General features: G+C 36.0%; 5 protein-coding genes, 1 long non-coding RNA gene and 1 pseudogene across 9 annotated transcripts in view; 3 read left to right on the top strand and 4 right to left on the bottom strand.

Moving 5' to 3' along the window:
* The window catches only part of LOC111986587 (mannan endo-1,4-beta-mannosidase 4), a 12,741-nt gene extending 7,964 nt beyond the window's left edge, over positions 1-4,777 (top strand). The window contains 3 exon segments of the mRNA XM_065767594.1: positions 3,740-3,945; positions 4,336-4,544; positions 4,547-4,777. Of these exon segments, the coding sequence (XP_065623666.1) occupies positions 3,740-3,945; positions 4,336-4,544; positions 4,547-4,689 (558 nt within the window). The 3' untranslated portion in view covers positions 4,690-4,777.
* A 9,642-nt stretch (positions 4,778-14,419) lies between these two features.
* Positions 14,420-28,791, bottom strand: LOC111986497 (uncharacterized). 2 transcript variants are annotated; one of them, XM_024018129.2, is made up of 19 exons: positions 28,399-28,791; positions 27,664-27,795; positions 26,385-26,456; positions 24,886-24,956; positions 24,662-24,761; positions 24,471-24,569; positions 23,130-23,256; positions 22,898-23,031; positions 22,749-22,808; positions 22,327-22,562; positions 21,580-22,015; positions 20,072-20,395; positions 19,297-19,899; positions 18,959-19,132; positions 17,478-17,708; positions 17,097-17,380; positions 16,043-16,327; positions 15,559-15,681; positions 14,420-14,877 (listed from the first exon to the last, which is right to left on the bottom strand). In XM_024018129.2, exons 1-19 carry the CDS (start codon positions 28,546-28,548, stop codon positions 14,745-14,747), a joined length of 3,774 nt encoding a protein of 1,257 aa, XP_023873897.1. In that variant the 5' UTR covers positions 28,549-28,791; the 3' UTR covers positions 14,420-14,744. The 2 variants fall into 2 exon arrangements, with proteins under 2 accessions (XP_023873897.1, XP_023873898.1); XM_024018130.2 differs by having other exon boundaries at positions 21,580-22,009; positions 28,399-28,790.
* An 8,540-nt stretch (positions 28,792-37,331) lies between these two features.
* Positions 37,332-37,799, top strand: LOC111986487 (uncharacterized). The gene is made up of 2 exons (XM_024018121.1): positions 37,332-37,446; positions 37,540-37,799. The coding sequence occupies exons 1-2, from the start codon at positions 37,332-37,334 to the stop codon at positions 37,797-37,799; spliced, it is 375 nt and encodes a 124-aa protein (XP_023873889.1).
* An 864-nt stretch (positions 37,800-38,663) lies between these two features.
* On the bottom strand, positions 38,664-41,646 carry LOC136065003 (uncharacterized). The gene is made up of 3 exons (XR_010626649.1): positions 41,473-41,646; positions 39,174-39,318; positions 38,664-39,072 (listed from the first exon to the last, which is right to left on the bottom strand). It is a non-coding gene; the product is annotated as an uncharacterized LOC136065003 (long non-coding RNA).
* A 619-nt stretch (positions 41,647-42,265) lies between these two features.
* On the top strand, positions 42,266-42,784 carry LOC136065005 (uncharacterized). Its single transcript, XM_065767593.1, has one exon. It carries the CDS (start codon positions 42,266-42,268, stop codon positions 42,782-42,784), a length of 519 nt encoding a protein of 172 aa, XP_065623665.1.
* Positions 42,785-47,373: 4,589 nt separating this feature from the next.
* Positions 47,374-50,094, bottom strand: LOC136061035 (uncharacterized). Of its 3 annotated transcripts, none has more exons than XM_065767606.1 (5): positions 49,853-50,094; positions 47,907-48,005; positions 47,698-47,760; positions 47,546-47,593; positions 47,374-47,445 (listed from the first exon to the last, which is right to left on the bottom strand). In XM_065767606.1, exons 2-5 carry the CDS (start codon positions 47,997-47,999, stop codon positions 47,380-47,382), a joined length of 270 nt encoding a protein of 89 aa, XP_065623678.1. In that variant the 5' UTR covers positions 48,000-48,005; positions 49,853-50,094; the 3' UTR covers positions 47,374-47,379. The 3 variants fall into 3 exon arrangements, with proteins under 3 accessions (XP_065623678.1, XP_065623677.1, XP_065623676.1); XM_065767605.1 differs by having other exon boundaries at positions 47,907-48,014; positions 49,853-50,093; XM_065767604.1 differs by having other exon boundaries at positions 47,907-48,027; positions 49,853-50,087.
* A 3,986-nt stretch (positions 50,095-54,080) lies between these two features.
* LOC112005557 (uncharacterized) lies at positions 54,081-58,800 on the bottom strand (annotated as a pseudogene).
* Positions 58,801-72,089: the final 13,289 nt, after the last annotated feature.

The raw sequence follows: 72,089 nt of genomic DNA, 5'->3' as shown, positions 1-72,089 counted from the left end.
TGTGACTTGAAAATAGCAGGGACTAAATTGATTGCTCTCTAAATGTAAAGACCAAATTTACTAGAACACCAAAATGTAAGGACCAAAATGGTATTTTCGCCTTTTATTTATTTATTTATTCAATAGTGGGTGGGGGGATTTGAGCTCTATACTTCTCCATTGGAAACACTAGAATGTGTCAATTGAGTTATAAAATTCTTGACTTAAAAGCCTACTTGAAATTTAAATATTTGATTGATGATATAGCTGTTGATCTTTGTTCGGGGGCCTTTTTCGGTTGCCCAACCTCGTGTGATTCGTTGGAGGGATGACCTTATTATGCTCAGGTTCTTTTTGGGGAATTGCGTCTGGAACTCAACATTAGGCCACGTGGTCCAACGGCTATCGTCATATTTTAAACCTACAAAATCATTAAGGCCAAAATCTAAGAATCATGATAATGGTTGAGTAAATATGTAATATGTGTTTGATATGATAGTTTTGATTAGTAGTTGAAATAAAGTAATTTGTATTTAAAGATGAAGTAAGCATGGAGTCAATGATGTAGATTTAAAGATATGGAAGTAAAGTCATTTATCTTTGTATGGTTTATAACTCCAGCTGTATAGCATCACTGAATCGATATGATTCTAGCAGACTGCCAGTGGTAGAGGCTAGTTAAGTTTGCCCTTCTTATCATGCATTTAAATGAGTTTAAGCCTTGGTTAATAGTTGGAATAGTAGTTGGAATAAAGTAATATGTATTTAAATGTGAATCAATCATATACTCAATGATGTAAATTTAAAGATAAGGAAGCAAAGTCACTTATTTTTATATGGTTTGTAGCCTTAGCTGTACAGCTTCTGTGAGCTAATAATGTCCCAGCAGAGTGACTCCAGTGGTAGAGAGGCAGTTTGCCATGATAACTTCAAGATTAAAGGAAAAAATGGGTGCACCTGGAAGGAGAGAGAATATGTCCAGCTATGTCTAGGGGCTGGTTAAGCTTGCCCCTCTTATCATGCACTTAAATGAGTTTTCCCCTTAACAATGCTCTTTTAGTTTTTGTGAAGTTATGAATAGTATTGCCTTCCATGAGAATAGCTTTTGTATGGAGTATATGTGCCTTCTAAGAGAAGGGTTTTATGTAAGAAGTAGCTATGCCTTTTAAGAGAAAGCTTTTGATATCTTGGTGCCTTCTAGGAGAAGGGTTTTAGTAATAAAAGTTCATGTCTTTCATGAAAAGGGCTTTTTAGTGTGAGTGTTTGATATCTCTTGAGAAGTATGGAGATGGTAAAAGATATAGATATTTTGTGGGATGTAGTATATGATATATGGAATTATGTGAGATATGGAGGTTAAAGATAATAAAAATGTGAGATTATAACCGCTAGAGAAGTTGTAGAGGTTGCTTTCCAAGATGAAAGATTTTGTAAGAGAAGAGCATGGAGATGTGTTTAAATATTTGGAGAGAGGAGCAATGAGATAGGTGTATTTACTAAATATGGAGAGTGACAAAATGAGTATAAGAAGAGTAATAGTGATGTAGTGTGTTTAACAATGTTGTTGGGATTTACTGCTAGGATCTTCTGCTGGAGGAGTAGTAGAGATTGATTTCCAAGAGGAAAAATCTTGTATGAAAAGAGTATAGAGATGTGTTTATGGGCAGCAAAACAGTAGAATTTCAAAATGAGAGAGTATGAAAGTGGAGCTTAGAAGAGTTGTGATGTGTTATATGTAATGGTGTAGTAAGTGTGTATAAGATTATGTAAGAGAAGTGAAGAAAAAGATGTTTAGAGATGACGAGTATAAGAGAGTAATAGTATTGTAGTGTGTTTAGCCAAGCTGCTGGGATTTTCTACTGGGATTGTATGAAGGCTTATGAATGGCATTTATGATCTAAGGGTTGAAGAGTATAGTTCCTAATTTAGAAACTAAAAACCCAAAAGCTCAGTACTTCATTAAGAGTTTCAGAAGATAATCAAAAGGAGAAAGAATAGGGAAGCTTATGAGAAAGTTCTCCTCCATTGGTGTCCCCCTTTGAGGTGTTAAGGAAAGGTCCCCTTTAAAACTGAGTTTAAAGGGGTATTTTTAGCAAAGAATATCAGCCAAAATCTGTCCCAAATAGCAATGAATTTTCAAAGAATCCATCTTAAGATTTGGCCAAAAATGGTATGTTTAGCTTTAAGATATTCTTGTTGTTTTGGGTAAGAGCTGCTAGGGAAAGAGTAGCAGATAAGGAAATCATTTTAGCAAGAGAAAGGTAGTTTCTTTAGTTGGTTTTGGCTTTAGCCAAAAGTGGAAAAATCAGTAATGCTCAGGCTGCTAGGTCAGCTATCACAGCTATTCTGAAAAGACTGTCCTAACTATCAGGAAAAGCTGTGATAGCTATCATGAAAAAACTGTTCTAGCAGTTAGGAAAAGCTGTGACAGCTATCATGAGATAGCTGTTTGCTTTGGGTAGAAGCCAATGAGGTCAAATGGGTCATTTCAGACTGTTGGAGAGGTCATTTCATGGATTTGGCTGAAAAATGGTAAAATCTCTTTCAAGGGTATCTTGCTATTTTGGGTATAGCAGCTCGCTGCTAGGATTTCAACATTAAATGACTGATGATATCACTTTCAATCAGGTATCAAGTGCTGAATACACTGTTGGGGTTCAGCTGGAAATACTTCTCTTTTCGGGTGTTTGTGTCTTTGGTCCAAGGTTCCATTACAACACATTTCTAGCAAGTAGCAAAATGATTGGTTGAAAGTCAATGAAGTTTTAGAGATTTAGTCAAGGTCTTATTGTGTTGTGACATAATCTTGGTGAGCAAGAAGAGTGTTTAATGCTCTGCCCTGGTAGCTAGTAGAGAAATATATGGTCTGATTGTGGCAAACAGCAGCTGGGTATTAGAGATATCATGAAAATTTTGTATAGAGAGATAAANTTAATTATATTAAGAAAAAAGTTTAATTACAAAATTAGTTGTAACTTAAGACTACAACCTTACTCAATGTCTTTTTATTAAAGGTGAATTTTGACAAATCCACCATTGGATTACATTTTCTTCTTATGTCCTTCATGCTTGCAAAATTTATAGAAAATTAAATATCAATAGTTATAGTATTAATAAATTTTTTATAGTTTAAAATTATGTATAAAATATAAGGTCATAGATAATATAGAAAATAATATCTAATTAACACAAAATTTGATATGTGTATTAAAAGCATAAAAAACATACAGTTTAACAGTTAATATGTAGTAATGTTTTTTTTTTTTTAAAAAAGGAAGTTATAGTAGATTATAACCAATTTTTTAGCTAAACTTTATTTTTATATTAATATAATTTTTTGTTAGTTAGTATTTTTAGTTACACAAAATATAAAATATATATATATATATATATGTAATTTTTTTTTTAAAGAGTCTTTCTATAGACAATTTCACATTAAATTAATCTATCAGTTCACATATGTGCCTCATTAAAAAAAGCTAATTTGCATATATTGTAAATTTTTGTTATGTCCCTAGTTCTATTATTTTTTAAAAACATTTTAAGTCAAAAAAAAATCCAAAAAGTGACTTTGGTATTTAACTATGATAAAGGCTAAATCTTTTTCCTTTATTTTTTTTTTTTTTTTTTTTTTTTTTCTAACGGTAATCCCATACTGGGACAAGACAACTATCCATCCACAAAAAGCTTCCAACTTTGTTATTTTGATAATTAACTAAGTCAAATCTTTCTTATTTTTCATCTTTGAATTCCTTTCCAGGAATGGGTGAGAGAAATGGCAGCATTTGTTAAGTTCATTGATAGTAACCATTTGCTGGAAATAGGGCTTGAAGGATTTTATGGGGATTCAATACCACCGAGAAGGGAGTTCAATCCTGGCAATGTACATGTTGGGACTGATTTCATTTCCAACAATCAGTTACCAGGAGTTGATTTTGCCACAATTCATCTCTATCCAGATCAATGGTAATCTTCTAAACTTTGATGCAAGAATATAAAAAGTCATTACTATGTTTGCCTTCATTTGCATTGATCGACATCTTTCATAGATTTGAAGTCTATATATACATATATATGTGTGTGTTTTAAACTGGAAAAGTTCAAATTATACTTTATGTAACCCTTTGCCAAGGTAATATCATATAATAACTTTTCATTTGATTAACAATTCATCTTTCTTTTTTTTAACAGAAGGATAAATTTCATATAATTGTAAATTACCTTCTCTTTTGAAAACAGTAAATTATTTATTATTTGACTTATAAATGCATTTTTTATTTTAAAAATATAAAAATCCTGTATCCCTATTCTTGAAGTCCATAATTAAATATTTGTCTCTTTTAATAAAAATAGCAGGTTACCGAATTCAAATGATTCTGTTCAAGCTGCTTTTGTGGATAAATGGATTGAAGCACACATTGAAGACTCACAATCAGTATTACAAAAACCACTGGTTTTGGCTGAGTTTGGCAAATCATCAAAGCTCCCTGGGTACACCCAGGATCAGAGGGACAAGTATTTTGCAAAGCTTTATGAAGATATCTACAACAGCTCAAGTAATAGGGGCCATTGGTAGGTGGGATTTTCTGGCAGGTCCTTGCCCAAGGAATGGATAGCTTTAGGGATGGTTATGAAGTTTTATTAGAGGAGAGCCCTTCAACCACTAGTGTCATTGCTGCACAATCAAGCAGGCTATTGGCTCTCAAGTAAAAAATATAACTTTCTCCATTATTTTGTGTCTCTTTGACCATTGTATGGGACATCATCAATAAACAAATAAATCTTTAAATTCTAGCTTTGGCCAGTTTTTTGGGCAAAAATATTGTTTTGCTAGTTAACATTTGCTGTTGACTAACTCAACATAATTTGAGGCCTAAAACAATAATTTAAATTGGTTTTTGATATTTAAATATCAATTAAATATATTTATTTAATACTAACCAAAAAAAATTTAATTGATGAACTATTACCAACCAAATTACAATGAATTTTGTATAGAAAATTAAATATCACAATTTAAGCATAAAATTTAACAAAAAGAAATGAAAATTTATAATTTTTTTTTTTATTAAATGGAGGTTTAATTTATCTTCGATAAGGTCATGGCTAAAATATAATTTTCAATTTTAATTTTGGTTTTAAGAGAAAGATAAAGATTAATTGGTGTGGCCATGTCGGGGATTGGATGGCTAATTTTAAAATGGTCTACTTGTTAAGGGAAATTAATTACTATTGATGTTTCGGTACATTTACAAACCTCTATTTTTATTTTTTTTTGATCAAAAAATTTAGGATTTCAGTTGGGTTAAGTTTCTATTAGTTTAATATTTTGGTAGCCTTTTTGGAAAAGGGAAAAATAATTCACAATTTGGCCTTTTTTATAATATGGGTGTAGTATTTTCTAAAGGATGAGACTTTATTGTAACGGGGACTTTAGGCCTAGGGCTAAAACGGGCCTTGCATTTGCATGAGGTTCATATTTTATCCTGAAGCTATAAAAGATAGATATATATATATATATATATATCTTAAATTATTGAAAATATTATACTTTTTATATTCCTAAATTATTGCAATTTTTTTTTTTTTTCCTAAATTTTGAAAAGTTCTTTTATACCGAGTGTGACCAATTAAGGGTTTCTCTCATGCCGTCTTGGGTTATCTGCTAGGGTTCGCTAGCCAGATTTTCCCAGCATCGAGAGTAGAATATTGCCCCTCCCTTTGTGGAGGTTTTGTTGTTCCCTTCAAGCCGTTGTGCCCGGTAGGACGGTAGGTGTTGTTGTGTTTCTCTGTTACGGTGGGGTGGGGCAGAGTTTCTCATAACCATGGCATCTATTGAGGATCTTTGGTCTCGGTTTTCACTGACAGAAGATGAGGTGAATGGGGCTGATGTGACTCGGAAAAAAGAGGTTGCCATTGTTCGTTTAGCAGCAAAAGTTTTTACAAAGTGAGTGGTTAATGCAGAGGCAATCAGTCAGACATTCAAACCGCTTTGGAAACTTATTGGAGAGATGAAGATTCGAGACATAGGTGGTAACATACTGCTGTTTGAGTTTGATGATGCGTTGGATTTGGAAAGAATTCTGGAACTTGAGCCATGGAATTACGATAAAAGTAAAGTTGTTTTCCGACGTGTGGTGGATGCTGAATTAGTGCCCCTGCTCTCATTCGATTCCGTTACTTTTTGGTGCAACTCCACAACGTTCCTGATCTATGTCTCACACAAGCAACCGGTGAAGCAATAGGTAACACAATTGGGTCTATAGTGCAGGTGGCTGATTCGGAGGATGATGGTGAGGGGGTGAGTTCTTGCGAATTCGAGTATTGATTGACATTACAAAGCCCCTTCCGCGGTGCTGCAAACTATGGTCAGAGGGAGAGCATGTTGGATGGGCATTGCTTAAGTTCGAGCGACTCCCAAATTTCTATTATTGGTGTGGAAGAGTTACTCACAACGAGAGAGACTGTGAAGTATGGCTTCGAGGGAGAGGAAACTTGAAAAAAGAAGAACAACAGTATGGGGACTGGCTTCGTGCTGAACCAGTGCGTAACGCAAAAAAAAACAATGGTGGTTGTTTCTGGAAGTTCCCGTGGAAAACCGCTGTGGAAGAAGGGTCCTACAATGGAGAAGAAACAGTCAAGTGCCAAAGATGCTCATGGCTTACATCTCGGCAAGGGGGCTATGGAAACAAGTTCTCGGAGTGAGACTGTATCTATGGAGGCCAAACCATCAAGTGTCATTGTTACTAATGTTGATAATTTGCATGGAAGTAAGCTTAGTGATATTGGTGGAAACTCTGTTGATTTGAATAATAGTATGGGCAACTTGGTGGGTCAACCAACTTCCATCATTACCATGCAAGAGCCATTATGTACGGAGGGTGAGGTTGGACTTAGTGAGGGGCAGGATGGTGTGTTTTCTTTCAGTGCAAAACAGTCCCCATTAGTAGATATCACTAATAGGGCAGCCACGGAGTCTTTGAAAAGCTCTAAGCAAAAATGGTCACGACTATTGCGTGAGGTTGGAGAACCCAATTCAAGTTCAAATATGGAGATCTTAGAGAGCAGGAGGTCGGAGCCGGAAACTTTGGATTTGACTGTTAGAAAGAAGAAAAGAGTTTGTGTAGCAAGTAAGGGGGGTAAAGAAAATGATCAGGTGGTGGCTAGTTTCCAGCACCACCAGTCACAATGAGTTGCCTTAGTTGGAACTGTTATGGGCTTGGGAACCCACAGACAGAATCCGAACTTGCTGACTTAGTTGGCAAAAAGATCCCAAAATGGTTTTCCTCATGGAGACCAAAGTTGATAAGGAGGTTATTGAGAGGATAAGTTGTAAATTGCAATACAAAAACTTTTTTGTTGTTCCACGGCATAATAGGGGAAGGGGGTTAGCTTTGTTGTGGAAAGAGGAATTTGCAATGAAAGTCCTCACTTCGTCTGATAATCACATTGATGGGGTGGTGGATCAAGGAATGGATGACGCCTGGCATTTCACGGGTTTCTATGGAGAGCCTGAAACTACCAGCTGGGAAAATTCCTGGAATCTACTTAGAGATTTGAGCCATAGATAAAATTTACCTTGATATGCCTAGGTGACTTTAATGAAATTCTTAAACTTAAGAGAAGTAGGGATGGTTAGATAGGCCTGAAAGACAGATGCAGGGGTTTCAGGATGCATTGGATTATTGTGCTTTTAAATCAATAAAAAATTTAAAAAAAAAAAAAAGTAATCTACAAATTCTAAATACTACTTTTTGTAGATTTTTTTTTTTTTAAATCTCAAAAATAGAAATGGTCTCCCAAACAATTATTTTTGTTTTTAGTATTTTGAAATTGTTCTTAAAAATGGGAGCCAAACACGTAAAATATAAAAATTATTATCTGAAAACTAGTTTCAAGTTCAATTTTTTGAAAATTGTTTTTATACTGTTTTGAAAACAGAAACAAAAATCATCCTACCAATTAGGCCCTAGGAATTTGAAATTTTAATTTGAGTATTTTAAATTCAATAGTATTTGACAATGAGTGAGAGTGTTGATGATAAGTGGGTCATGTGAGAGTCAAATGGAAGTTGATGCGGAAATGCTAACGTGTAAGGACTATTTATATTTTAATTTAATTTATGTCATGTGTGCATTCTATTTGCCACCTTAGCAGATTCCATTAGTAATCTAACGATAGGGACTAAATTGACTGTGACTTGAAAATAGCAGGGACTAAATTGATTGCTCTCTAAATGTAAAGACCAAATTTACTAGAACACCAAAATGTAAGGACCAAAATGGTATTTTCGCCTTTTATTTATTTATTTATTCAATAGTGGGTGGGGGGATTTGAGCTCTATACTTCTCCATTGGAAACACTAGAATGTGTCAATTGAGTTATAAAATTCTTGACTTAAAAGCCTACTTGAAATTTAAATATTTGATTGATGATATAGCTGTTGATCTTTGTTCGGGGGCCTTTTTCGGTTGCCCAACCTCGTGTGATTCGTTGGAGGGATGACCTTATTATGCTCAGGTTCTTTTTGGGGAATTGCGTCTGGAACTCAACATTAGGCCACGTGGTCCAACGGCTATCGTCATATTTTAAACCTACAAAATCATTAAGGCCAAAATCTAAGAATCATGATAATGGTTGAGTAAATATGTAATATGTGTTTGATATGATAGTTTTGATTAGTAGTTGAAATAAAGTAATTTGTATTTAAAGATGAAGTAAGCATGGAGTCAATGATGTAGATTTAAAGATATGGAAGTAAAGTCATTTATCTTTGTATGGTTTATAACTCCAGCTGTATAGCATCACTGAATCGATATGATTCTAGCAGACTGCCAGTGGTAGAGGCTAGTTAAGTTTGCCCTTCTTATCATGCATTTAAATGAGTTTAAGCCTTGGTTAATAGTTGGAATAGTAGTTGGAATAAAGTAATATGTATTTAAATGTGAATCAATCATATACTCAATGATGTAAATTTAAAGATAAGGAAGCAAAGTCACTTATTTTTATATGGTTTGTAGCCTTAGCTGTACAGCTTCTGTGAGCTAATAATGTCCCAGCAGAGTGACTCCAGTGGTAGAGAGGCAGTTTGCCATGATAACTTCAAGATTAAAGGAAAAAATGGGTGCACCTGGAAGGAGAGAGAATATGTCCAGCTATGTCTAGGGGCTGGTTAAGCTTGCCCCTCTTATCATGCACTTAAATGAGTTTTCCCCTTAACAATGCTCTTTTAGTTTTTGTGAAGTTATGAATAGTATTGCCTTCCATGAGAATAGCTTTTGTATGGAGTATATGTGCCTTCTAAGAGAAGGGTTTTATGTAAGAAGTAGCTATGCCTTTTAAGAGAAAGCTTTTGATATCTTGGTGCCTTCTAGGAGAAGGGTTTTAGTAATAAAAGTTCATGTCTTTCATGAAAAGGGCTTTTTAGTGTGAGTGTTTGATATCTCTTGAGAAGTATGGAGATGGTAAAAGATATAGATATTTTGTGGGATGTAGTATATGATATATGGAATTATGTGAGATATGGAGGTTAAAGATAATAAAAATGTGAGATTATAACCGCTAGAGAAGTTGTAGAGGTTGCTTTCCAAGATGAAAGATTTTGTAAGAGAAGAGCATGGAGATGTGTTTAAATATTTGGAGAGAGGAGCAATGAGATAGGTGTATTTACTAAATATGGAGAGTGACAAAATGAGTATAAGAAGAGTAATAGTGATGTAGTGTGTTTAACAATGTTGTTGGGATTTACTGCTAGGATCTTCTGCTGGAGGAGTAGTAGAGATTGATTTCCAAGAGGAAAAATCTTGTATGAAAAGAGTATAGAGATGTGTTTATGGGCAGCAAAACAGTAGAATTTCAAAATGAGAGAGTATGAAAGTGGAGCTTAGAAGAGTTGTGATGTGTTATATGTAATGGTGTAGTAAGTGTGTATAAGATTATGTAAGAGAAGTGAAGAAAAAGATGTTTAGAGATGACGAGTATAAGAGAGTAATAGTATTGTAGTGTGTTTAGCCAAGCTGCTGGGATTTTCTACTGGGATTGTATGAAGGCTTATGAATGGCATTTATGATCTAAGGGTTGAAGAGTATAGTTCCTAATTTAGAAACTAAAAACCCAAAAGCTCAGTACTTCATTAAGAGTTTCAGAAGATAATCAAAAGGAGAAAGAATAGGGAAGCTTATGAGAAAGTTCTCCTCCATTGGTGTCCCCCTTTGAGGTGTTAAGGAAAGGTCCCCTTTAAAACTGAGTTTAAAGGGGTATTTTTAGCAAAGAATATCAGCCAAAATCTGTCCCAAATAGCAATGAATTTTCAAAGAATCCATCTTAAGATTTGGCCAAAAATGGTATGTTTAGCTTTAAGATATTCTTGTTGTTTTGGGTAAGAGCTGCTAGGGAAAGAGTAGCAGATAAGGAAATCATTTTAGCAAGAGAAAGGTAGTTTCTTTAGTTGGTTTTGGCTTTAGCCAAAAGTGGAAAAATCAGTAATGCTCAGGCTGCTAGGTCAGCTATCACAGCTATTCTGAAAAGACTGTCCTAACTATCAGGAAAAGCTGTGATAGCTATCATGAAAAAACTGTTCTAGCAGTTAGGAAAAGCTGTGACAGCTATCATGAGATAGCTGTTTGCTTTGGGTAGAAGCCAATGAGGTCAAATGGGTCATTTCAGACTGTTGGAGAGGTCATTTCATGGATTTGGCTGAAAAATGGTAAAATCTCTTTCAAGGGTATCTTGCTATTTTGGGTATAGCAGCTCGCTGCTAGGATTTCAACATTAAATGACTGATGATATCACTTTCAATCAGGTATCAAGTGCTGAATACACTGTTGGGGTTCAGCTGGAAATACTTCTCTTTTCGGGTGTTTGTGTCTTTGGTCCAAGGTTCCATTACAACACATTTCTAGCAAGTAGCAAAATGATTGGTTGAAAGTCAATGAAGTTTTAGAGATTTAGTCAAGGTCTTATTGTGTTGTGACATAATCTTGGTGAGCAAGAAGAGTGTTTAATGCTCTGCCCTGGTAGCTAGTAGAGAAATATATGGTCTGATTGTGGCAAACAGCAGCTGGGTATTAGAGATATCATGAAAATTTTGTATAGAGAGATAAAAAATAGCCAATCAGATTAGGCCACGTGTTTGAGTTAGATTTTAGCTAAAAGTAGTAATAAGATTTATGTAGAATAATATAATGAAGTTTCTAAATTTGTATAGCAATAGTTGGGGATTGAATGAACAGTTATTTTCTCAGCAATTAGATGGCTAGAGATATTGAGTATTTGTCACATGATCAATGTTAAGATTTAGGAAAAGAGAAATGGGAAATTTTATCATCTAAAGTGCTATGTGATAAGAGATGCTTACCATATGTTACCTGCTACACACAAACTAGTCAGAGTTCAAGGAGTTGGCAAAGACACGCCAAGCAACATGTCTCTTTTATCAACTTTAAACTGCTGAAACTTTACTGAACATATCTCTTGGCCCTCCAAACTACAACTTCCAAAGTTTCCCCAAAGAAACTTATGAGCTTGGATCATAAGCCCAAGATGAGATGACGTACCTCATGTTTTGTTGTCATTTTGTGTAAATATGGGCTCTTGTTGAAAAAACCACTTGCCATGAGTGTAAAAGAGGTAATATACGCTGTGAGCTTTGATTCATTGCTTAAGCCCCATCCATACGTTGATGTTAATGATGTCGTGGGGTTATGATCCCAATTGATGAAGAGGAGATGTGGACCATGAATCCGCCTCTTGAAGTAAGGATCTCGCGGGCCATGTGAGCACAATTCATGTAGTTGAATGAGATATGAGCTTATTTTGGGTTTTAAATAGATTTACCCAAAAAATCAATAATATGTTGATATGGCATGAGTTGCCAATGAAGTAATGCCACGTGGGCCGAAAAAACGGTCCTCAACAATCTTTAATCTTCTAAAAATTTTGCAAGCTATGAAAGATATAGGAAAGAAATATAATTCAATGTGGATTTGTTAAAATTTACATCTAACAAAAAGATTGTAGTCAAACTTTGTTCTAGGTATATATTTTATGAATCAGCTATTATCATTGAAATCTAGAAATAGAAGGAAAAAAAATAACCAACCGCACCCACACCAACAGCAACACAAGCAACAAATCCAAACAGGCCCAGCACCCATCCTACACCTACAAACAGCTGCAAGAAAAATATAGCGGCAACCAAAAAAAGGAACTCAAACCTGTGTAACCGAAACTACTTGCAGAAAAACAGCATACCAAGCGGACACCATGTCAACAAAAATAATCCAAAACGCAACTACCAAATGAGCCCTAATCTGTCCCTCACAGCTACATCTCTAGCAGAAATTCTGATAGGAATAAATGTATAAACCCTTCATTTAACATTATCTACAATATGTTTAATCACCTGGTCCCCTGTAAGAAGCAAGCTTGAGAATCTGTGATTATTCATTTGTCTTCAACTCCATATATAATACACAGTAGTAGCTAATGCAACTCTTCCCACTCTTCTTGATAGAGACTTACCCTACAATTTCTTTCCCTAGTCCAGAACATTCTCCCTATGACAGCCCATCTGCTGCCTTATGCAAATCCAGGTAACTTGCTGCCATATTCTTTTAGCATAGGAACACTAAAAGCAAAAATATAGTCTCTGCATTCAATCTTATATTCCTGCAAAACCTACTTACAAGTCTCCTTGCCAGCCAGTCTATCACAGGTAGTTGGTCTATTTATTACAAATATCCATAAAATGAAAGCATTTTTTGGGATATTAGCTGAATCCCACACAAGCTTCCACCAATCACTTCAGTAACTCCACTTCTTAAAGCTCCCAAGCTGATTTACAAGAAAATAAGCATTTTTAGTGAGTGTCCACACAATTCTATCCTCATCATGAAGTTGCAATTGTTGACATTCCTTTTGAATGAATTTCTGAGTTTTATATCCAAGTGGCCTCCATTTCTATTCATCATTTTCAAGCACACTGGATACTAATGCAATATGATAGCTCCCTGTTTCATAGATGAATCTAGTACCATATTTGACCTTGAGAACACATTGAGGGTGCAAGTTATCAACCCATAAAGGCACTTTACTTCAATCAGTAATCTGTCATTTAAAAAAGCATCTCACATACTCCTTTAGCTTGAGAATTTTCCTCCATCCCAGGGACAATTCTTGGGTATTAATGTCCCAAAAATTGTCCCTGGAGGAGATACTTATGAACTGCTACCCAAATAGAACTAGCCAGACATAAGATTCCAAACGTGCTTTGCTACCTCTAATTATGACGAGCTGGTCCAATTTTATTTTTGGACAATTATTGGTCTGCATTTATTGTTTATGTAAATTGTACATATTTGCATGAACTGTCTACATTGCATATTGTTTATGCAAATGTATATAATGTTGTACACATTTTTTTTAATTTATAATGTAGATCTTACATAAACAGTGAAATGTAAACTAATAATTTTTTTTTCATGCACATCAATATATATTCTTTGCAAACTTTCCTATCCTCTCAAAATCAGAAACACGTACAAGTTGTTACTCTCTTATAACTACCAACTACCAAAGTTATGGCCTTCTGGATGACCTGCTTCAAGGCAGAGTAAAATCATGTTTTACATAATTATTATAATATTTTTACCATAAAAAATCCCAAAACCTGAATTAAATCCAAGGAATTACTTAGTGATTTCTACATCTCATTTTAGTACATTTCCAACTGATTAGCAGTCAAAAAAAAAAGTATTCATTGGGATACGCATTCAATTTATAATTATTAAAATAAAAAATAAAAAAATAAAAGACCAAACCGAAGTTTTGGTCCTTCCTTGAATTATATGGCAAGGTTAGACTTTACCCTTTAAACCATCAGCTTAATCACTTCTTTCTTAATTATAAATTTGATAGTCACATATTACAATTGAAGAAGCGAAATTTAAACCCTAAATATTTCCGTTGAAAACACCAAAAAATATCAATTAAAGTAAGTATTAATAGTTTATAGTTTAAATCTAGTGTGCATTTGGTTTAGGATGAAAAATAAAAATTATTTCACCATTCAGCTTATTTTTCTACTATTTATGAGTCTCACTACACTTTTTGACACTATTCCTGAGCCCCACTGTACTATTTCAATTAATTTTTACCTTTATCTACAGTACTTTCAACAATAATTTTTCAACTTCAGCAAAATAAGTGATATCCAAACACACCTTAGTCTAGATTTATAGTTTTGACAGCCAATTAATTCTCATTTTAACTCTTTAATCTTGCATGAATAGGGATCAAAGCCAACCACAAGTTGAATCTCTCTCTCTCTCTCTCTCTCTCTCTCTCTCTCTCTCTCTCTCTCTATATATATATATATAGAGAGAGAGAAAGAGAGAGTGACTGGACTCTACTTATATGGTATCTCCCTTTTACAAATATGAAGACAAAATTACTTCGCAAAAATAAATAAATACAAGGATAAAATTCCAATTCTAGACCCTGGGACGGGGGTTGTATTCATTGACGGGATTTCTTGCTCTTAATTAACACCCTCCGAGGAGAAGAATATAGAATTGCAACATTTGTAGCTTTCAATTTGTCTTTTTTATTTTGGTTGTGTAGGTATTTGGTTTGCTGTTATGTTGTGCGGCCAACTAATCTAGTCTTTGCATGTGTACCCTTCATTTTAGCTAGAAATAAAATAACTTTCCAGACATGAACAGTTTACATAAGCTTAATATATGCACATTGCTATACGCCTAAAATCATTTATCTATTCTGAGGTTGTTACATAGATGTCCAAGTTCAGGCCTCGCATCCATCCATGATGCGAATGTCGTCTCAGCTGGAGAAGTGCAGTAGAGGTAGGACTTGAAGGTGATTAAGTAAAAATAGCGCCTGCAGAATGGACAAATGAGAATTGGTCATATTAACATTATAGCAAATATTCAGTTTTTTAAACTAAACATACATCCTTAATTAATAAGCCTAGACTTCTGTTTCTGTTTCAGTTTTTTGAAGGGGGAAGGGGTGGAACCATTGACTTGCGCCAAAAGCTGCTCAATTCTACATAACATGACCCAGAAAGAGTGGAAAAATAGAAAATCCCCCACTTGAAATGCAGACCATTTGCTACTGTCAATAGAAAGTGAGCATAACCAGAAATTAGATATTGTTCCAAGTGCTTTTAGGTTGAAGACCATGTGTAGTGCCAACCACATTTTGTGGGGAGAATCATCTTTAGCTATAACCTTTCCAATACTTATTAAGCCAACCAAAAAACACACCTCCAATTCTCAGCAAAAATATTTGCTGCTTTTTCTAAAAACATAGTAGTAAAAGCTCACTCTTGGAAAACGACTCATCAGGACCACCATGCACAACCATGTCGGGCATTAGTCCTCCCTTAAATTAAACATCTACACTCATCTAATGTTAATTAATGGAGGTCTATGACCTTCCACAATGAGACCCACTTACTAAAGGCGGTCAGTGAAAGAGGAACAAACCCATCCGAAAAGGAATAGTTCAAGCCAGCCATTAAACTAAATTGCTGAGATACATCATACATGAACTAACCTTAAAGCCTTTATAGCCATATCCATGAAGTACGCTCGGTGCTCATCATCATCATTGGGGAACTTCTCAAGTTCCTTACTGTAATCAAGAATATCATCTCGCAAATGCCCTGCGCCTTTACACCTTTAAAATGAAGGAACCAAATCAGCACCACCAGTAAAAAATAGCTAATTAATAAAAGGCAAAATTATTTTCCAAGACTAACTCTCAAAAAAGTATGATAAAATTAAAAAAATATTTTAAAAAATAACAATTCCAACTGATGCATGATACTCAAAACAAAGCAAAAAACAATTAAAATCATTGTCTACCAAAAATACCAACCCCAACAAACCATAAAAAAATAAAAAATAAAATAAAAGAGAGGGGGGGGAACCTACAACTATTACATGGTCAACTTGTCACCATTACCCTTTTTCTCTTAGATAGATAGGTAGCACTATAAGCAGATTATAATCTTTTGAGTTCTCCAAAAATGATATACCTTTCAATAACAATGTCAACATCTGATTTGCTTTGGGGACCATTCGTGAGTACTCTTGTGAGGCTTAGTATATCACGGTAATCACCCATCCTGCGTGCTTCTTCTTCAGACACCCTTGAAGGCAAGTTTGCTTCACTTCTAGAATGCATGTTTGTATCATCCATTAGCTCTGGAATATTTGATGTAAAGGTTGCCTCTGCACCAAGTTTAACACAAATGATTGCCATAGCATATGAGACTCCTCCAAACCCTGTGTGTGATACGAAAAGGTAACACCCTGCAGCACTATAGAAAAAGTTATTGTTAATTTTATTCTAATGGTTAATTTGAGAAGGGTAGGGGGGATTATGCAGCTAAGCTAGCTATGGCAGATATGCCAAACCAATGATCCAGTCATCTAGCTGATGTAGCAGCCTCTGGATGGGCAATGGCATAAAAGAGTTGAAAAAAGAAAAACTGGACAATCTCTATTAATCCAGACCATCCAAAATGGAGAGATCAACAATTGACCATATACCAGGAAAGTTAATGATCTTGGGTATCCCAATAATTGTTACCATTATTTTCTTTCTAATTATCAGGTGATCTAACCTATGAGGATGGAGAGTTGGAAGAAAAAAAGTGTTGGATTGGATTTTGAGGTACATGGATAAATTTGTAAACTGATGGAATCTTACTCATAAGATCATCCAATAATTGTATATTTGAGTAGAAAGCAGCCTGTGAATAATTTACAACCAAAGGTTGGTTGGAATGCACGTGTAATATTTAGCCATTGATTAAACTATGATTTAGAAAGCTGCAGAAAATTGGATAAATTTGTAAAGAACTAACGGAAACTTCAATTAATAAGATCAACCAATAATTGTATTGTCAAACAGAAAGCAGCCTGAGACAATTTACAACCAGAGGTCAGTTGGAACATGTCTAATTTTAGCAATTGATTACACTATGATGCAGCAAGCTGCAACATAATTTGTTACTACTATACTAAATTACTGATCATTTAATAGTGATATTTCTGATAGCAGACATGTTAGGTATGGGCACTTACTCATCTTTACAGTATTGGATTGCATCAACATCAGAAGCTAAAGCCTCTCTCTCTCTAGTCAATGGTATTCTCCTATATATAATATTATAACCCTCATCTTTCAGAGCAGCATATACTTCAGCAGGCGTCTTCACATCATCTGCTAAGATGTTTTCCCAGTATCCTACGACACTGGACTGATTTAGTGTTGGGCTATGCTCTTCACGATGTAAAAGCATCCGTCCACCAGAATGTCTAACCTCAGATAATATATCTTCTTTTAGTCGTTCCTCCATGTGTTCCACCTGTATAACAAGAATAAAAATGCCAGTGGTAAAACATGATATGGCTTTAATGACTTGATTTTAGAATTTTTATTTTAAAAAATGTGTCATTGCATACCACTGGGCCAGTGATTCCCACATGCTTGAGTGTATCAACAGGTTTATTTAGCTCCCTTAGGGCAAATGGCGTGCCATTAATGTAAACAACTGCTTCTTCTCTCAGATCAGTTAATATTACTTTATGAGCAACAGAGTTTTCTGCTTTAGGCTTGGCACCTAAATATGCTAACATCTCTTTTGCACCATCAATTGTTGGAGTTGCCATGCTATACACGGGGAATCCATCTACCTGAAACAAATGGAAGCTTTAGGCTTAGAAACAACTTGGAAACTCATACCATAAAGCTCATCTCTTGATGGCTACATGACAAGCCAGTCATGAAAGAGCCTTTACTTGTGTACTTTTTCAAATATGTAATCTAGAAAAAGAATGGAATGCTTTTACAAATTGCATAACCTGGTCCACCAACAAATTGGGCCAAACACAGGCCTTAAAGCCAATATTTAGACATGGATGCAAAGGACTTTGAGATTAATGCAACAATCAAACATCATGTAGTCGAGAAGGAAACCCAATGAAATCTGACTGTATTTGATATCACTTTGCTTTATGGCCTTTGTCCCGCTGACCAAGAGCACATATGACATTTACATGTTCATATTCATAATTACATGCATTTGTATGTGAAGTATGAAGGCCATGTTTCTCTGCTTTGAGGACAGGATGACAAAAAAACTTGATAACAAGATGCAATTACATGCAGAGAAGAGCAATAACTGCACCAAACAAGGGTTTCTCAATACAAGCTGAAAACAGAAAGTTGGGGTTTTTTTTCTAGGGGAGAGTAAAAATAGTACCAAAAGTGGCCTGAGCCTTGCCTTAGATTTTACATACAGGTTGAAGGGTCAGAAGAAATACCATATAAATCCAATCTTGCAATCATCAAGGAGATCACCAATACCATAACTTAGCACAATTAGATTCTGATGGGATTTCATTAACCCAACATTAAGGAGGTCCTTGGAAAATAAGTTAAATGAAGGGATTTACAATCAAATAACATCTCAAAAAAGCTTTCAATAACAAATATCTTAGTTAAAATAATTTGCTGGAAAGGCATATCCCATCGATACCAGGTGCCAAAAAAGAGGTTGCAAATAATATTTTGGATTTAATGTATCAATGTTTTCCACAAAATGAAATGATTGAAAAATACAATCAGAAGAGATAATTTTTTTTGATAAGCAGAAGAGATAATTACTTTTGCATGGATTACCCAGCCAGGATAAGAATTAGCGTATACCAATATTTCGTTTCATTTTCCCACCAGATATGTTAAATTAATAGCTATGTTGATTGCAACAAAAAGAGGTTGAGCCTTGGTGCATTGACAAGTGCCTTCCCCTTAAAGCAAAAAGTCACAGGTTCTAGTTTGGGAATCAGCCTCTCTCAAAAAATTTGGGTTAAGGCTGCCTACCAATTACCTTATGGCATTACAAATTTAACGATAGTTCTTTGCTTTTGGAGTATTTATATACCTTGTAAACATGTGGTGCAGCATGAATTTGTATGTGGCTGGAAGTTCTTTGACCAGGAAAGAAGTACATTTTGAGTATAGAGCCTTTCCCCAAAACAGAACCATTACGGTTGTTGACAATGGCATCCATCACTGCATCACCATGTTGGGACTCATGTGGTGCTCTCAACTCCTCCTGTGTTCCAAAGTCCAAAATAGGGGATGCGATCATCTCCAAGTCATTAAATAAAAAATATACATAAATATTAATAAATTACAATGCTAATTCAAAAAATCATGTTTCTGCCCTTGACCATAAACAAAAAATAAATCAGTCTCAATGTATAGAAGAGGATTTACTGGGACAGCAAAAAATCGGCCAGGCCTTAATCTTATGCTCCATTTCATTGCTTGGACCTCTGGTCTCTGATGCAACCAATTCTTAAATGTCATCCTTGATTCTCCTTGCCCACAAAACCCATCAAATGCTTCACTTCCAAGATATGCTGCAAAGGCAATTAAACGGAAGTATCGCTCCAAGTACTCAGCACCACGGTTCAATGCAACCCTCCTCACCCTTGGCTCAACATGTTGTTGATTGAATACCTTTCTGTATTGCAGAACTGCTTGTCGTATGTTTTGCAGAGCAGAACATCTATCAATAATAGCATCTAAGGCTTCCCGACATTCCACCCCATTATCAAATAATCTTGTTATTGTCCACAACAACAGGATATCATTTATACCAAAAACCCGACCCTGCTCTTTTTCAGATCTTATTTTTGTGATACCGGTGGTTGAGGCAGCAACACTACCTCCAGTTTCATCACCACTTGAGGTACCACCATTCACCTCTTCACGGGTCATATCATCAACCAGGATTTTTATAGGTCTTCCATAATCAATTCTAAGTTTCAGAAGGCAAGCAATCACAGTACCAGTGGTCGTCCTTCCTCTACCCATCTGTGAATATAAGAAAAGCAATCAAGGAATGAAGTGAAAAGAAAAAGAAGGGGGGGGGGGGGGGGGGGGGGGGGAAAAAATGGGGGGGGGCGGGCGAATACATGCACAAACATACAAAAGTATATGAACATCTCTATGCACATTTAAACCAGCCAGAGAATAAAAATTTGACCTGGCAATTGAAAACAAAAGCAGTATCCTTCGAAGCAGAAGCAATATTCACTGCCAATGTGTCAAAGTCAGAACTTTTGGGAGCTTTACCATCCGTAATTGGCACACGTGCATACTTAATGGGAAAACCATTAGCCTCTAAGCTTTTGAAAACCTCAAGTGGGGTCTGAATGGAATCAGAACTCACGTGTTCCCAAGCATCAAATATTTGCCCATCATCTGTTTCATGAATAACCATTATAGCATTCCCATAGTGTTCAGCTTCTCGCAGGATATCTTCCTTTAATCGAGATTCCATTCTCTCAACCCTCTCTCGATCAATACCCTGAAAGCAGCAACAATTGTAACTTCACCAAAAATGGCAGGTTAAAGTTGGGAGTTCAAATGTTCATAAAGTCCACATACAATTGAAAAAAAAGGACTGCTTCAAACAAGTAGTGTCCCAATGGTGTCTAGAGTTCAATCCCTTGCTATGGATCCTACATTGCATGGCTGCATTGGATTTCATGAATCAATTAGATTTTCAGGGACTTCCCCTCCACAAGGCAGGGATCTGGCTCCCAGACAACCAACCTGAATTTACAGGTCAGGTTCAATCCCGTAATTTTTTTTGGTAATTCCTAAATACACCTGTTATATTATATAAGGGTCTTGTTCTTGTGTTGAGTCTGTTGGAGCAAGGTAAGAGTTAGAGAAGTTATGTTTGTGTGATATTCTCCATTACTATGAAATTTCTCACAATCTTTTCCAGTGAATGTAGGTGAAAGGCCAAACTGTATCTCTATCTGCTTATTGTTTCCTAATTGATTTGTTTAAGACATATTCTATTGGCCATTCAAACCACAGATCCTAGGCCTTGGGTCAACAAGAAACCATGTCAATGTTGAGAGATGGTATTTGGTTGTCGGACCCATGTGCACGTTGTTACAAGTGTAACAGTGACAAAATAAACATCCCAATGTCAGACACCAATATTTTTTGTAACCTAATACTCAATCGTCATACATACTTCAGTGGCAAAGTTCCAAGTGCACGTTGTTACAAGTTCTTTTGCTTTATTTTTGGATACTCAAGTGGCAAAGTTCCAAGGCTCATTGCATGCAAAGTAACAATTTATGATGTGGATTTTCTACAATTTTGAACAGCAAAGAGAAATGGTCTATTATAAGAACACTAGGGCAGGCATCAATGGGCACTACATTAGGACACAGATGCAATGACATATTGTCCTCTTAACAGCAATGTAACTCAGTATTACACTCTTCAACTACTCAAGTCAGCATTTCAAGACAAGAGCACTACATGTTCAAAATAAACACTGCATTTTGAAAATATGGACATGGTTTGGCATTTAGATGTTACTTTATTTATTAGGTCCAATACCAATGCTAATGTCACCATAATAAGTTCTGGTGTCTAATAACGTTGTCAACACCAATCTAGATAAAGCCCTCCATACTCCACTCTAATAAAGTTAATATAGATGTAAAATGAAAATATAGATTTTACCGAGTACTCCAGCATGTTTTTGTATGGTCTTTCAACTTCACGGAGAACAAATGGTTTTCCATTGATGTAAATAACAGGTTCCTCTCTCATATTGTGCCAAAAAACAGGACGACCACATTTAGAACTGCCAATCCTCTGAATGACAGAGAGAATTCCATCAATGGTTGGATTTGCCACCCCATAAACTGGAAACCCAGGAACTTCTCTAAAATTAGGCGCACCTTCCACTCTCTCCGGTAAACTTGTGTTTTGACAACCAGGACAATGGTCACTTTTTAGAACAGTTTGACTTCCAAGAACCTCACCCTTTCTCAGGGCAGCGACTACACCCATCTCAGAAGGGCGGCCATCAGCAGATTCAGCAATCTTCATCAGAGATGGCTTTAAAGTTGCATATCCAAGTGCACCCATTGGATCTCTCCTGAGCAATCTGCAACTAGGCACCATTGTAGTGAAGAAAGAACCAAGCCACAATGCATGAACCAAATAAACAATGCATAAGAATCCATCTAAAACAATTGAATTGGACAAAAGCAATGCATCACAATTCGAAATCCACTCAATAACTAGGTAGATGGTCCATACAAGTGATAGAAACAGTTAGTTTATGAACCAGTTATTCCACAATGAACTCTAACCATGTGGTGATGGATGAATATTGATCTGTAAACACTATAGCATTAGCACGTTTACTTTCCTAGGCTGCTCTCTCTGGAAACTTAAATAATAAATACTTACAACTTTTACCTGCGAATAATACTATACAATTCTGGCCTTGCTCTCATCCAGTCAGCAAAACTGCTATTACCAAATGAACAAGAACGGATAGCTGCTCCCTCAGAATGAATATATACAGCAAAGCATATAAGAAAGTAGTATCTTTCCAAGTACTCCACAAAGAATGAAAGTGATGCCTCCCTTTTCATCTCATCCGGTTGACGCAGAATACTACTACGATAGGTGGCAATTGCTTCACGTAAGTTCTACAATTCAAATCAAAGAAACAGTTAATATGACATGAAAATAAACCTTACAGCAACAAGCCAAGAAAATGCATGTCAAGGGAGCAAATGAAACACATAAGTAAAGAATAAGTTTATTCAGACAAACTTTATGAAATTTGAACAAATAGAAACCATACCAAAATGGAGCAAGATTAGAGACCAAACCTGCATGGTGGCACACTTGTCAATGACTTTATCCACTTGTCTTTTTCCTTCAACACCACCCTAAAGCCATGTCAATATTAGTAAAAACGAAAACTTAAAACAGAATTCTAAATGTTGATCTAAGAGCAACAAGAGCTAATATCAAATACCTCTAATACCCGAATCAAGCTTCTTATGACTACATATTCTCCTCTACGAATTGCCTCTTCTGAATTTGGTGAATGGTCAGCAACATTAGCACCAGAGTCAGAAACTCTCCCAATGGAATTGATTCTTGGAATACCTGTTCCATGTGAAAATACCTTACAACATTAAAAGATTTCTTCACTAAAAGAGGTATGCATTGCTCAAAGAGTAGAGTATGAAAAGTAACAGGACTACCAGAATTTCCAATACGGTTGAGATAAATCAATGTTGCAATCACCATCCCAGTTGTAGTTCGCCCACGTCCCATTTGACAGTTGAAAATTATCTCTGTATTTAAGTTTGCTTGAGAAATTTTATGCACCTGAAAACACAATGGATATCAAATCTATCCAATCCAAAAATGCCATTCAACTAATCCTTTAAGTCAAACCCAAGAATAGACTATCCTAAACTGAAATGTTAAAAACCATCATTGCCTTACTGAATGTTTTCAATTCAAACGACAATAGAATGCCAACATATAATACTCAAATATTACTTTTTGATAAGTAAATCAAATAAGTAAAAAGAATAATAGAGTGCATGGAATTTTAACATGTGTTAGTTCAACAAATTAACTCTTTATGAGGAAAAAAAAGATGGGTTTGTTTTTTTTTTTGTGGGGGGTGGGGGGGGTTGGGTGTTGTGGAAGTTGGGAAGGATAAAACCTTAGCTCCTCTTTCTTTCAATATGTATCACAATATTCTTTAGTTGTTTTCCCCATCTAATTTATGGCCAAACCTCAAGTGTTCAATGCGGATTTGATAGCTTCTGATTTTTCAGGTAAGATGCATCACATGAAAGCCAACCAGAAAGGATAAGACTGAAAGGCATAGCAGTACTTGCTTTGTACTTTACAATATATCCTTAGTTATCCATTATATACTTCTTTTTTTATAAGATTTCTTTCTTCTTCTTTTCTGCTGAACCAAAGAAGTTAAGAGGCCAGTTGTAGCAATCGTACTTGGGCAGGACCATAGTAGCTTCTACTCACTGAGGAACCAACAGCAAGAGAGGCCAAGAGAAGCCCACAAAGTGGAGGATCAGTAGAAAATCCCTCAAACGGATTCTCAAGTATAGCCTAACCATAGCCCTACCTGGGTCCCATATCATCAGGTGGTGTACATCTTTAGTGAGCCAAACATCATGTTCTTAAGGGTTCAAACTCAGGATATTCAACATTGACCCCAACCAAACCACTTGGGAATAAACCTTTTCCCCTGAATCACTCACCTTGGTGGTTAAGTTTTGAATAGGATTTCTAGTCATCGCTAAGAAACTGAAAAAATCATGTGCTAGTCATGTAAGTTTTTATCATAAGTCTTTAAACAATCAAAAAGAGTCACCTCCAGATTTTTCACTAACACAAACAAGGTAAAAAAATAAGGAAGCCCACTATTTCATTTACAATGTTAAAACTTTTTCATATCAAATGTAAAATGAAAATTGGATAACTTGTGATCCCACACCAACAGGTACTTCATAAATTTCTTAAAGATCATTATTCAAATTAAAATTTAGAATATGAAAACTCACCAAAATATCAAAATCTGTCTCCTTTGGTGATTTTTCATCAGTAATAGGAACACGTTCATAGTCAACAAGGTAGCCCTCTACTTGCAATTCCTCATACACCTATACAATGGGAATAGGCTTTAATAGTTTTTTGAGAAAACTGGTGGAACAATTCTGCTTACCAAACCTGAGATGAGTTCCAACGGCAGTACCTCTAGGGGTGTCTTTACAGAACCACGTGACACTGGTTCCCACTGGTCCACCATCTGACCATCTGGCAGTTCATCAGTGACAAGGATCTTATTTCCATATCTGCTATGTCAGATGTACAAAGAAAATTTGCTATCATACAAATCAGGAAGAATCAATGGTAGAAACAACCATGTATCAAATGTAAGGCATCACAGATACTACAGACTGCATCAATAGAATATACCTTGCAGCTTCTATCAAGATATCTTCTTTCAATCGAGCTTCCATTTGTTCAACCCTATCCCTGTTGATTCCCTGATTTTAAATAAAAAGTCACAATCAGGTTGCAAACAGACATAAATTACAATCAGTATTACCATACTTTGCTGAAAGACCTGCACACACAGACACTTTTGTATGTGAGAAATGTTCATAACTAGTAACATATTTGAAGAAACGGGTTCCATTTTATACAGTCAAGTGATACTCAGGGTTCTCAGAAAAAGATTTCACTTTTACTTGTAACTTAGTTTATATTGGATTTATAAGCCCATTCTAACCAAAAATTACATGTTCAACTGATTTTTATTTAATAAAAAAATATTATTGAAAAGTGCATAAATGCAGCACTAAGAAACAGGAAGGGTACAAGATACCCCTAGATGGAGGAAATCAAGAAAAACAAAAAAGCCAACTCCTAATTTAAAGTAAAAAGAAAATAAAATCTTGGGGAAGAGCCAGCCGATTAAAAGGTGAGCACAATGTGTTTTGTATATGGAAGTTCAACACCATCAAAAGTTTCATTGTTGTTTACCAATCAAAGGAAAAGGTTAGATTTTTCTTCTCTTGTCTAAGCGGCACATAATGCATAATAGCTGCACACCCAATAAACCTTATCCCTACCAAAGCTTCTTATCCAACTAACCAACATTATATTCACCATACGACATCACCCAGAAAATCTCAAACCAGGGTAAACTAAATCCTAAAACTATTTAACAACAAACAATGAAGTAGAATACTGACCATTTTCTCCCAACAACTTTTACTTAGATAACACAAATAATATACTAACTCTTCCATTTATCTTAAAATATTTTATTAATAATAAAATATTATCTCTTCATGCTTTCCCAAATTGTCCATAGCAAGAATCTTTCTCAAAGTAAAGAAAGCTATCTGAGGTAATGCATTAGAACGCCAAATCTCTCCCAAGGAAATGCAATGCTTGATTTCCATGCCAAAGCCCAATAGACCAATCAAACATTATATTGCTTATGACTTGATAAAATCCAGCATATCCGGCCATCATCTACCCCTCTAAAACTTGCCTAAGTGCAGCATCTCTAGGAAAATTGATTCATGGTTTGCTATTATTGAAATAACAGTGTACAGAATCCAAAGTTTAAATGACAATATGATATCAATAAAATCATTCCTAGTTGGAGTGTTATGTGTGTTTGACACTATGTATGTACAAAAACTAGTTTTTGAATGATGATAACCTATCTTGCTATCATTTTGAAAAAAGTAAAGCATTTTAAATATTTGGCGCACAAGCCCCAAGGGATAATAAAAAATCACATGCAGGTGCAAATAACTGCAGAATCTAATACCATATTAAAAATTGCTAGGATGCAATCATTCATACACTAAATACAAAGTGATAGAGGCAAGAACTGAAAAGGTTGGTTAAAAAAGATATGCCAATTCATAACAGTAAATTTTTCCACAATGACATACTGTATATTCAAGGTTGGAGAAGGGCTGCTCCACATCACGCAACACAAAAGGTCGCCCATTGATGTAAACCACCTGTTTCAGGAAGTGAAACAGAAAATTAATTTATGGATTGGAAAACAAAAGGAAACCCATATCTTTTTATGAGACTTTGAAAATCACGGTGCTTAACTTTTGATTGAACTATTTTTACATAGAATTTCCATGAAAAGGCTATGTGTTTGAATGATTCCATTTAGACTGTTGGAAAATTAAATAAAATCTATCTCTAGTCTCTGTACATCTGATGCTTAAGTACAGTGTTAGAAACATTATACTTTTTAAGATCTCATACTAGAAGGTCCTCCCTCCCTGCCACAAGTGAGGGACAGAAAATACTGATTACAAAATATGTAATATTTTACAATCTTCATGTCAACTTAAAATAACATCATTAAAACCAGCACCGCCAACAGCAGCAACAGTAGTAACTATAACAATTCATAATAAATAATTTTGTTATGAAAAGTAATAAAAGAATCACATTTCATAACAATACTAACTTAGTCTTATCAAAAATAAAATAAAATAAGTCTTTCAGACATTGGAATGAAAATGAGAACTTTTTGTTCTAAAGTATACACCAGGCCTGGCAGGGCATTATAGAACAAGAGCATCATCTTGCTTCTTTGAGACCTGTTGGTGTTCAGGGCCAGTTTCATTTTTTCATGTGTTCTTCATCTTTTAGGTATTCAATACGAAACAAAGCTCTACTAGCTACACTAAAACAAAGAGTTGATAATCATTAGTGGTTAAAACTGCAACCACGGTCTCTACTGCTCAAGGGATTTCACATTGATAACATTCTAGATTAAGCAGTTAAACATATTAGTTTTTGTGATTCCACCTAATTGCGTTGATGATAAGATATGATAAAGCTTTATGCTGGCTTTCAACCTACCACAACCATTTTCCTTTACCTGAGCAAGGATTGGCTACGCAAAAGGAGCTGACTGTAAAGTAAAGTATGACATTATTTATGTGGAGGTTTGCAAATGTGAGAAGTTAAACTTATATTTTAGATTCTTAAATTCATTTTTATATGAGTAATAACTTACATAAATGAAAAAAGTCTTTATCCCAACTTTAAACTTTGATGTCTTTTGAGATTATTCAAAATTTTAGGCAATATTTTGCACCTTACAGATGATTGTGGTTTATTGCATTAGACCAAAGGCCAAACATGAGCTATAAAAATATCAATACAACCAAAATAAATAGAGTTTCATTGGAAGCAAAATACCGGCTCCTCGCGAAGGCTAATCCAAAGAACTTGAGCTCGTAGGCCATCCTTTTGAGCCCCAATATGCTTAAGAACATTTCGAATTCCAACAATGGTTGGGATTGCGACACCGTGAACATGTAATGAGTCAGCCTATTAACAGCAGCCACAAATTAAAAGGGAAGAACAAATCTACTCAAAAAAATACATGTGAACTAGAGTAACAATGTCTAAAGGCATCTACACTAGACTATAGACAAAAGCAATTCACAAAATGTACACAGATCACAAATTGTAAATAATATGTACTCTTATACAATGCAATTAGTTTTATCATTTATGCTTGTAAAAGAGAAAAAATGTAATCACACCCAGTGATACATTCCTTTTTGTGTGTTTTTTCGCAAAATCTGAAATGGCAGATGGTAATTAGTGTAACATCACTTCCACGTAAGACCACCTAAGTAACTTTTATTATACAGTACACCAACCACAACCCACCACATCAGCAGCTATGAAAAGAATGATTGTGAAATTTGTGGTGTATCTAGACTTAATGAAATGCAGCTTTTTTGTTTTTTTTTTAATCATTATTATTTAAAGTGACAATAAAAATTGGGTTCCATCTCAAGTCTCAACATATGAGGAGTTTTGTTTAAGGGGATCTCCAGAATACAGAAATTAACCCCAAAAAACAAAAACAAAAACAAAAGAAGCAAAACAAATCAAAGTGAAAACTGAAAAGAGGGGAAAAACCTGACGGTAATTGGGAGCTCCATCGATGTGAGGAGACAAGCGTTTATTCTGGCAACCAGGAAAATGGTCGCTCTTCAGAATAGTCTTTTTGCCAAGCACTGATCCTCCTCTTTGCTTCATAACTTGCTCTGGCTCCTTTTGCACCGACATTGCTCTTCTCTACTTCTACTTCTCAACTCTTTTATCACTCAATTTTACAAACAAACCTATAATTTTAAATTTGGGGCTACAAATTAGGGGGAATGATTTATTTTTGAAAAATAGAGACAAACGCGGATACAAAGAGCTACTTCAAACTAAAAATCATTCATTCAACTACATCCATATATATATATCCAAGTGTTTAAATGGTTTGCTTATATTTTTTTTCCCGACTCCCAAAGTTTCAGTTCACAACGTGAAATGTGTGCAGCTTTTTAATATATATACACATATAACAATATTTGTATATAATAATGTAAAAAAACTTTAGTTCAACGCGTCTGGTGTGTTAGCACTTAGCATTGTGAAGTGAATATACTGTGGATGCCTAACCGCCCATCAGGAGATGCCACCTACCCCCTTTGCTTTAGTAATTATCTTCTGTCCCGGAAATACTCACCACAAAAAATTTCTAAAACCCTTTTCTTTTCTTTTTTATACCATACACCACATTACAGCAGCTAACTTTTGAATTCAGTCGTTATCGATAGAAAAACAAAACATGTGGAGAATATGCTCTTTCAGCTTCTCTTGCACATGCCCCAAGAGTGTTGCTTGTCTCCTTTTTTTTAAAGGGAATTGGGAAATCAAATCATCAGATTTCCTCAACTCGTTTCCTTAACTCATTTCTCAGTTTTTTGAGTTAAGAATCCGAAAACTGAGTGAAGCTACCTCTCAACCAAAGCTACCTCTTTAGTGGCAAAGTAGTAAATACCGGGCTCACAGTGGGCCCCACAGCAAAGTCTTGTCCCATCAGAAGCTCAGTTCCCACACTCCCCAACGATCACATGCCAACTTGGTCCAACCAACCCTCTTCACTCTCTCATCAGAGCACTAAAGGAAGCTACCTCTCAACCAAAGCTTCTCTTCTCGGTTTCCTTTATCTTTTGTTTATTTTGTTTTCCATTTTCAATGCTTTGTGATGTGAATGTTTGACCGGATCTGTGGGTATTGCTGGAATGGGGTTTAGAACTCCCTCTTCTCGATTTCCTTTGCCTTTTGTTTATTTTGTTTTCCATTTTCAATGTTTTGTGCTGTGAATGTTTGGCCAAATCCGTGGGTATTGCTGGAATGGGGTTTACAACTCCCTCATTTCTTATATAAAATAATTTGATATAGTCCATGGGATGCTAGAATGTTTAACAAAATAATTTGCACATGTTTAACAACATTATTTCCCCTTACTACTTAGATCCGTGGGATGCTAGTTACTTCAATTTTTTTGCATTTTACCATTTTTTGAGTTTTGTGGTTTTGTATACAGTGTTTGATAATGGTTGTGTGCTTTTGGGATAATTGTTTATGGTTGTTGGTGAGAGTTGCATTATACTAAATAATATAATATTGCCACTAAAATGGGTCCCATGTGGTTTTTTTTTTTTTTTTTTCGATGCTATGTTTTTGTTTTTTATTTGTTCTTCCTCCGCACTTACTAGAATTTGGGGTACAAGCCATGATTTGCACATAGTCAAATAGGATCCCATATACTTGTCAACTACATTGGCATTACATTCATAATCTTCAATTTTGTTGTTAAAAGAGTTGCTTACATGGTCTTGGATTGGTGTAAGATGGCTGGGATTTGAGAACGTGGGATGATGATTGTGTTGATGAGCTATGTGATATTGTGTTTGGGGAATTCTTGCTTGGTAATTTTGCTCAAGGTGTTCCTCGTGACCCGTTGTGAGATGTGATCACCCAAACTCTCAACGCTCATACTGGGAAGGATTTCCACAAGAGCCAAGTTGTGAACCGGTTCCGTCGTCTCCAAAGGTGATATTGCAAAAGGGAGTTCGTAGGTATGCAAGGTCCAGGCATAGGTATCCGATTGGTCTTACTGATTCAGGGAATGGTCCGTCTTAGTAAGAGATGAACTTATATTGCTGAAGCATTGTAGTGCATGTGCCATTTGTTTATGCTAACTTATTTTGTGTCCTCTACGGTCTGTACATTGGTATGGTGTTGTTAGCATCTATTTTAGCATGTACTAACTAATGGGTATTACTAACTAGTAAGGTGGTAAATAGATGCTTCAATCTTTTGGCTTTTTTCCGTGTTACATGGTGACAATGTATATGTTTAACCATCTACCAGTGGCATATTTGTTACTATGGTGTACAAACATTATGTACTACTTGTCAATTTACAATTCCATAACTTACTTGGCAGTTTTCCCACTGAAAAATGTATCATATTCGTTTATTTGCCTATCATCTACATATAGTGTTCTGCTTACCGTGTGAGATATTTGAATTATGAAAGTTCAAATAATGTGTAAACCACCAATGAACGTTTAGACCCCCAAATATAAAATTACCAACACAAGTTCATAATCAAACAATATATGTGTGGAAAATGAAATACAAGCTATATCCAAATTGGTAACACACTCTAAACCATAATTAATAACTAACACAGTAGTAATTAAAAGGTAAAGAGAAAGGGAAGAAAGATGCAAACACGAAAATAACACGGTGATGTGTTATTGAAAAGGAAACCGAAGTACTCAGCAAAAAATTTCTCCACCACCCTCCAAGCAGTCAATAATCCACTAAAGAATAAAGTTGGGATACATGAATAGCAGAAGACCCTCTAAGCCTAATCTACCCAGTGCACCTAAGCCCTCCAAGCTTCTTGCTCCAATAAGGTTACGCTAAACCTTGTCTCTAGCTTACCGAATCCCGCAATAGCCCATTGCATCAACCAAAATGAATTGGTCCCTTCTGAACTGCTTCCCAAGCACCAAAATACCTCCTCACTAATATGGGTATGGTGAGATAAGGATTTGGCTAAATGTACCTCTCAAGGATATGTCAATGGAGAGGGTGAGAGTAGGAGAATTTGGAGAATCAAATGATGAAGATTATGAATGAATCAATCTTGTTTTTCTCTAGGGTTTCTCTCTCAAATTTTCTCTAAAAGCTCTCTACATTTTGTGGGTATAAGGGTATTTTATAGTAGGGTATATAAGGAATGCGAAATGTCATTTTTCATCAAATAAGGCATTCTGATGACTCAACCTTGCGACTAGAACGAGTCACGAGTTTGAGTCGCAAGCTAACTACCTGGCCAGACTAGAAGTTTTATCCTGTAGTGCTCCAGTTGTCGTGACCCTTCAGCTCCCCCTGCATGCTTCACACGTGTGCTATTCTGGAGAGTTGCCAGTCGCGAGATCCAGTCGCGAGACTCCCTTGAATTGCACACTTCTTGAGATTTCTTCACATTCTCTCACATACTATCTTTACATAATTTCCACCTAAATATAGGGTATCTAATTGCTAAATTACAAGTAAATTTGACACGTAATAAAGCCAACATATGATTGAATAAATTTAACCTTACAAATTAGATAGCACATGAAACACAAGATGCGGATGACAAACTGTGGCCTCCCCATGTAGAACATATATTTATTAAGATAATGTTGGAGGAACAAATAAAGGGTAATATGGAGAACGGTGTGTTTAAGGGCCCTATGTGGCAAACAATGACACAAGAACTTAATAACCGGACAGGTAAAAATTTGACGTCTAAGAAAGTTTTTCAAAAGCATAATAGGCTTCAGCAGAAACAATGCAAGTGGAGTCAGCTGCTAAAACACATGGGCTTGGGTTGGGATGAGACCACCCAAACAATTACTGGTCCGGACGAGGTTTAGGCACATGTGATGGCGGTATGTTACTTAATGCATTTCACGTTCCCTTGTTAATTGTCTTTGTATTACCATTCTTGTGATTATTATTGAGAAGGGGGGATACATTTTCATTGAAAACTGTTAACAAGTAGAGATATATATTTGAATATAAATTTTTGCGCACTCACATCTTTTTCTAATATTTTATTCTTTACTACATTACAATATTTTTGTTATGAATGATTTAATAAATGAATTAGACCGAATCAATCAATCAATTTTTTTTATTCTATGTTTCTAATGGATGCGTTTCTTTTATATCTTGATTATATTTTCATCTTTACACTATGATTCCATATTCTACTTCATTTATAACANTTAAAGGGAATTGGGAAATCAAATCATCCTTTAAATCTTGTTTCTTACGTTTGTTATTATATAATAATTGAATTATAAACCGAGAAAAAAAAACATTATGATAAACGAGGTTATATGATACTTGCATCTTGTGTGATAATTGTATATAATTATTAAAAAATTATATAAAAATAAAAGCCGAACTGTGCATAAGAAGATACCGAGGATGATTACACCCAATGAGATTATTAAGGTGGTGTTTGGACACTCCTGTTTTCATTACTCATATCTCAGTTTTGATAACTCATTACTCGAAACTGCTGGGCCCCACACAAGCAAACTCTGTTTGGCAAGATTTCCTCAACTCGTTTCCTTAACTCATTTCTCAGTTTTTTGAGTTAAGAATCCGAAAACTGAGTGAAGCTACCTCTCAACCAAAGCTACCTCTTTAGTGGCAAAGTAGTAAATACCGGGCTCACAGTGGGCCCCACAGCAAAGTCTTGTCCCATCAGAAGCTCAGTTCCCACACTCCTCCCAACGATCACATGCCAACTTGGTCCAACCAACCCTCTTCACTCTCTCATCAGAGCACTAAAGGAAGCTACCTCTCAACCAAAGCTTCTCTTCTCGGTTTCCTTTATCTTTTGTTTATTTTGTTTTCCATTTTCAATGCTTTGTGATGTGAATGTTTGACCGGATCTGTGGGTATTGCTGGAATGGGGTTTAGAACTCCCTCTTCTCGATTTCCTTTGCCTTTTGTTTATTTTGTTTTCCATTTTCAATGTTTTGTGCTGTGAATGTTTGGCCAAATCCGTGGGTATTGCTGGAATGGGGTTTACAACTCCCTCATTTCTTATATAAAATAATTTGATATAGTCCATGGGATGCTAGAATGTTTAACAAAATAATTTGCACATGTTTAACAACATTATTTCCCCTTACTACTTAGATCCGTGGGATGCTAGTTACTTCAATTTTTTTGCATTTTACCATTTTTTGAGTTTTGTGGTTTTGTATACAGTGTTTGATAATGGTTGTGTGCTTTTGGGATAATTGTTTATGGTTGTTGGTGAGAGTTGCATTATACTAAATAATATAATATTGCCACTAAAATGGGTCCCATGTGGTTTTTTTTTTTTTTTTTTCGATGCTATGTTTTTGTTTTTTATTTGTTCTTCCTCCGCACTTACTAGAATTTGGGGTACAAGCCATGATTTGCACATAGTCAAATAGGATCCCATATACTTGTCAACTACATTGGCATTACATTCATAATCTTCAATTTTGTTGTTTAAAAGAGTTGCTTACATGGTCTTGGATTGGTGTAAGATGGCTGGGATTTGAGAACGTGGGATGATGATTGTGTTGATGAGCTATGTGATATTGTGTTTGGGGAATTCTTGCTTGGTAATTTTGCTCAAGGTGTTCCTCGTGACCCGTTGTGAGATGTGATCACCCAAACTCTCAACGCTCATACTGGGAAGGATTTCCACAAGAGCCAAGTTGTGAACCGGTTCCGTCGTCTCCAAAGGTGATATTGCAAAAGGGAGTTCGTAGGTATGCAAGGTCCAGGCATAGGTATCCGATTGGTCTTACTGATTCAGGGAATGGTCCGTCTTAGTAAGAGATGAACTTATATTGCTGAAGCATTGTAGTGCATGTGCCATTTGTTTATGCTAACTTATTTTGTGTCCTCTACGGTCTGTACATTGGTATGGTGTTGTTAGCATCTATTTTAGCATGTACTAACTAATGGGTATTACTAACTAGTAAGGTGGTAAATAGATGCTTCAATCTTTTGGCTTTTTTCCGTGTTACATGGTGACAATGTATATGTTTAACCATCTACCAGTGGCATATTTGTTACTATGGTGTACAAACATTATGTACTACTTGTCAATTTACAATTCCATAACTTACTTGGCAGTTTTCCCACTGAAAAATGTATCATATTCGTTTATTTGCCTATCATCTACATATAGTGTTCTGCTTACCGTGTGAGATATTTGAATTATGAAAGTTCAAATAATGTGTAAACCACCAATGAACGTTTAGACCCCCAAATATAAAATTACCAACACAAGTTCATAATCAAACAATATATGTGTGGAAAATGAAATACAAGCTATATCCAAATTGGTAACACACTCTAAACCATAATTAATAACTAACACAGTAGTAATTAAAAGGTAAAGAGAAAGGGAAGAAAGATGCAAACACGAAAATAACACGGTGATGTGTTATTGAAAAGGAAACCGAAGTACTCAGCAAAAAATTTCTCCACCACCCTCCAAGCAGTCAATAATCCACTAAAGAATAAAGTTGGGATACATGAATAGCAGAAGACCCTCTAAGCCTAATCTACCCAGTGCACCTAAGCCCTCCAAGCTTCTTGCTCCAATAAGGTTACGCTAAACCTTGTCTCTAGCTTACCGAATCCCGCAATAGCCCATTGCATCAACCAAAATGAATTGGTCCCTTCTGAACTGCTTCCCAAGCACCAATTTATTTCCAGTTTTAGATCTTTAAATAATAAGTCCTTATGTATGGCTAATTATTGTTCCCACACTTATGTTGTTGTAGGGAGATTGGGGTGCAACAAACTTGTGGAAGAAAGGATGCCCAAACTATGACAAATTGAAGCAGTTGTTTACCCCGAGTACTGCAACTAGGCACCTTCAGATATCTTCAAACACACCTACCTTGACCAGCGACGAAAAGCGTGTCCTGAAGGAAGAGCTTGCTAATGATGATACTGCCACCCATCTTGATGACAATTGTTACACTCCCAACTTGGAGAGTATACCTCAATCTGTGGAGGAAACCAAAGTTGATGGCCAAACCCAAGCTGCTAGCAAACGTCCCATGCAAGATGCAAGTGCCAAGGGTAAGAAGGTGTTGAAGAATGCAGATAGAGTAAGTGAGATGACTATGACCCTAAAGAAGTACACTGCAATGACAAGAGAGAGGTATAGCGGTAAAAAGGGCAAGTCCAGTGGCACCTCTAAACAATTCGCTCAGTCAACAGCTGAAGGTGATCCTTGTTATCTAGGGAAAGCTATTGCGGTGCTTAATCAGTATGAGGACCTAGGGAACAAGGCATATGTGAAAATCTCAAAGGCTCTCCACAAAAGGATAATAGGGTGGTGTTTATAGGCATGCCGGAGTATAGGAAGAAGACATAGATGGATGATATTGTTAACCCAGAGAATTGAGTCATGTTACTTATTTTATTATGTTGTAGTTATAGTATATGATTTCTCTTTTTAGGTGCAGACATTATTACATTGTGGTGGTGTAGTGTGTGGTTTTTTATTATGTTCTAAACTATGGACGATTGTGGGTTTTCTTTTTCTCTTTTCTTTTTTAGCTTCACTGGGATGACATGTTGAATTGGTTACGATTTTTTTTTTTTTTTAAATTCTAGATATAATGGGATGCTTTGTTGAACAACTTGCGGTTTTTATATTTTTAGATATAATGGGATGCTATGTTGATTAGTGTGTGTATGTGTGTGTGTGTGTGTGTGTGTGTGTTTTTTATTTATTTATTTATTTTTATGTTGGATATAATGGGATGCTAAGTAAAATGGGTGGCATTTTTATTTTTATTTTTGAATAAAATGCTCTGTTGAATAGTTTGATTTTTTTTTTTTTTTTTTAAATTTGGATATAATGGGATGCTACGTTGAACAGGTTGCATTCTTTTTTTATAGTGTTTTAGTAGGATGCTATGTTGAATAATTTGATGTTATTATTGGGAAGCGTTATGAGGATTTCCCGTATGCATGGCTAAATAATATAGGTAGCACACAAGTTGATGTGAACTTTGTTGAGTTGAGTTATTTTCATTTTGCTCAATGCAGACATCACATACCTAAAGAGTGTGTTATTGCAGTATGTAGGTGACAATGGTGTTAGAGGCTGAATGGTTAGATGCATTCCTGTGTTATGACTTTGACGATTCATAATTCATCGATGTTAATGTTGATGCTGCCTCTGAATTTACTCACTAAGATAACTTAGACTCAGAGTGTGATAGCAAAGATGAAGCAGAATTTGATTTTGTGAATCCTTTGGTCGGGGAGATGTTTGCCTATATGCAACAACATTATGATAAACAGCTCATGCGTACAAGTGTCCTGACAAGGAATGGATACATGGAAGAACTAGAAGAAGGTAATCCTAAGAAGTGTTTTGAGATGTTTCGTATGACACGCCCATTGCTACTTCATTTAGTGGATGAATTGCGTGGCCATGGTTATTTGAGAGATGGGCAGGGTGATGTAGATAGCACGCAGGCGGTAGCCATGTGTTTGTACATACTTGGTCACAACACCTGAATGAGATGTGTTGCAAATAGGTTCCAACACTCAACTGAAATGATCTCGCGCCACTTCCGTAGGGTGTTGCAAGCTGTTCACTCATATGCGAAACACCTAATTAAACTGGATCCAAATGTAAATGGCCTCCCCGAACATCTTCAAGTGAAAAAGTATTGGCCATGATTCGAGGTAATATTATTCCCATACTTAGTACTGAGTTGAGTCCAAACTTAATTCTCTATGTAGATGATATTGTTGATGTATCTTATTTTATTATGTTTTACTATTTTCCATGTGTAGAAATGTGTTGGGGCAATTGATGGCACTCACGTCAGTGCTCGACCCTTTTTAAACGCGACTTAAGCATATAGGAGCCGCAAGTCTACCGTAACCACAAATGTATTGTGTGTGTGTAACATGGACATGCAGTTCACTTATGTTCATGTGGGGTGGGAGGGTAGTGCTAATGACTCGCGAGTGTTGGATGAAGCAATTAGTGACCCGAATCATGGATTCTCATGGCCACCAACAGGTATCATAATTCCATTTGTCTTTGAGTAAATTAATTGTACTTGTTATGATTATTGTTACGAATACCACAACATTTATTGTTGGTTGCATATAGGGTCATACTACTTGGTGGATTCGAGCTTCCCTATTGGCACTAGTTTCCTTCCACTGCACAAGTCAACTAGGTACGATGCTCAAGAGTTCTGTTCAAGCAATAGACAACCAAAAACAAAGAAAGAGTTGTACAACTATAGGCACTCATCGTTGCGGATGGTTATTGAGTGGTCGTTTGGAGTGCTGAAGGCTCGTTTCCCTATTTTGAATTTAATGCCAAACTTCAAGCATAGTAGGCAGCGTTATGTGATTGTTGCGTGATGTGCTCTTCACAATTTCATATGCTTGAATAACCGGGGTGATGAACTATTCCGCATTTGGGCACTGACGTGGGTTGAAGGAACTTCCAGCTGTGGGCTCCCTAGCGGTAACGCTGAAGCATCCAGTAGTATTGCAACCCAAAGGCATGTACTAGAAATGTCAGATGTAGCGAAAAGAGTAATAACCCAATTTAGGGATGACATCACTGATGCTATGTGGGTTGTTTACATGGCCCATCGGCACTGATTCACCATTTTTTTTTATGTTGTATGGAATTTATCTTAGGTAATGTTGTATGGAATTTATCATAGGAAATGTTGCAGCGTTACTTCAAATATTTTGGAACCTAAATATATAGGAGGATTATGTTGTATGGATGTTATCTTAGGTAATGTTGTACCGTTTCTTCAAATATTTTGGAGCCTAAATATGTAGAAGGATTATGTTGTATGGATTTTATCATAGGAAATATTGCAGTGTTACTTCAAATATTTTGGAACCTAAATATATAGGAGGATTATGTTGTATGGATTTTATCATAGAAAATGTTGCAGCGTTACTTCAAATATTTTGGGACCTAAATATTATGGAGGATTATGTTGTATGGATGTTATCTTAGGTAATGTTGTACCGTTTCTTCAAATATTTTGGAGCCTAAATATGTAGGAGGATTATGTTGTATGGCATTTATCTTTGGAATTGTTGTAGTTATTTCATAGATTTTGGAACCTATCATTTAGATTGGTGCAACGGATTATATAAACGATTTAGGCAATGAACAAAAGTTCTATCCTTACAAAACACCTGAATATGTACCAACCAACACAACAACAAAACGAAGCATTGCAAGTTGCATCTCCATAAAACATGTCCAGCAACGAATAATAGGGCTTACATATGTTTTCTGATATAAATATACAAAGGCTCATGGTAGGCACATTTGCTTCTGTCCATTGCCCCCAAACATGGGCGTAACAACAAAATATATCCCAATCATAACCCAAGTCATAATCAAAGCAATCCTAAACTTGTGCACTTTCTCCTCAACACTTCGGACTGCGACTCTATACTTATCAGCTCTATGCTTGGCTAAGCGTTCTTGCTCTAATGCTTATGTTTCCATTCGTCATGCATTGTCCCTCTCATTTTTGGCGGCTTCCACCTCGACTGCCAGTCTCAAAAACCTTTCCTACACAATTGGGGTTGTTGCAAGTCCACGAGGGCATGTGTCCTTGTCCAACCAGCTAAGGAACTTACAAGCCTGATTGGAGTCCTGTGACAAAATTCATACCATATAGTTGACAGAGAAATTAGATAAATTCAGAAGTTCACATACAAACAACATGGACAAGAGCAAATAATTTTGATACAGACCGGTGACCAGTGTTGACATCAATAAAACCTCCTTTCGAAATTATGGAGGGATAAAGACGTCATAAGCACACAACGGTCCATGTCGCACATATGTTGAGTAGACGTGGAGCTGTAACTATTTGCTGAAGACATTGTTTGGATTCCCCTATATAGAAGGCATATTAATTAAGAAAAATACAACTTGACTAGTTTTGCATCCATCAATAGATCATAAATTCTCATATGTGCCAAATCTTAAGTCAATTCATTCCAGTAGCTCACGCTTATTTATATAAAAAAGTTGATTATAAGAATGAAATAGTTGCTGATTACTTGACATTGTCACAAGCATGCAACTAAAGCCCAACATACAGTAGCAAAGAAGTTAAAATAGAGGCATGTGGAAAACCACAACCCCATGAACACTGATAGGGGTGTGCAGAAAACCCACCAACCCACCAAACTCGACCCGACCCAACCCAACCTACCGGGTTGGGTCAGTTTTTAGGGCTTAGTGGGTTGGGTTGGGTTGGGTTACAATTTTTTTTTTTAATATATTATATATTTAATAAATTTTTTTAAAAACCAGTTGTAGAGCACTTCCTCAGTTCCTACTATCATATATAATATAAAATCCTATTAGTTCTTTTAATATATATTTAAATATATTATATAATTAATAAAAAAAATTTATAAATTTTAGATATATTTTGTTTATAACTAAGTTAGGAACTCATGTATATTTTGTTTATAAGTGAATTAGGATATTAGTTCATTTATATTTTGTTTATCAACTCAGTATATTTTGTTTACAACTAAGTTGGAATATTGGTTTATATATTAATATATATTTTGTTTATCAACTCAAGTGGCAAGTGTGAAATATTTTTTTTTTATTCAATTTAATAATAATAATAAAAAAATTGTCCAACCCATGGGTTCAACCCGACCCAACCCAACCCATGTGAGTTGGGTTGGGTTGGGTTGGACTTATGTGATGGGTTGGGTTGAATTATTTTTGACCCACCATGGTGGGTTGGGTCAAAAAATTCCCTCAACCCGATCCATGCACGCCCCTAAACACTGATCTTCAAAGAATAAATATAACAATCACCATAGCTTTTCAACAAACCAAGATGTTGTAAAGCAATCTCACATAAAGAATTGCCATGTGGTAAGAACCTAAATATAACAGCAGATGTATTCTATATTTATTTCAAAGATACATTATGTTGAGGTTTCTATTTGTTTAACAGAAAAAATGTCGTTTCTTCTGAAAAGAAATGGCACTTCTTGCTTTCTAGAAGTCTAATGAATATTGAATATCACTGGGCTGACCAGCAAGCTATGTGTCCTTGACCATATATCCCTAACATAAATGTAGGAAATCTACAAGCGAAGATTGATTTTATAGTAATTACATATTGACCAATTTTCCTGAGCATACATCTGCACAAATGCTAAAGAGACACACTAGAAGATATAATCATATAAATATTATTATACCAGCAACTTTATACTTCAAACTCGGACCATTGAGATATCTTTTGGAACCATAAAAAAAATAAAAATAAAAAAAGAAGAGAGAAATGCAACACAAGGTTGGGTTTTTTTTCACCCCTCTTTCTTATATCATACAGGAGATTCAAGCTAATAGCAACACTTGGAATTGATTTCCAAAATATTTAGCATTTTCCAATGTGCGCTTAATAATTGTTGAGAAAAGTTTTACCAAGTAACACATTTTGAAATTTGATATAGAATGTTTAACTTGACTATGCATATGAATGTATGCTAAACTAATTAGATTGTTTTGTGGTCCAGTTGTGATGGTTTTACTATGTGTCCATGTCCTTGATATATATTTAGCACAAGTTAGAAACTAAAAATTAAAAAACTTAGAAAAAAAAAAAAAGAACTGAAAATCAAGATGATCGACAATTTCATTCCCTTATTATCTCCATTATTCATTCCATTGTTTTAAAGAATCCATCACCCAACCTTTAATTTGGGTTTAAGCTGTCAGAGACATCTCCATTACTTCCAAAGCCCCAACTCCTTGATGTTTCTAAGTTCTAACAATATCCGATCCGATCATATGAATTAACTTTTTTTATACACAGTTTAAAAAAGGAAGTTTGAACAAAACTGAATAAAGTTGTTTTGTTAGAAAGAATTGTAGAATGTAGATTATCCTTTTCTTAAGCAATCACTGAAAATTATAACATTTATTTCCTAAAATTGCAAATGAAATGGGGATGGTAGATTTTGGGAAAATTACAACGTTTATTAGCTAAAATAATAACAACAATTTCCTTACCCACCACCGATCAGCCTTCAGAAGAGGTTCGCTGGGTTCCACCGAGGTGTAGTGGCTTATATTGGTTCCACCTCATGTGGGTTCACAGTCAGGGACGACGAAAGGTGGAGCTGACGGACGTGGGTCCCATGGTGGCGGCGTAGTTGGGCAAGTCAACAGTGGTCGACGGGGACGAGGTTTGAGAGTAGAGGTGTGAAAGGTTTTAAGGTGTTTAAGAGAGGAAAGTGGAATTTTATTTCCAAATAACATTAAATATTAAAAAAATTTGTTAGTTGACACGTTTCAAAACAATGTTGAAAACTAGCATCTCGAGTGTCTAAAACTTGAGTTCCAAGATAAAAATCGAGTTTTCAAGTCTCGATTTGTGTAGATCAAATGTTGGAAATCGAGTTTTTGAAACTCGAGTTTGGAAATCGAGTCTTAAAAACTCGATTTTCACTTCAGTTTTTGCTTTTTGGATCTCGAGTCTTAGAGACTCGAGATGCTAGTTTCCTACTTTCTTTATTACCCATCTTAACTTACTATATTCTCCCTCCATACTGTGCTATTCTGCACATTACCCCAGGAAAGTGAAAGGGAAAAGAGTTTTGTGGTTGAGACTTGAGAGAGGAAAGTGCAAAGCAAAAACACATTTGTTCAATCCGCGGGTAACCTAACTATGTGCACTGCTCAGGGGTCAGTTCGTTGGTCCCACAAAAAAGTGAGTTTTTGTGAGTTTTTAGGCAAAAATCAAAAGTGGGTTTAGTTGCCAAATAAGGGTGGGAGTGTTTTGGGGATTTTTAAGTTATGGGAAATGAGTGATTGGGTGATGAGTGATGAGTTAAGTATCACTCAGCAACCAAATGAGAGCCTTTATAAAATTAACTTTGACGGGGCTATCTTTGAGGACCAAGCTTGTGCTGGGTTGGATGTGGTGATTAGGGATTCAGCGGGATTGATTATTGGTGCTCTCAGTCAAAAGATCAAACTCCCTAGTTCATTGGTGATGGTGGAGGTCCTAGCTGCTAGCCAAGCCATTTCCTTTGTTAGAGAGATTAGCATCCTTCGGGTTGTAGTGGAAGGCAACTCCCTACAAGTTATTAAGGCCATCAATAATACTAAATCTTCTAAGACTTCTTATGGGCATATCATCGATGAGATTAAACTATTGTCTTCTTCTTTGCCTTGTTGTAGTTTTGTTCATGTTAGGCACGAGGGTAATAAGTTAGCACATGTCCTAGTGCGTAGAGCAATTTTATTTGCTGATATTGATGTGTGGTTGGAAGATCTACCACGTGATTTGGATGATGTTTTTCAGTTTGATTTACTTTAATAAAATTTCCTTACCGGTTTCTCAAAAAAAAAAATTAAAAAATTTATAAAAATAAAAGTATATAATATTTTTTTCAAATGGGATTTGCTTATGTGAAAGAAATGTTGCATACGGTTACATAAATTAACAAATCTCATATTAGATGTTTTATAAATTGTTGTTACCTATTTTTGCGACACATTTTCTACAAACCCGATTCGATCAAGCTCGACTTTCTTGTGGGCTCAATTCATGTATTATATTATATTTTATTCTTTTAAGCATGGCCTAAACCCATGCGACTTATTGGTGGAAATTGAGGAAGTGTGGTTTGGAAGGTATAGGTTGGTTTCTTTCGGACCTTTTGCATGAGCCCAAACTAAGTATGCTACCAAGTGTGTAAGGGACACTAGTAGCACCTCAGGCTCATGGATGAGGTCTTGAACCCGAAATTTCCACCTTAAAAGAGCTTTAATGCTCTAGCTAATTGTGGCCTAAAGTTTCTGCCCTAACCCACTTTTACCTTTAAAACATAGTTGGCTCTCATTGGGCAACTCCAGCAGCTAGCCCTCACTTAGGTGAGTATTCCAATAAGCTGAAATGTCTGACCAAAGGCAGCCAATTAGAGCAAACCCCCTTTATTTCCCAAATCATGTAAAAAGTATGCCAAACTCTTCCCTAAACAAAAGCAACCCAAGCCAAGACACCAAATTAATGTCATGAGGGATAAAAGCCCCTTCTACTACCAAAAAACTAGTCATTAGCATCACCCCAAACTCAATATAAGACTCTTTCTTTATGTCAAAATGATCCAACCACGTTTTCCCCATAGAGTTGAAACTTGAGAGCAAAAGCCCACTAAGCCAGGAAACATTCTCACAATTCTAAACCTTAGGGGTGGAAATATGGGTACAAGGGAACCTTCCCTCTCTTCCTCACAACCTCTCTCAATTTCCTCTTCTCACTGACTGTGGGTCGAACTTTCAGATTTGTTATGTTTTAATGCTTTTTCTATACTGTTGTTAAGTACATTCAGTTAGCTAACATTCTCGCAATTCTGAAGCATAGGGGTGAAAATATAGGTACAAGGGAACCTTCCCTCTCTTCCTCACAACCTCTCTTAATTTCCTCTTCTCGCTGACTATGGGTTGAACTTTCAAACCTGTTATGTTTTTATGCTTTTTTTACACTTTTGGTATTAGCATTTTGATTCTTTTTTGTCAAAGCACCATTAGCCTTTTGTTCATTATACTTTTGGAATTTTGGGCTTGATTCTCCACAATAAACACTTCTAAAAAACCCAACGAGAGATTTGGGCTGTTCTCGCATTTTCGACCCTTGTCGCAAAACCGTCCCCAACATAAATCAAATGAGATTTGCTTATGTATGAGAAATGTTGGAAGAATTGGTCAAAAGGAATCTTCTATGGCTTAGGTAGTGACTACTTTACAAGAAAAGGGAGCAATGGAATACACGATTGTGGTAGCCGAAACGGCGGATTCTCCGGCTACATTACAATACCTCGCTCCTTATACAGGAGCAGTCTGGCTAATATTTTATGTACCGTAAACGATTTTCAATTTTTGTTATAACTATTGCAGCTGCTGAAGCAGCTATTGGACCAGCTATTGTTTCCTCAATTTATCGTAACAGAAAATCAACTCATATCAATCAATCAAATTTGTTGAATAAGTAGTATTAATCATAGAAATTATACTATTGAAATAAAATAAAATAAAATTGAAAAACATGAGGCATATTAATGACAAGTAGTAGTATTATGGGTGCATTTTGGATATAAGGATTTAGAATCAAAAAATTTTAAAGAACAAATGCTAGTTTAAATTGTTTCATATAAATTAATAACAAATGATGATTTTCATGCATTTTCAGATTTTGTTATGACAAAAACTCTTGAAATATTATACATTTACTAGACTCTAAGCACGCGCGTACTCAAAGCCTCTTATATATTTTTTAGGTAAAGGTTAATAATTTGCACCTATTATAATTTAGAATTTTTTTTTCAAACAAATAAAAATGATAAATTTAGAGATAAATAGTAACTGTAATTTCTTTTTTGAACGTGAAAGAAAAAAATTTTAAATTTTAAGAGTTCTCTTTTTGAATTGATAATGAAATTTGTTATTTGACATTTATAACCCTATTTCTAAATGAAGTTACCCTTCATTAATAAGGGTATTTTTGAACCACATAAAAGTCTAGTTGAAAGAGGGGAATTCTCTTATATATAGTATAGAATAGATAAATGAAAAAGTTCAAATCTATACCTTATTCATATCAATTTAATAACAAATGATGATTATCATGCATTTTCAGATTCTATTATGATAAAGACTCTTAAGATATTAAACATTTGAAGAGGATAAAAATTAAGGTTGACGGATCCGTTCAAATAAAAATTAATGGGTTATAAAAAATAAGATGACGTATTGAGATACTGGACAGAGAGATCACGTGATGGATGGTCCCCTTATTCGGACGGATTCTAGGTACATTGGCTCGAGATCGACGAATACTGAGGCCATGCGGCACCCACATGGCTTAAGTGAACTCCAAGGAATCCTAAATGGAAATACCTTGCGCCCTATGGTAGCCTTTGGTCAATGGAGACCATATATGGGAAGAATCCTGCAAAATACGTATATTTATTAGGATCTTTTCTATAAAGAAAGATCTTTTTGCCTAAGAAACAGGAGTCAGTTCTACACTACTATAAAAAACCCTAAGTCCTCATAAACAAGGTATGCATAATTGACCCCAGCTCTGGCACTCTAGAGTCATGAAATAGTTCTCTAACTTAACCTTCAGTGGCTATTTGGCCGGTACCACACTGGTACTCTCTCTTTTTCTGTGTTGTGCAGGTTTTGTCTAGAGCACATGAGGATTGAGCAGCTTACTGACAATTTTTAGCTTCATCAGTTGGCGTCGTCTGTAGGGAAGTTAGAAAGCCATACTACTGTTTCCCGGACAAAAAGTTGCATGGTACTTACTTACTCAATGGCAACCACCAATAACCATCAAAAGGACGAACCACGCACCATTGCCCTTGAGAGACAAGTTCAAACTCTCACAGCAGTGGTAGAATGCCTTACCAAGTAGAATCATGACCTAGAGGAGTAGTTGCACCAAAAGAACGCAGCGCTCAACACCCAGGAAAAGGACGAAAAAGGTACCAGTGCTGAGAGAAGGAACCAGGAGGGGCCGAAACGCAGCAACGCCCCAAGTAGACAAGAGCAACAAGATACAAGTCGTCCATCTGCTGCAGATACTATTCCATCGCACATGCTCGCAGAGATGCAAATGATGAAGGAGATGATGGACTTCATCATGAACGCCCTCAGAGGACGGGTGTCAAGCAACCTTAATGAGCTAGTCCATCGGACGAACTCACCTTTTACTGCACCTATCATTTCATTCCCCTTTCCATCAAAGTTTCGCATGCCACAGGTAGAAACCTACGACAGGTCATAGGATCCCTTGGATCATCTGGAATCGTTCAAAACCCTCATGCACTTACAGGGTGTTGCGGACGAAATCACGTGCCAGGCTTTCCCGACTACTTTGAAGGGTCCTGTGAGGGTATGGTTCAGCAAACTGACGTCTAACTCTATCAGTACCTTGAAGGAACTGAGTGCGCAGTTTGCTGCGCATTTTATAGGAAGGCACATGTATAAGAAGTCTACTGCATGCCTAATGAGCATTAAGTAGTGGGAGGAAGAAATGATGAGATCCTATATAACCCGTTTTAACAAGGAAGCCCTCTCGATTTTTAGGTTGACGACAAGATACTAATGGCTGTGTTTACCAATGGGTTACGAAGGGATAAGTTTTTATTTTTCTTATACAAAAATGACCCAAAAACCATGTCGGATGTACTTTACAAGGCTACAAAGTACATGAACGCAGAAGAGAGTTGCTGACCCGATAAGAGAAGCCCAAGAAGAGGGAGAGACCAAAGGATGTATTACAAGATAAAGGATGGAAGATTGCTAGAACTGGAGACCGACTGAAGGACAGGTGCTCCAAACTCCCCACTATGAGGTTCACAAGTTTCACCCTGCTAACTGCCCAGATTGACCAAGTCCTGATGTAGATCAAGAACGAAAGAGCCTTAACATTTCTTGGTAAGCTGAAGGGAGATCTTAGTAAGAAGCCTAGGGACAAGTACTGCTGTTTCCACTGTGATCATGTTTATGATACGTCCGATTGCTACGACTTAAAGCAATATATAGAAGCTTTTTTTAGACAATAAAAATTGCAAAGGTTTGTTAGCAAGGAGAAGACGGACCCACCACAGGAGCAGGCTGGCCGAAATGAAAACGAGCATTCCAGGCCCCCCTAGGAGACATAAGGATGATCGNTGGTACCTTACATGGTCTTTTAAAAGCTGCAAACATCACAGAATTCAACTTTAAATGCAGAAACTCAGGAAATATATCAATCAGAGCTCTACAACAATCTCATTCAAAAAGGTAAACGCCTATCATGCAATTTAGCAAGTAATAGCAGCAGTATGTACAAATTGACCATTGCAATGCAGAAGGAACAGAAATCCTTGCAAACTAAGCACAACATAAATAAAAAAAATCAAATTAAACTAATACCTGCAATTTGGGCCGAAGGGCTTCAAGTGGTCCTTTGGGCTTCTCAACACCTTGCTGTTATCATCCAAAGCATAAAAGATATTAGTAAGTCAACTTAATGCATGTTTTCCACTTTTGTCAAGGACAAGAAAAATGATTAAGATAATATGCCTGCCTTTCCCAAAGCCCAATCTGCAGAATCAAAGTAAGCACGTTCATGGTCCTGAGATCACAGCCAAAACTTTTAAAGGAAAACCAACTCAAACGGATAACTCTTCCAAATTCCAATTGACAAAAGCCATAAGTAATTTCAAAATCAAAAATCACCTTAGAAATGAGTGGTGGTTTCTTGGGCACTATTCCACCATATTTCTTCTTTACTGCCGCCTCCTACAAAAATCATAATCTGAGTCAACCATAAGCTTTGAGAAATTGTCTCAATTACAAAATACTATGGAATTAAAGGCTTTCCATGAATGCAATATTCGGTCAATTATAGATCAAGTGTGTAAAGAAATTTAGAATCTTAACACAACCTCCTCTTGAGATGACGGCATAGATTTTTCAGACTCGATGGGGATATCTCCATCCACTTGTTCTTTCTCTTTGAGATCCTCCACGCCTGACATAATGACCTTGCACCACTTAACCAAACAGCTGCATCAGCAAACCAGTTGTACTCATGAACATTTTGGTAGAATTATTAAATTGTTATATCCTGTCTGACAGATGCTAAAGGCCACAAAGAAAATTTTCTGATATTAAACCAATTGAGGTGATTCACAAGGTATAAAGAAGAGATAGAATCTTAAATCTTGGGAGGTAATTAAAAGGCATAAATAAGAGCTGCCACATATGCTAGGCTCCTTTGGGGTCAACCCACTTCCTTGGCATATGGCAGTGACATTGCATATCTATTCCAAAAGGAGAAATGAAATAAAAATCAAAAGAGGGGAAAAGACACATTCTTAAATCAGGTCATACCTAATGCACAATAATTCTACTTATGTGGGACTGGGAGAGGTGGTTGGTCGGCAACTCAAACCCATGACACATCCCTTGGGAAAAAGGTACTTGCCATCACACCAAGGTCTGACCTTTATGATGTTGGCCAAAATAGAGACACAGTCTTAAACAAAGGCTTTTTTTGGGCTCGATGTTAGCCAAAACAGAGGTCATCAACAGAAAAAACTACATTGTCTCAGTCTTTATGTCCTCCAGTACATGGTTTTGAAAATACGATGGTTCCTCTGAATTGAAATAAAGCAGTAAGAAAATTTAGAAAAAAATATAAAAGAGTTGTGAGGGCCACAAAAGCCACATAACCCTAAGTAACAAAATGAAACTACGTTAGCATCTACATTTTTTTTTCTTTTTTTTCTTTTTTTTTTTCTTTTTAATATTTGAGTTTTAGCTCCAAAATGGAGGGTGAAGGAGAATTTAATGAGGTTGTCCCCAGGTCAATTGTGGGGTTATGATTTTTTATTTATTTTTATTTTTTATTATTTTTTATTTTATGATTGGTTCCTTGGGGTTATGATGACATCAATATTAAAAAATGCAGTACCATCTTGAGAAGGAAGAAGAATATGAATCAATGGATCCAGAATTTTAACGACTACTACAACACATTACAACCCCCTCCCTATAGTTTATTTGTTGATGGAAATCAAAACTTTAACCCAACAGCCAATAATATACCCTAGCATTCACAATATGCTATCAATTTTCGGAAATCCCTTTAAATTCTAAAAACAAGAAAGTTTGACAATAAGAAGCACTTAAATCAATTTTATGAAAAACAACATATCCTGATTATGTAACTCAAAATATTATAAACTTCATAGCAACAAATCTAAAAAATCCACGCGTAATTTTTTTTTTTTTTTTTAAATCAACGAAATGTGTACTTCACATAGCACCATCAAGCAAGGACAAAATTCATAGATCCTGTAGTTACTAAACCTCACTTAATCAGATATACGTCTCCCTTATATATATATATATATAATTTTGAAATATCAAAATCTTTCGACCTACTTATTGGCAAACGAAAATCCTATACGAAAACTCGGTAATTAAATGACATTTACATATCTTAATTAACTTCTTCTGTTTTTTTTTTATAATTGCCTCAGGTTCATGCTTATAAGGGACCTGAAAATTTAAATAAATTAATAAATAAAGACCAGCACTAGCTTCGTAGAGCTTATAATTCAAAAATATATTCCTAATATGGAAATTTGATGAATGATTTTTCTTTTAACAATCATGAAATGAGAGATATGCAAAAGAAGTAATAATGAATTGAAACAAAAGAAGTAAATATTACTGAGATTTAGGTGGATATGCAAATTGCAAAGCAAGCGATCTATTTATAAGATACAGAGATAGAGATTCAGCAGAAGAAACGAACTAGAACGTACAAAAAAGCACAGGATTTAAATCTGAGAGAGAGAGAGAGAGAGAGAGATGAAATTACCGAATAGAGAGAGAGAGAGAGAGTGAGATCGACGGTAAGCTCTGGCTTTGGATGCGAATGCAGAGAGAGAGAGAGAGACAGAGAGAGAAAGAGGGATCGATAATGGAAGATCCAATCAAAGAAGTGCGACCCTCAGCCGGGCGATGACGTGGTCGGGATATCTTGCTGTGGTCTGGATGTTGTGTGTATTATTTTCTTTATTCTTTACCATTTTGATGACTATAATTGTAAAAACCTATAAACCACGACTGGGTTCAAAGCTACGCGGTTTGACTGGACCCAAACAGATTCTTTTATTACAAAACAGCTAAGATATAGATAAAAAGAGACGGAAAGAAAAATCAAATAACTCCAGATATTTGAGCTTAATTGTGGGTCACATTTTGGTGAGTTTGAATATATCTATCATTCTTATCTCATTCTTTTTTATTGTAACTATCAAATTATAAACTTTCAACCAAAAAAAAAAAATCAAATTATAAATAAATAAATAAAATTATGAATAGTAAATGATTAAGGATAATACTAGAAATTTGTTATTAGGATGCCAAAACATGAACCAAAATTTTGATCATTCTAAAGTAAGACTAAAAATTCAAAACTAAATAAATATATGAAAAACAAAACTAATATCCATTTAGTATCAACAAAATAAAAGACACAAATGATATATATATATATATATATATTCAACTCAATCATTTATGATATATCAAAATGGAACTCGATATTCTTTAAAATATTAATAATGAATTGAATTTCACACCAATCTCCCTTTTGATGTACAAAATCAAAAAATTTCCTAGAATATAATCTTTCATTTTGTTGTGAAACCTATGTTTGATAATATTCATGATTAAAAATGTGCTCCATAGTTGCAATAGAAATGAGAAAAATAAGTGAATAAGTACATATAGAACCACTAAATAAACAAATTAGTAGGCTATTAAATTCTAGCCCTTGCTAGTCATTGGTGCAATTCAAAAATATTTAACAAAAATTTTGAAATCCAAATGTTGAACTATATCATGATAGTAATTGTGAAACTTTATTTTTAGTTGTTTTTCATGATTTGTTCTTGCATACTTGTTTACTAATAAATAAATATCACCAATTCTAAAAAGATTCACAAGTTTCCTGAAGATTTAGAGATGAGTTAAGAATAAATAACTCTTCTATATGTTCAATAAAATAATGATTTATATTTTTTAATTGAGAATTTATAGCAATGCAAACAAAAATACCTAATCAATAATGATGCTCAATTGTAAAGTTATCTTTCTTATGGTGGAAAATTAAAAAAAAAAAAAAAAAAAAAAAAAAACTCTCAAATAATCCTATCGGTGAAGTTGAACAATATTATAGAAACCAAATCCTTTTGACTTCACATAAACGAACTCATCAAAGTCCCTATTGTTCTATGCATAAATGACTAACCATTCATAAACATATTTAGATCCATTCATAGTCTTTAAAGTTTGCCTACTTACCACTGCACACCCTTAGTGCAATGGTAACTCCACAAGTATAAGTGCTTGTGAGGTGTGGGGGACAAGGACTGGTGTTTAAGTCTCTAAGAGGGAGTTTCACACACATATACACTTAAATTAAGCTAGAGTAGAATTTTTATCTTGTAAAAAAAAAAAAAAAAGGTTTGCCTACTTGAATTGCATTTTTTTTTTTTTGAGAAGGAATTGCAAATTTTAATCATTCATCAACTAACCCCGTAACATTCATAAGCATACTTAGTATAATTATTAATTTATTTTGTATAAATAACTGCTATATTCATAAATCCACTGCATTGTCAAAATTATTTATTTAATTTGTCATATTATTAATCTAGGATTTCATATGCTAACATAATGATTCTCATAGGTTGTAAAAAACAAATTTTCTTGAAAAGCACTAAGTGACGATTCAAATGAGCATTCATGTTTACTTTTATTTACATAATCTACTTAACAATCATGTGATTTATTTATATGATTTAGTGAGTCATTTGATTAAAATACTATAGGTTAGAATATATTCCTTAAATCCAATTTGAAGGAAAAATATGTCTAATTACAAACCTTGATTTATTGAAAATTAATGAAATTGAAGTTATAACATATTTGTTTTATAAAAACTTTTACAAGAAATTAATGAAACTAAAGTTATAACATATTTGCTTGTTAAAAACTTTTAAAAGTTAAAATATAAGGGGAAATGATTCATGCTGCGAGATTTGCAACATATTGTAATTATCTAAAAAAAAATTACAATATTATCATTCATTACATCTATTTTACTTTATAAAATATTTTTCTCTAGTAGCAAGTAAAAAAATTGTTATATTACACATCTTGCCAACACAATTAAAATAATAAGCCTTTTCTTTTTCCTATAATTGAGTTACATTTACTTCTTTGATTGTACAATTTCATGAGAACAATTTTTTTTATTATCTGCATACAATAAGAATAGAAGATCTATGGAAAATGTTGAAGATTATTGTATAATTAAAGAAGTATTTCATTTGTTGGGACCAAATTTAGGGGAAAAAAAGCAGTGAAAATATCCTTTTGTAATCTTATACTTTAGGGGTGGTTTTAAACTAAACCCCTAATGCCCTATAGTTTTGATATAAACCATGGTGTTAAGATTCTTACAAATTAACCTTTGTTGAGGCCTATTTTGGTAAAAAAGAAAAGGGCCAATGGCAGGAAAAAACCCAACAATATAACAAAGATTGAAAAAAGAAGAGTTAGCAAAGTAAGAAAAAAACCATTAAGTCCAAATGGCAGGAATAATGGTCCACATGCATATAAAATAGTAAAAAATGCCCCAAAGAAAACAAACGGGCTCAAGGGAGCCTGGAGAAGGAAGTAGTAAGCCTATGGGAATTGTAAGAAATAGAAAGCAAGCAAAAATGGGTCGGAGGAACCCAAAGAAAGGAATTGATAAATGAGGTTGGTGTAAAGGCCAACAAACCCTGAAAGTAAAGGATATGGTAATTAGGCTGGGGAAGCCAGAAAGATTTAGCAAAAGCCCATGGAAATGTAAGAATGGAATGGGCCAAGGATGCCCAAAGGAATAAAGCGGGCCAAGGATGTTCAAAGGAATAAAATGGGCTGAGGAAGCCCAAGATGGTATGAGAATTAACCCAATAGAAATACTGGGCAATGTGAACTGAATAAAGGAAAAGTACATGGTAGTCCCAAAGGAGGCCCAACAAGCACAAGTCAAGTAATAACATGATAGAAGTAATGGAATGGCCTGGCATGAATACTAGTCGGCCCACAAACTAGCAATAAATGGAAACAGGGGCCGAATTGAAGAAGAAATGGCCCGTGCCCAAGCAAGACCCAACCCAGAGAGGAAAAAAAAATGCAAAGAATAAAGACCCAGACTTACCTACACCACAAAGGGTTAAAAATAAGCAGCAGAAATGCACAATGAGACCAAACAAACTCACAGGCAATGACAAACGCATGAACGATAGACAAACCATGAACTCACATGAGAGTGGAGCCCATACAAGGCTCAGGCATCACCCACCTATATCCAGCCAATACAAGCACGGTGGGTCATGGGCCAGAGGTAAGAGAGAGTATGGTCTGGTGGTGGGGAGAAGGGGGAAGTCTGATATGAACTTCACCAACAATTGTGATGAAACCCAATAACAATGATGGTTTGGAACCCCAAGATCGTGTAGACAAGATTTGTTGAGCCTTGACCCGTCACCTAACCAGATGAAAACCAAGACTACAATAGAATTGAAACGCTACACCAGGAATTCCTAAGAATCTCTCAAGAATCAAAGGTGATAAGTTTGGTTTTTTGAACGCCACAAGATTAACTTGATAACTTCAAGAGTTCTTTTAAGAACCAAGAGGATCACAAGACTCATAAGGAGAATAATTTTCTGAATACCAATCTGTCTTCTTTTAAAATTCGTTCTACCAGATATATACTTGGAACAACCCTCCAAGAATAGGTAAAAATCATAATTACAACTTCAAAAACAACACAAAAATTAATCAAATCAAGTTCCCACGTTTTTTTAGTTATTTTAGGACTTCTAAAGGCAGTCAAAATAGCTAAATGACTAGAATTAACATGCCCAGCCAATACCAAGACATCTTCCCATTTAATATCCTTGTAACTTAACAAATTCAGCCAATACCAAGATATCTTCCCATTTAATATCCTTGGAACTTAACAAATTCACACCCTTTTATGGTCAGACCATGCTGGTTGCGAATTTGCATGCATTAACCTCTTCAATTGCTTTGACGACATGGACTAAGCCTTGATTATTATTTGAGCCCATCTTGGTCTTTTTAGAATCAGCCCAATTCTCTTGGACTAGCCCATTTAGTGCTTCCTTGAAACGTTTGGCTCTAAGTCTTGTAATTGGGCCACTAGAAAATGACAAAGGGTCTTGTGCAAATTCAGCTCCATTTCCACTTGTATGATCAGCATGTCCAGCTCCTTGGTGTGCATCATTCTCCCCCTCTTGAAAAGGATTTGTCCTCAAATTATCACCTACATCAAAAGGAGACAAATCAGCAACATTAAAGCCTGCACTGACATCATACTCACCGGGTAAGTCTAGCTTGTAGGCATTATCATTGATGCGCTCTACTACTTGAAATGGTCCATCACCCTGAGGTAGGAGTTTTGAACGCCGTTTCTCTGGAAAACGTTCCTTCCTTAAGTGCAACCAAACCCAATCTCCTGGTTCAAACACTACCTTCTTGCATCCCTTGTTGGCTTGATGGACATATTGTTAAGTCCTCCTTTCAATATTCAACCGTGCCTTTTCATGAATCATCTTTACAAATTCTGCTTTCTTTTTGCCATCTAAGTTCATACGTTCACTCAAAGGTAAAGAAGTTAAATCCAAAGGTGACAATGGGTTAAAACCATAAATAATTTCAAATGGTGAAAACTTAGATGTAGAATGTATACTTCTATTGTAAGCAAATTCAACATGTGGCAAACAATCTTCCTAGGTTTTCAAGTTCTTTTTAATGATAGCACGCAACAAGGAAGACAAAGTTCTATTTACTACTTCAGTTTGACCATCCATTTGTGGATGACAAGTAGTAGAAAACAACAACTTGGTTCCCAACTTTCCCCACAAATTTTTCCAAAAGTAACTTAAAAACTTTGCATCCCTATCAGAAACAATGGTCCTAGGCATACCATGTAGCCTAACAATTTCTTTGAAGAATAAATCAGCTATATGTGATGTATCATTAGTTTTGTGACACGCAATGAAGTGTGCCATCTTGGAAAATCTATCTACCACCACAAAAACTGAATCTCTCCCCCTTTTAGTCCTAGGTAAACCTAAAACAAAACCCATATAAATATCAGTCCAAGGTTCACTAGTTATTGGCAAAGGGGTGTACAAACCATAGGGTTTCAACTTAGATTTAGCCTGTTTACACGTGATACACATCTTACAGATTCTTTTCACATCACGTTTCATATGAGGCCAAAAAAAATGATCATGCAAAACTCCTAAAGTCTTAGCTACACCAAAGTGACCCATCAAACCACCACCATGAGCTTCTCTCACAAGCAATTTACGCAAAGAACACACAGGCACACCCAGTTTATTTTCTCGAAACAAAAATCCATCATGCCTATAAAACTTACCAAATGCTACTTTTTCACATGCATTGAACACATCACAAAAATCAAAATCTTGTGTATACAGATCCTTAATGTATTCAAAGCCAAGCATTTTTGTATCTAAAATGGAAAGTAAAGCATACCTTCGGGACAATGCATCAGCCACCACATTTTTCTTTCCTTGCTTGTATCTGATCACATAAGGAAATGTTTCAATGAATTCCACCCACTTGGCATGGCGTTTGTTCAACCTTTGCTGTCCTTTCAAATGTTTCAAAGATTCGTGATCTGTGTGAATCACAAATTCCTTTGGCCATAGATAGTGTTGCTAATTTTCCAAAGCCCTTACCAAGGCATACATCTCCGTATCATAAGTGGGGTAATTTAGGGCTACCCCACCCAACTTTTCACTGAAATAAGCAACTGGACGACCTTCTTGCATCAAAACAGCTCCAATACCTATTCTTGAAGCATCACACTCAATTTCAAAAGTTTTAGCAAAGTTAGGTAAAACAAGCAAAGGTGCATTAGTTAACTTTTCTTTGAGCTGATTAAATGCCTCTTCTTATTTTTTCCCCCACTTAAACGACACATTTTTCTTGATGACTTCAGTGAGAGGGGCGGCTAAGCTACTAAAATCACGCACAAACCGTCTATAGAAGCTAGCTAAGCCGTGGAAACTCCTCACTTGGCTAATTGTTGTAGGCGTTGGCCACTCTTGGATTGCCTTCACCTTCTCCTCGTCCACCTCAATTCCTCCTTTACTAACAACAAAACCAAGAAACACAAGCTTATCTGTACAAAATGAGCACTTTTTGAGGTTAGCAAACAACCTTTCTTTCCTTAGAATTTCCAAAACAAATTTCAAATGCATACATGTTCTTCCAAATTTTTGCTATAAATTAGGATATCATCAAAATACACAACTACAAATCTGCCAATAAATGCACGCAAAACATGGTTCATCAAATGCATAAATGTGCTCGGAGCATTAGTTAAACTGAAATGCATTACTAACCACTCATACAAACTATATTTCGTCTTAAAAGCAGTTTTCCATTCATCACCTTCCTTCATTCTAATCTGGTGATATTCACTCTTAAGATCAATTTTGTAAAGACACAAGAACCATGTAATTCATCCAACATATCATCTAATTTAGGAATGGGATGACGATATTTTACCGTTATGTTGTTGATGGCTCGGCAGTCGACACACATCCTCCATGTTCCATCTTTCTTAGGAACTAATAAGACTGGAACCGCACAAGGACTCATGCTTTCTCGCACATAACCCTTTTCCAATAATTCACCTACTTGCCTCTGAAGTTCCTTGGTCTCCTCGGGATTACTCCTATAAGCAGGTTGGTTTGGATTGATACACCAGGTATGAAATCAATTTGATGTTCAATCCCTCGAATTGGAGGTAAACCATGAGGTACCTCTTTGGGAAGGACATCTTCAAACTCCTGCAAAAGAGAAACAATATTGCTCGGCAATGCACCAGCGAGATCATTAGTACATAAAAGAGCCAACTTGTATATGAGTACAATAAGGGGCTAGTGTGAAAATAATGCTCTCTTGATCTCACTTTTTTTTGCAATGTAATTGAATTTTTCTTCTCTTGCTCTTATTTTCATTTGATTTTTGAAACTTCAATTGGTCCTCCCTGACCTGTTTTGGAGTTAATGGCACAAGAGTAATAGGTTGCCCTTTAAGAGTGAAGGAATACTTATTTATGAATCCATTATGCGTAACCTTCTGATCATACTGCCATGGTCTTTCCAACAATAAATGGCACGCATGCTTGGGAACTACATCACATAGCACCTCATCCTCATATTTGCCTATGGATAATGCCACCAACACTTGTCTTGTCACCTTGATTTCGCAACATTCATTCAACCACTGAAGCCGGTAAGGTTGAGGATGTTTCAAGGTAGTTAAGAGCAATTTTTCCACCAAATAAGTGCTGGCTACGTTTGTGCAACTCCCTCCATCAATAATGACACTAAAAACTTTGTTATTTACAAAGCACCGAGTATGAAACAAGTTCTCCCTTTGATTACTTTCTTCCTCCTTAACCTGCACATTGAGAACTCGCCTTGCTACCAATAAATCTCCCACCACAGCATTTTGCTCATCATCGGCATCCTCCAAAGATGACATGTGGACATCTTCATCTACTTCTTCCTCATTCTCTGACTCAAGCTCTCCTTGAGCATTTATCACCATCACCCTTTTGTTTACACACTGGCTGGCTATGTGTCCCCGCCCTTGACATTTAAAACACTTAATATCACGTGTTTTAGAACTCGAAGCCTCGGTGTTACCTAAAGTGGTCTTTGAGTTGGCACTCTTAGATGGTTCAAATTTTGGCTTATTTTGTAGCTGCTCGTCCCTTTTTGGAGTTGTCTTCCATGGACTAGTGGTAGCCATAGGTTGTTCCCTCCTAGCCAATCCCTTTTGTTTGAATTGTTCCTCCACCTTTATGGCTTGATGCGCTATATCCGTCAATTTAACATAGTGTTGCATCTCAACTATATCCACAATCTCACGATTTAAACTGTGAAAGAACCTAGCCATGGTGGCTTCCCGATCCTCTTCTACATTAGCCCGGATCATAGCTACCTCCATCACCTTGTAATACTCATCCACACTCTTGGAACCTTGAGTTAACCTCTGCAACTTTTGATACAATCCCTTATAATAGTGATTGGGTATAAAACGCCTCCTCATAAGCATTTTCATCTCCTCCCAAGTGTCCACGGGTGGTTCTCTATTCCTCCTCCTATTAATCAATAATTGATCCCACCAAACAATGGCATAATCAGTAAATTCAATTGCAGCCAACTTAACTTTCTTTATCTCCGAATAGTTGTGACAATCAAACACCATCTCCATTTTAATTTCCCACTCCAAATAAACTTCAGGATCATTTTTACCTTGAAAAGATGGAATTTTAATCTTTATGTTTTCTAAATCATTATCCCTCCTAGGCCTACCCATCCTTGCTTCTCTATTCCCATACCCACGCTCAAACCTGCCTTGGTTCACATATGGCCCATCAACCTCCTCCGACTCCGCCTCTTCCTCAACATTCCGCCATGGAACACGCCCACCTTTCTGCCTATTGGGGTTGTCATGTTGCTGGCCCCTAGGAGTTCCCACTTCTACCCTATCCAACCTCTCATGAATAGGTTCTAATTTAGCCTTCAACATACGCCTCATCTCCCCTAGCATCGCTTGCATTTGGAGGGTCTGATTCGTTGGTGGTCGAAGTCCTTCAGTTATGTCTTCTTCTTGATTATTGGACATATTTAAAATCTGCAAAACAAAGTTAGAATTCTCACAAGCCCTCCCTTACGTGTTTCACTCAAGAATTGATACACTCGCACTTGTGTTTTCACTATAAACGGCTTTTACCCTCTTATGGTCTCACACACTCTTGCCTTTTTTTTTTCCCACTCCTTTGTGTCTTCTTTAGTTCTTAATCAAACTTCAAGAAAATAATTCAAATTAAACTAGCAGCAATTCAAAATGAGAAACAACCAAAACTCATCAACAAGGTCAAGAACTTGAATAAGGTTAGAAACAAGATTGAAATGAAGAAATTTTCTTACTGGAATTATGTACTGAAAAATTATATGACTGAGAAATTTTCCTCTTCATGTACTGAGAAAATCTCCTCTCTTTTTTTTTTTCTTTTTTCTTTTTTCTTTTTTATTTATTTATTTTTAAGCAAGGAACAGGAAATAGAATGAAAGTAAAAGATAGTCAAACTTATCTTAGAACCAAAGCTCTGATACCAAAATGATATGAACTTCACCAACAATTGTGATGAAACTCAATAACAATGATGGTTTGGAACCCCAAGATCGTGTAGACAAGATTTGTTGAGCCTTGACCCGTCACCTAACCAGATGAAAACCAAGACTACGATAGAATTGAAATGCCACACCAAGAATTCCTAAGAATCTCTCAAGAATCAAAGGTGATAAGTCTGGTTGTTTGAACGCCACAAGATTAACTTGATAAGTTCAAGAGTTCTTTTAAGAACCAAGAGGATCACAAGACTCACAAGGAGAATAATTTTCTGAATACCAATCTGTCTTCTTTTAAAATTCGTTCTACCAGATATATACTTGGAACAACCCTCCAAGAATAGGTAAAAATCATAATTACAACTTCAAAAACAACACAAAAATTAATCAAATCAAGTTCCCACGTTTTTTTTTTTTTTTTTTTTTTAGCAAGGAATAGGAAATAGAATGAAAGTAAAAAGAATAGTCAAACTTATCTTAGAACCAAAGCTCTGATACCAAAATGATATGAACTTCACCAACAATTGTGATAAAACCCAATAACAATGATGGTTTGGAACCCCAAGATCGTGTAGACAAGATTTGTTGAGCCTTGACCCGTCACCTAACTAGATGAAAACCAAGACTACGATAGAATTGAAATGCCACACCAGGAATTCCTAAGAATCTCTCAAGAATCAAAGGTGATAAGTTTGGTTGTTTGAACGCCATAAGATTAACTTGATAAGTTCAACAGTTCTTTTAAGAACCAAGAGGATCACAAGACTCACAAGGAGAATAATTTTCTGAATACCAATCTGTCTTCTTTTAAAATTCGTTCTACCAAATATATACTTGGAACAACCCTCCAAGAATAGGTAAAAATCATAATTATAACTCAAAAACAACACAAAAATTAATCAAATCAAGTTCCCACATTTTTAGTTATTCTAGGACTTCTAAAGGCAGTCAAAATAGCTAAATGACTAGAATTAACATGCCCAGCCAATACCAAGACATCTTCCCATTTAATATCCTTGGAACTTAACAAATTCACACCCTTTTATGGTTAGACCATGCTGGTTGCGAATTTGCATGCATTAACCTCTTCAATTGCTTAGATGACATGGACTAAGCCTTGATTATGATTTGAGCCCATCTTGGTCTTTTTAGAATCAGCCCAATTCTCTTGGACTAGCCCATTTAGTGCTTCCTTGAAACGTTTGGCTCTAAGTCTTGTAATTGGGCCACTAGAAAATGACAAAGGGTCTTATGCAAATTCAGCTCTATTTCCACTTGTATGATCAGCATGTCCAACTCCTTGGTGTGCATCACCACATATCTCAAAAGTATTGGGAAGAGTAAGGCACTTGCTGCAACCTTGAGTAACACTGAACTTAAGGATGATTCCGACAATGAGGATGACAGAATCATGAATGCCTTCACTGCCGTAATCAATCCTACTGAAGGGATTGTTGAAGATATGGAAGAAGAAGAAGAAGTAGTGGATTCTAAGTGTGAAAAGATGGATGATCAAGATGATATCCACACAGCCTATGAGAAACTATACAAACTTTCTGAGAAATATGAGAAATTGTATAGGCTGGCCACCAAGAAACTCAGTGATATGGAGCTTAATTGTGAAGAGTTTTTCACAAAGTTTGATGAAACTAATCAGACTATTGGAGCACTGAGGTTTGAGAATAATTTCTTGGCTGAGAAGACCAAGAAGCTTAAAGCAGAGCTATTTCAAGTTAGAGCTCAATTGGAGAGGACCTCAAGTGCAAAGCTTGATGGGATGCTCAACATTCAAAAATCTGCTTCGGATCGAACAGGTTTAGGGTATGGTATTTCTTCCTCTAATGTTGTTTCTACTAGTGCTACTGTATTTGTTCCTCCTGCTAATAGTACTGAAATTGAGAACGCTGATGTTAAAACTAAATTAGCTTGTGAGAACTTAGACAAGGGTAAATCTATCTTAGGAGCACCCCTTAAGCAGGATAAGAAAGATGTTAAAAACCCTAGGGCTAAGAAGGCTAACTCTCAAAAGCCTAAACAGAAGAAGCATCATCTCTGTCATCATTGTGGAGCTGCCAGTCATACTCGACCAAATTGCTACAAGTGATTAGCCACTCAACAGAGCAACGACATGATAGCATTTGAAAGCCAGAATCAGCTTCAATCCTCTCTTGCTCCTCTTGGAGATCTTCTCAAAGCCCTCGCTCTTTTCAAACTTGAACGGTTTCAATTCTTCCCCCTCACCGCCGGTTCAAGGGTTTAATCAAAAGAAAAGTTCTTCCAAGGTGTGGAAGAAAAAGGACTCTAAGTGATTATACCACTTTCTTCTATCTTCTTGTTTTTGTGTGTCACATTACTTGTGTGTTTTGCTTTTCTTTTGAGTTAGTTTAGTTTTATGCTTTGCCTTGTTTAACATGTTTTTGTTTGTTTGTTTTCAGTTTTGTTTATTTTTGTTTTTCATAAAAATAAAAATAAAAAAAATTAGAAAATTGAAAAGTACAAAAACAGTGTGTTTTGCATACATTGGTACTTGTGTACCTTGGATGGCCATTGCAACAAAGTTTTCTAAACTTTGTATCATCTGTAGCTTAGATGAGCATTTTTATGCACAACTAAGCAAGTGAGCTTTGTGGCTCTTGTTTGTGATAAGTAAGATTAAGTTATCTCTTGAACTTAACACTCGTATCACGCTTTTTGACGGGTAGAACTAGAAAATCCTAAGAGAAAAATATAAATAACTATCTTACTACTGTTGCCCGTCAATCATTAAAGACACCTGTATGCTTCGGTATAGCAAAAGTGCAGTGTCAATGACATTTGTGTGCTACGACATAGCAAAATTGGAATGTCAAATATCATTGGGTATTTCTTTTCTCTCTCTTATATACCCATGCATGATATGCTAAATAAAAGAAAAAAAATATGCAAAGAAAATAAAAAGTAAAAAGATGAAAAATGCTTTAAATATGATTGTAACCGTGTATTTTAGGAGATGTGAGAGTTATAGGATGTACCTCAAGGTGATAGTCTCCATCAAACAGTTATGATTGTGTGTAAATTAAAGTGTTTTTCTCATATCTCAAATCGTCATAACATGTATACACATATGCAATCTTGCGATGTTTTTCACACACAACACGCAATATTTTTTGCTATTCTTGATACATGTGTAGGTGCAATGTGATTTGGTCATCACAAGGTTTTATATATGCTATTATATACTCACTAAACTGTCTTGACTTGTTTTTGAAATATAAAAATTGGTTAGACTTGTTTAGTGTGTGTGTGTGTGTGTGTTTTTGAGGATCCATGTGCTTAAAATTCTTATTGAGAGATGTTTTTGAGAGCCTAATATGTTGATTGAATCATTGATTGAGTTACATGTTGGATTGCATTCATGTCTATGTTTTTCCTTTCTTGAAAAACTATTTTTAAGCTATCTCGACACCTCTTCGATACCTCTCGACACTTGGACTATCTGTCGAGATTTTGAGCTGTTTCTTATCGCAATCTCGATAACTTCCTCGACAACTGGTGGATCGATCGAGAAAGTTCTTGGACTCTCGATAGCTTCTCGACACCTGGTGGATCGATTGAGATTTCTTAATCATGTCTGATGAACTCTTCCTCGATACCTCTCAACAGACTCATCCGTCAACGTTATGTTTTCTAGACACCTGTCTCAATACCTATCTCGACACCTCTCGACACCTCTATCTGTCGAGAATTAGTGAAGATCTATATACGTTTTGTGCGATTTGGACTTCACTTTTCTCGATCTCTCTCGATCTATCCGTGGCTGTTCCTCTCCCAAACTCTCTTTTCTCACTCAAAACCTTCAATCCACGTGATTTTCGGCCTTTATTTGCTTTAAATCACTTGGTATGCTCTCCTATCTCTTCATTCTTCATGCATTTGATGATTTGAAACCTAGGTTTTGGGGTTTTTGAAAACTTTTGGGGTTTTTCAAAATTGATGAGTGTTTCTTGTAATTTTAGGTTGGGTTTTCATTTAAATGTGTTTAAAATCTTATACATTGCATCACATTTGCATTATAATGGTATTTTCATGCATTTAGATGTGTGTAATATGCTTGTGTGCTGGTAGGATTGGATTACGCTGAGCCCATGATGCTTTTTACTTTGCATGTCACATGCTCATGCATTTTCAAGCATACATACTCTCTTTTCAATATACTTGATATATTTGAAATGTTTTGGGACTTTTCTGATTGTCTTCTTCTTTCTCACTCTATTGTTTACGTTAGTCGTGTCTATGGCACCTAAACGTAAGTCTGCACCATCTCGGAACCTTCTTCGTTCTGGGGCATCGTCTTCTTCTGATCTTACTCCTTCTTACATTCGGTTCCATCTACTCGGAGAACTTTTCTCGACGAGATGTTCATTCGGAATGCCGAATCATTTTGGCAAACTTCATCGACACTGACCTTCCCAATGTCATTCACAGTCGGGAATTGGAGTCACTGTGTGACGTCCTAGTCACTTGTCCTCTCGTACTTGTTTAGGAGTTTTACTCTAACATACACGGGATTGATTTTTAGTACCTCTCTTTCATACTCACGTTCGAGGTACGCGCTTTGTTGTCACACTGCAGCTTGTTGCGGATGTGCTTTGAGTTCCGAGGGAAAAGTATCCTGACTACCCCGGTTGTGAGCGTCTGAGGACCATGTCCAAAGATGAGATGATGTCTACTTTCTGTAAGTGCCCATCTGTCTGGGGTGAGCGTTAGTTTACACCATATCGACCTTTTGTTAAAGGTCCTAGATTCATGAACATGGTGATGACTTTTGTTTTGCACCCACTCTTTCACTATAACTCTATCACAGAGCCTCGTGCTAGATTTTTGCTTTCTTTGTTAGAGCACCTCATTATAGATTTTCCTTCACATTTCATTCTTTCCATCATAGATGTGTTTAGGGACACGGCTATCCATGATAAGCTCATTTTCCCTTCAGCTATCACGTGGATTCTACGCCATTTTTCTATTCCTTTTCCCTATTCTGATCACTTTTCTGTCATGTGTGCCATAGACGCCGCTACCGTTAAACGTAGTGAGGCACAGTTTAGGTCTCCGTAGTCTGATTCCGCCACTCCTTCCACTCTTTCTACTCCATCCACATCAGCTCTTTCCTCTTCTTAAAGTGGAGTGACTCTAAAGGACATCATGGCGCAGCTTCAGCGCATGGATGCTCGCCTTGATACACTCTCTACTGAGTTGTATCAGGTGAATGTTTGTGTTGGCCGTATTGCTAGGCGGCAGGCGACCATGGGTGGTTTTGCTTTTGAGGTTTCTTCTCTACCACATCATGTAGTTTCTGATTCTGCAGTTGAGGATGATGACGATGATGGCAATGACGATGATGCTTCTGATGATGATGGAGATGCTAGCTCTACCGATAAAATGTCTACTTAATATTCTTACCCTTTGTCCCTCACGACAAAAAGGGGGAGTAGTTTTGGGATATGAGAGTAGTCATTCTTAGGATAAGAGTTAGTATAAGTCCATTTTGTTAGGGGAGTGTTGTTGATATAAGGGATGTAGTGAGGATATGATGTATCTTTTCTTTTCTTTCTTTTATAGATATATTGATCTTGTACATTGGGTCTTGTGACCATTTTTACACATACATTATACTTATCTTCTTTATATGTGGATGTATATTTCTTTCACCTATCTTTACATGTGTTGTTTCTTTTCTCTCTTTATACACATGTTTCTTATACTTGTATGCAATCTATTATTTCTATTTCACACTTAGATGCATTGATGAGTTTTGTTTAAAGTGTTTTAAAAATACAGGTTGTTAAAGTCTACTTGCCATAAACTCTCTTCTTGCAAAAATTTTCAAAAATTTGTGTTAGGATAGATTTTATTGTATTAAATAGGTGAATATGAGTTAGCATTTGTTAGCTGTGGTTTTGTCACGGATTACCAAAGGGGGAGATTGTTAGGACATATGTGGTTCACATGTTAAGAACATATGTCATGCTTTTATGTAATTGGCTAATCCTTTGACAAAATGCACTTTACTTGTAATTTGGTAGATCTAGGATGTGTTGAAATACTTCAAGAAACCATATTTCAAGATCAAGTGTTGAAACCTTTAAGTCTGTCCAAGATTCAAGCTGAAAAGTGTCTGTCATTAAATCTCGACAACTAACTCAACAACTAGCATCTTTCGAGACCTGTAGAGCTGTTCAGCCCAGTGGCTCGACAATAACTCGACAGATAGGGTATCTGTTGAGGTTTATGAAAAACAAAATTTCAGTTTTGTTTTGACTCTAATCCGTGTTTATATGTTTGGGCCTTCTTTTCTCCTAACCCTAGACACATAAAAGGATTGTTTTAAGGGCTGTCGAAGAGTACACAAGTTGCACAAGTATTGAGCAAAGTCTGTTCAAGCAATTTCTAACCGGAGACAAAGTCTTGCCCTAGTTCATCTCTTCTGAAGAAGTTACTGTGTATGTGCACCTTTAAGTTTTGTGACCAAGCATCTTCTTGATCTTCATCGTGGATAAATTGAAGAATTTTGCAGCCAACAACTCTTTCTAATTGGTGATTGAAGTCACATACTGGGATCTGTGCATTAGTTAGTCACGTACTTGAGAGTCGTGCATCAAAAGGGGAAATTATCACTATAGAATAAGTCTAATTGGATATTGGGGTAAGGGTTCAACTGTAAGTTAGTAAAGTACTTGGGATTCCTTTACTTGTAACCACTTGTTATGATAATAGTAGAATTTCAGGAGTGGTGATCTGAAAATCACCCGGTGAGGTTTTTGTCATCAGGTTTTCCCCATTCGTAAACAAATCACCGTGTTATTTATTTTCCGCTGCATAATTAGTTTATTGGTGATTTATTTGTGCTACCATGCATTTGCATGTTAATTTTATTAATTAATAACTTGGCTAATTAATCAATTAATTTGAATCATAAGGGGTCAATTCGTTTTTGGCCTATCATCCATAAAAGGACGGGATCATCCCAAGGTGTTTTTCCAAAAGTGTCAAACACATAAGTGGACGGGCCCACCCTAGTGGGTAACATAAATATTGTGAAGTCCATAAGTAAAGGGGTGGACGGGTATATTAAATTCTTGAATAAATAATTCCTTAAATGGATGAGCAAGAAGATGTCTCAGAATTTGGAAACAGAGAGCAACATATGAATAAACAAGCATAAGAGATGGATAAATAAAGATAATGAATAAAAGCCCACAAAAAGGCAAATGTTTACATCTTAAGTCAACAGAAGAAATGGTTACAGTTCTCTCAAAAGATCAAAAGCTAAAAATTTACAAGTAAAAAATGAAAAAACTACGGTTGAACAGCAGGGGTTTCTTCAGTCTTCTCTCCTCCATAATTTGATCCCTTTCAAGGTGACGGGTAATGTCCTCGACGGATTTTTCTTGGTCAACTTGAATAGCATCCTCATCACCTTGAGGGTCAGGATTGGTCTCATCGGCGAAGAGCTCGTCAGTTCCTTCGGAGTAGACAAGCTGAGCTGGAGTCTAAGCCTAGGCATCGATGGAAACGTGGGAAATATCTAGGTCAGGAAAGGAGGCTTTGATCTGACAAAAGTAGTCATTAAAACTGTAAGCAAAAGAGCCACCAAGCTCCTTCAAAAAGGCATCAAAGTCGTAATACTCTCACACCGCATCCTTCTTAGCCTAACGGAGGTGACGTTTTGCCTCCGAGATCTCTGCCTCCTTATCCTTAAGAATCTTCTTCAGTGCCTCGACTTGTGCCTCCAACTCCTTCAAAAGTTGCCTGGTCAAGTCGAGCTTGTTGACCTAGACCTCCTTCTTGGCCATCAACTCTTTTAGCTCCGACTCCCTTACCTTCACCTTCTCCCTCAGATGGGTGATCACCATCTCGTGAGATGCAACAGTCCATGAAACCTTTCATCATGACCACCCCTTACAAGAATAAAAAACGAATGTTAGAATGAGACAACAATAGGACGGAACAGAAGAAAGGGGACGGATAAACATACCTGTACCAAACTAAATAGGCCTATCTCCCCTATGGCCTCAGTGGCATGATTGCCCAGGTCTTCAGAGTTGTCATCCTTGATGATGGATGACAATTGCTTGAGCGCATACCCTGAGTCTTCACAGAGGAGGATGAGGCGTTTCTCTGTGACGAGGTTAGCACCTTTCATCAGGCCCTTCCCCTTCTCTAGTCCTAGTTTAAAGGGCAACTTGCTAGTGGTAGGGTTCTCACTAATAGTTGACCCCATCACCACCTTGGGCTTCTTGGGTGGACGATCCACCTTTTCTGACGGTTTCCTTTTTGTGGACGGGTTAGCCTGACCCGTCACCTTTGGAGGTAAGCTCCCCTTCTGTTTTTTTCTTAGTAGCAGCCTAATACTTGATATAAGCCCTTCTCCTGCTTTCTTCCATTTTTGCATAAAGATAGATGGATAAAAGGAGTTAGATAACTTACTAAAAAAAGAAATCAAATATTAGGCAATGGACTTACATTTGCGCACTTGTTTGTCGTAGCGACGAGCAACCTCAGTTGGTTCAAGACCGTCACAATACCAAGGGAGGGTGTCCAAGGTAACTAGCTTAGTCCATGACCTCTCCGACAGCTTGGTAGTTGTGAAAATCTTCTCCAAGAAGCTCCACTCCTTAAGGGTGACTTCTGGATGGTCCCGAACTATAATAAGAGATGGTTAGAATATCAAATAAATTAAACACTAGGAAGTAAAAGTCTAATACAGATGGATACATACTGGAGGGGGCATAATACCCTAAGTTTTGTCCACAGGCATGTACTTTTGGTCACCAGGGTGACACATCTAGTTGTCACATTAGATAAAGAAATAACGACTCTTTCAGTTCCTATTGGAGTCAGGGGTGTCGCACACTAGCCTAAGCAATGGACTCCTTGTCACAAAATTGTACATGCCCTTTGACTGAGTAATCTCTAATGGATGGTAGCAATGGAAGAACTCTTTCACCGTCATCCTCCGTGCCCCATCGGACATCACCCCATATAGCACTTCCGTGCCGTGGAAGACTTTCCAAGCGTTTAGAGAAATTTGGGTGATGACCAGTCCAAGATACTGGAGAAGACGATGGTGAAGAGCACTTAAAGGGAACCGAAGTCTTGCCTTCAGCATCTGCTCATACACTTCAATGTCTTTTACACCCTTGTAGTAACACTTTTCACGTTTAAAGGGTAGACACATTGGGATGTTGATGGGAATCTGGTACTTCTCCCTAAGTGTGTTGAAGTGTTGTTGTTTGATGGATGAGTTGAAATCATTTATCGTCTACAACTGAAGTATAATGAACTCCCTAAATCCATTAGGGCCTATAACGGACTGAATGGGGGGCTCATTATTGCTCATGTCTTCATCCTCATTTAAGTCACTTTCTGATTCATCTACGTCCAAATCATCATCCTCTTCTGTGGAAGGTGAGTTGGCAGACGAGACCCTTTCATCAGAAGAGGTGTTGGGGTCGTCCTGACCTAACGGATACACCTTATTGTAGCCTGCTCCCTCGTGGACACATGATGGTTCACTTGACGCACTAGACATCTATTAGCTAAACGTGATGGATAAACCCTAAGACTCTGACGGGTCTACATAGAATGGGTAGGCAAAATTTAAATAAATTACAAAGGAAATTCAACATGAGGTAAAGGATACTTACCGATTAAACAAAGCGGAGAAGGCAACAAAGAAGGTGTGGCTGACAGAAGCACCAAGTAGATGGTATGCCAATTTGATAGAGAGGACGGTAGCACTCTAGTTGTAAATTCGTTGTGGAAAGCAAAAATGAAAGGTAAAGGAGCACGTATATATAGAGGGAACAGCATGGAAGACGAAGGGATGCTTCAGTCCAAGTGATTGACCACTAAAAATGTGCCACGTGTCCCTACGACATTTATGGCCCTAGGCTAGCCTGTCAATCAAAGCACGTTTCTCAGGGGTTGAGTTAGACTGTCACTCCATAGGTTCGTCTGTGAAAGAGGGTGATGAACCAATGAAGTGAGGGGGTAACTAAAGAGGATAAAAATAAAGGTTGATAGATCCGTTCAAATAAACTTGATGGTACGAAATTAATGGGTTATCAAAAATAAGACGACAAATTGAGGTACTGGACAGAGAGATCACGTGACAGATGGTACCCCTATACAGACGGATTCTAGGTACATGGGCTTGAGGCCGACGAATACCGAGGCCATGTGGCACCCACATGGCTTAAGTGAACTCCAAGGAATCCTAAATGGGAATACCTTGCACCCTACGGTAGCCTTTGGTCAATGGAGATCCTATATGGGAAGAATCCCACAAAATACATTTATTAGGATCTTTTCTATAAGGAAATATCTTTTTGCCCAAGAAATAGGAGCCTGTTCTACACTACTATAAAAACCCCCCCGAGTCCTCATAAGCAAGGTACGCATAATTGACCTAAGCTCTGACACTCTAGAGTTGTGAAAAAGTTTTCTAACTTAACCTTTGGAGGCTATTTGGCTGATACCACTCTGGGACTCTTTGTAAGGTATTCTTTTTCTGTGTTGTGCAAGTTTTGTCTAGAGCACGTGAGGACTATGTGGCTTATTGATGATTTTCGGCTTCATCAACATTTATAAATGAAGAAGTTCAAATCCATACCTTATTCGAATCTATTTAACCAAAAAAAAAGTTGAAATCTAAATCTCAACAAAATACTTTGTCTACAAAAAAAAAAAAATGAAGCATGTTGTTTCATTATACCCACTACCACCCAAACACCCTCTTGTTGTCATTGATTATGAATGAATAAAATTTAAATAAAGTTCCTTAAGTGCTATGCTTGAAGTTATCCAATTGAATTCAACAATGTGATTACATTAACCAATGAACCGTTGAAAAATAAATTAGTCAATGTACAAATTCTTTTGTCAATAAAACAAGTTTAATATAAATAATAAATAAAAAGAACAAGAATTTAAAATAAGTTTAAGAACAATATCACATAACTACAAAAGTTGATTTGTGCCACTTGGAGCGAAGCTTAATGTAAGACAATTCAAAGGCCAAACAAAACCCAAAAACTAGGCTATAGTGTTTATCAAAGACAGGGGTAATTAGAAACAAAGGAGGCCCATACCCATCCCCCCCCCCCCCCCAAATTTTCAAAAGAAAATTCATTAGTATATATTAGACTCATCACACGCGCTTTGCGCATGCAATAATGCTCTTTTTTATTTATTTGTTTTTTTTTTTTTTTTGGTTTAGTGTTATAATATTTAAATGTGATATATAAATAACTGTTTGTTTTTATTTTTTTTTTTTTAAGAAAGAGATAAGGTAATGTGGAATAATGTTTAAAATTGAGTTAAAGATAATGTCCTATATTTTAGTCTGAATGGAGAAAATAAAGAAAAAATGCTAAAACTTAGGAATAGTAAATAACCTTTTTAACCAATTTGTGTTTTTTAATTGAAAAAAAGATAAGGGTATTTTAGAGAGTTTAAGAATGTGTGTGAGGTATTTTAGTATGCAAAATGTTGAAATCTAAATAGGGAATCATGTTATTAATAGTATAGATAATTATATATATTTGAAAGTTTAGATCACAAAATCTACTCCCCCTTCCAAAATTAAAAGCTAGTCATTTCAAATTGAAAACTAATCCAAAGAATTTAGAAAATAAAATGGTCATGGGGTCTATATGTGTTTAGCATTACAGTTTGTTTGTTTGATGTTTGAGACCTAAAGTTAGAAGTTTGAGACTTTACATTTAAAGTGTTGTCGCTTCTTGGTACAACCTAAAGGCACATTTGGTTCACTGAATGAGGATTATAATAGGAATTGTAATCTTTATTTCTGAAAATAAAATGTATTGTAATGGAATAACTAAATCTACTCATAAGTTTGGTTGTGAATTGTAACATTAGAAGAAAACTTGAGATTTATTTTAGAAAATATCTTACTAATACAATTATATTTCCTTAAAAATAATATTTTTTAAATTTGAGAGAGAGAGAGAGAGAGAGAGAGGGAGAGAGATGAGTTATTTTTTTATGATTTTTTATTTTTATAATTGTTACATATATGAAAATTTTATTTATTTAGAAATATATTAATTTTAGAAATTATTGCACATAGTAAGGAACAGTTATTAAGATCATTTTAGAGATGATTAGTTATTTCTCATTTTGAAGAATAACTATTCATAAGGAATGATCATTCCTTGTAATAAAAATGTAACCAAACTAAAGAATAATTAAATCATATAAATAACTATAATATTGCAGTGCCTATTGTAGTCTATCAAACATGCCCTTATTTTATTAAACTAGGACCAATAGGGACATTGGTCAAGCTAGGGTTGAATCTTCTTCTACTCGTTGATCCCCACTTATACTAACAAGACCCAATAACTATCACTAACCTATAAGAGCTGGAGGCTAGTAACATTCTTCTTCTTCCCCAAGTTTCAGTTACAGTTGAAGGAAGTCATAACCAAACCATCCAAGCTTCAGCAAATCAGGTGTCAAAGTGCTAAAAATGTCTAATAATCGATTCATGAACCAAGCCCATGAATCCTAAAAGGAGAAATTTAGGGAAAAGTGGTTTGGAGTGTATTACGAATTGACCAGTAAAGTCTTTTGTTGTAGGTTCAAATGTTGACATCTAGCTTGGAGTGACATCTCCTACATTATAAAGCTCTAAACTTAACTGCGGTAACCAAGGTTCTAGCCCTAATGCTTGTCTTAACCTTATTGGCTGAGATTAATCCCCAAATCCTAGCATTT

The sequence above is a fragment of the Quercus suber genome, unplaced genomic scaffold (genome assembly GCF_002906115.3).
Source record: "Quercus suber isolate HL8 unplaced genomic scaffold, Cork oak 2.0 scaffold_827, whole genome shotgun sequence".
In the NCBI taxonomy this organism is placed as follows: Eukaryota; Viridiplantae; Streptophyta; class Magnoliopsida; order Fagales; family Fagaceae; genus Quercus; species Quercus suber.
The sequence above is the reverse complement of the archived record's forward strand: the minus strand, read 5'-3'. Positions and strand labels throughout refer to the sequence as shown.

Bases quoted from the DNA above. Each gene is read 5' to 3' on its own strand.
- LOC111986497 (XM_024018129.2), bottom strand. From the start codon at position 28,548: ATGTCGGTGCAAAAGGAGCCAGAGCAAGTTATGAAGCAAAGAGGAGGA. The intron at 26,457-27,663 runs GTATTTTGCTTC...TTCCTGAAACAG, and splicing joins TTAGCCTTCGCGAGGAGCCG to GTGGTTTACATCAATGGGCG. The intron at 16,328-17,096 runs GTAAGTGCCCAT...CTTTTTCTATAG, and splicing joins ATCCAATACTGTAAAGATGA to TGCTGCAGGGTGTTACCTTT.
- LOC136065005 (XM_065767593.1), top strand. From the start codon at position 42,266: ATGAGTGATTGGGTGATGAGTGATGAGTTAAGTATCACTCAGCAACCA.
- LOC136061035 (XM_065767606.1), bottom strand. From the start codon at position 47,999: ATGTCAGGCGTGGAGGATCTCAAAGAGAAAGAACAAGTGGATGGAGAT. The intron at 47,594-47,697 runs GTGATTTTTGAT...CTGTGATCTCAG, and splicing joins AACCACCACTCATTTCTAAG to GACCATGAACGTGCTTACTT. The intron at 47,446-47,545 runs GCAGGCATATTA...GGATGATAACAG, and splicing joins CAGATTGGGCTTTGGGAAAG to CAAGGTGTTGAGAAGCCCAA.
- LOC111986487 (XM_024018121.1), top strand. From the start codon at position 37,332: ATGGACATGCAGTTCACTTATGTTCATGTGGGGTGGGAGGGTAGTGCT. The intron at 37,447-37,539 runs GTATCATAATTC...GGTTGCATATAG, and splicing joins ATTCTCATGGCCACCAACAG to GGTCATACTACTTGGTGGAT.